This window comes from Pocillopora damicornis, chromosome 6, assembly GCF_964200805.1.
Source record: "Pocillopora damicornis chromosome 6, jaPocDami1.2, whole genome shotgun sequence".
Taxonomy (NCBI): Eukaryota; Metazoa; Cnidaria; class Anthozoa; order Scleractinia; family Pocilloporidae; genus Pocillopora; species Pocillopora damicornis.
In genome coordinates, this window is record NC_142675.1 from 24488316 (window position 1) to 24556735 (window position 68420).

At 37.2% G+C, this 68420-nt stretch overlaps 10 protein-coding genes across 15 annotated transcripts in view; 6 read left to right on the forward strand and 4 right to left on the reverse strand.

Moving 5' to 3' along the window:
* LOC149044586 (EGF-like repeat and discoidin I-like domain-containing protein 3) overlaps positions 1-992 on the reverse strand; it is a 3393-nt gene extending 2401 nt beyond the window's left edge. The window contains exons 1-2 of the mRNA XM_089210765.1: positions 770-992; positions 247-704 (exon numbers count right to left, since the gene is read on the reverse strand). Coding sequence (XP_089066891.1) covers positions 247-676 — 430 coding nt within the window. The 5' untranslated portion in view covers positions 677-704; positions 770-992. The remainder of the gene's footprint in view (positions 1-246; positions 705-769) is intronic.
* Positions 993-3328: 2336 nt separating this feature from the next.
* LOC113676191 (ferroptosis suppressor protein 1) lies at positions 3329-9886 on the reverse strand. Its single transcript, XM_027192814.2, has 6 exons — positions 9768-9886; positions 7349-7742; positions 6580-6644; positions 5986-6216; positions 5526-5796; positions 3329-5180 (listed from the first exon to the last, which is right to left on the reverse strand). Exons 2-6 carry the CDS (start codon positions 7707-7709, stop codon positions 4957-4959), a joined length of 1152 nt encoding a protein of 383 aa, XP_027048615.2. The 5' UTR covers positions 7710-7742; positions 9768-9886; the 3' UTR covers positions 3329-4956.
* Positions 9887-9909: 23 nt separating this feature from the next.
* On the forward strand, positions 9910-20332 carry LOC113676189 (uncharacterized). Of its 2 annotated transcripts, XM_027192811.2 has the most exons (15): positions 9910-10008; positions 10715-10800; positions 10908-10965; positions 11357-11398; positions 11516-11590; positions 12006-12163; positions 12647-12751; positions 13249-14120; positions 14789-15044; positions 15214-16870; positions 17574-17656; positions 18093-18172; positions 18519-18617; positions 18976-19041; positions 19400-20332. In XM_027192811.2, exons 2-15 carry the CDS (start codon positions 10740-10742, stop codon positions 19463-19465), a joined length of 3678 nt encoding a protein of 1225 aa, XP_027048612.2. In that variant the 5' UTR covers positions 9910-10008; positions 10715-10739; the 3' UTR covers positions 19466-20332. The 2 variants fall into 2 exon arrangements, with proteins under 2 accessions (XP_027048612.2, XP_027048613.2); XM_027192812.2 differs by lacking the exon at positions 11357-11398.
* A 533-nt stretch (positions 20333-20865) lies between these two features.
* On the reverse strand, positions 20866-27017 carry LOC113676192 (sperm axonemal maintenance protein CFAP97D1). Its single transcript, XM_027192816.2, has 6 exons — positions 26779-27017; positions 23689-23816; positions 23505-23585; positions 22208-22381; positions 21806-21859; positions 20866-21563 (listed from the first exon to the last, which is right to left on the reverse strand). The coding sequence occupies exons 2-6, from the start codon at positions 23779-23781 to the stop codon at positions 21306-21308; spliced, it is 660 nt and encodes a 219-aa protein (XP_027048617.2). The 5' UTR covers positions 23782-23816; positions 26779-27017; the 3' UTR covers positions 20866-21305.
* LOC113676190 (dnaJ homolog subfamily C member 21) lies at positions 23934-26426 on the forward strand. The gene has a single exon (XM_027192813.2). It carries the CDS (start codon positions 24113-24115, stop codon positions 25856-25858), a length of 1746 nt encoding a protein of 581 aa, XP_027048614.2. The 5' UTR covers positions 23934-24112; the 3' UTR covers positions 25859-26426.
* A 1063-nt stretch (positions 27018-28080) lies between the features above and the next one.
* Positions 28081-32925, reverse strand: LOC113676193 (AP-1 complex subunit sigma-2). 3 transcript variants are annotated; one of them, XM_089209693.1, is made up of 5 exons: positions 32769-32925; positions 32484-32662; positions 31717-31825; positions 31450-31587; positions 28081-29578 (listed from the first exon to the last, which is right to left on the reverse strand). In XM_089209693.1, exons 1-5 carry the CDS (start codon positions 32769-32771, stop codon positions 29534-29536), a joined length of 474 nt encoding a protein of 157 aa, XP_089065819.1. In that variant the 5' UTR covers positions 32772-32925; the 3' UTR covers positions 28081-29533. The 3 variants fall into 3 exon arrangements, with proteins under 3 accessions (XP_089065819.1, XP_027048618.1, XP_027048619.1); XM_027192817.2 differs by having other exon boundaries at positions 28081-28482; positions 32769-32901; XM_027192818.2 differs by having other exon boundaries at positions 28081-29670; positions 32769-32901.
* A 330-nt stretch (positions 32926-33255) lies between these two features.
* On the forward strand, positions 33256-42466 carry LOC113676276 (WD repeat and FYVE domain-containing protein 2). Of its 2 annotated transcripts, none has more exons than XM_027192918.2 (12): positions 33256-33470; positions 33603-33670; positions 33963-34036; positions 34387-34441; positions 34970-35120; positions 35945-36093; positions 37596-37722; positions 38266-38371; positions 39129-39230; positions 40331-40461; positions 41309-41417; positions 41555-42466. In XM_027192918.2, exons 1-12 carry the CDS (start codon positions 33310-33312, stop codon positions 41585-41587), a joined length of 1266 nt encoding a protein of 421 aa, XP_027048719.2. In that variant the 5' UTR covers positions 33256-33309; the 3' UTR covers positions 41588-42466. The 2 variants fall into 2 exon arrangements, with proteins under 2 accessions (XP_027048719.2, XP_089065815.1); XM_089209689.1 differs by having other exon boundaries at positions 33267-33470; positions 35945-36061; positions 37600-37722.
* Positions 42467-43936: 1470 nt separating this feature from the next.
* On the forward strand, positions 43937-48009 carry LOC149044587 (adenosine receptor A3-like). 2 transcript variants are annotated; one of them, XM_089209691.1, is made up of 2 exons: positions 43937-44067; positions 46483-48009. In XM_089209691.1, exon 2 carries the CDS (start codon positions 46603-46605, stop codon positions 47512-47514), a length of 912 nt encoding a protein of 303 aa, XP_089065817.1. In that variant the 5' UTR covers positions 43937-44067; positions 46483-46602; the 3' UTR covers positions 47515-48009. The 2 variants fall into 2 exon arrangements, with proteins under 2 accessions (XP_089065817.1, XP_089065816.1); XM_089209690.1 differs by lacking the exon at positions 43937-44067 and adding an exon at positions 46129-46267.
* A 3904-nt stretch (positions 48010-51913) lies between these two features.
* Positions 51914-56687, forward strand: LOC113676305 (melanopsin). The gene has a single exon (XM_027192955.2). The coding sequence runs from the start codon at positions 53562-53564 to the stop codon at positions 54573-54575; it is 1014 nt and encodes a 337-aa protein (XP_027048756.2). The 5' UTR covers positions 51914-53561; the 3' UTR covers positions 54576-56687.
* Positions 56688-58387: 1700 nt separating this feature from the next.
* The window catches only part of LOC113676177 (importin-5), a 13397-nt gene continuing 3364 nt past the window's right edge, over positions 58388-68420 (forward strand). Inside the window, exons 1-20 of the mRNA XM_027192797.2 lie at positions 58388-58507; positions 60408-60485; positions 60663-60852; positions 61119-61221; positions 61550-61646; positions 61900-62001; positions 62786-62911; positions 63280-63355; positions 63525-63569; positions 63793-63880; positions 64246-64352; positions 64444-64658; positions 65187-65360; positions 65549-65767; positions 66005-66088; positions 66709-66841; positions 66951-67018; positions 67316-67757; positions 68054-68109; positions 68204-68233. Of these exons, the coding sequence (XP_027048598.2) occupies positions 58388-58507; positions 60408-60485; positions 60663-60852; positions 61119-61221; positions 61550-61646; positions 61900-62001; positions 62786-62911; positions 63280-63355; positions 63525-63569; positions 63793-63880; positions 64246-64352; positions 64444-64658; positions 65187-65360; positions 65549-65767; positions 66005-66088; positions 66709-66841; positions 66951-67018; positions 67316-67757; positions 68054-68109; positions 68204-68233 (2553 nt within the window). The remainder of the gene's footprint in view (positions 58508-60407; positions 60486-60662; positions 60853-61118; positions 61222-61549; positions 61647-61899; positions 62002-62785; positions 62912-63279; positions 63356-63524; positions 63570-63792; positions 63881-64245; positions 64353-64443; positions 64659-65186; positions 65361-65548; positions 65768-66004; positions 66089-66708; positions 66842-66950; positions 67019-67315; positions 67758-68053; positions 68110-68203; positions 68234-68420) is intronic.

Here is a 68420-nt window from a genome sequence, read left to right on the forward strand (position 1 = left end):
CAACGTAAAAAAAGAAAACTGACTGAGACTGAAGAGTCGGAACAAAACCGCGATCCAGGTTGTAGTTTTCCACGTGATCGGTTATGAGGGAATTGCAAGTTTTTTTTTTTCTGGACTAATTAGAGAAAGAATTGAAGCAAAATCGAGGATATCCCCGGTATTTTTTAATATCGGTTGAAAATGGATGTAGTTATTTGTGATTCGACGTAATGACAGTTTTACTTGATAGCATGATTTTTGTCTTACCTTGGCAATTATTACCACTGTACTTTGGTGGGCACTGACACTTGCACCCGGGATTTTGCGTCCGCAATACGCATTTGCCACCATTTTGGCACGGAGGGTGCACGCATGCGTGATAGAGGCGATAAAGGTTGTCAAAATACACCGCGTTTTCTCGCGGTAAGAGGTTTTCAGGATGCGAAAATCTGGTGCCCTTGTTCAGCTCACAAGATTTTGTGGAAAACAAGTAATTTGTACTGTAGCAGTCTGGGTGTCTCTCACACTTTGCTTGGCACTTTTCAACAGACGAAGTTACTAACACGGCTATCACGTGACCTTCTAGTGCGCGGTTCGAAACTGATTGCATAGTTCGGCAATATTGCTCACCGGCGAATATTGTTCGTAAAAACAGGCAAATGCAGAATATAACGAAGCAGTTTTCTTCCAGAGCCATTTCCAATAACGTTGGATGGATGCGATACCTACAAACGACCAAAATAACATTGAATTCGCTTTTGATTCCAAATACACGAGATTCTACACTAACCGGTCAGATTCAGCGGTATGTTAGTCCTCTCTCTTCTGATTTTTATCCCTTGTAATGTTTTTTTTCTTTTTTTTTCCACCAATTTCAGTAGAATAGTCTCCCCATCTTTCATTTAAAATCAGAGAAACTAAGGATTTCCACTGCCATCGCTTCGGAGCCTACTAAAAGAGAAAGCAACTGATTCTACAAAGCTGCTCTTTTTTAATACACACCCTCGACAATGGAACATTAATCTATATGTAAATTTGATATATCTTCAGTGCCTGTCTTTTTTGAAGATTAAACATTTATGTCAGCAAGATGACCACGGCCTCTATTATTGGATCTTATTGGTATGATTAGATCAGGAGAAACTTGCTCTGTTTTCAGACATTAATTGTACATTTTCGTCATTTGCAACTTCAAAAAATTAAAACCTGCGTTATGATATTACCTTGTTTTGAAAGGTCGCAATAGAATTTTGCGGAAATGCAAAAAATTGTGACCGAAAATGCATCTGTCTCTATACTTATCACAAGTATTTAATTGAAAATTATAATAGATTCTCTTCACAAGCAAGAATTGCACAAAAAAACTGCACCACTGTTCACTAGATACTTACTGTAAGGGGCACAAAACTGATTCTGGTTTGTGTAGAAGACATCTTGCATACATCGTCCCTACATTTTGGTTTTACATGCATTTCATATCCCAAACGACAAATTCAAAACGAGTTCAAAGACAGCTTTATGTGTGAAATAAACTCCCTTTGGTTGAGATTTCCCTTTCTAACACATTTAACCGTACACGGCCACGAAAATTGGTTTTTAAAAGAGAGTCGCATTTCTACCACGAAACAGCTATGAAAACCACCTGCTATATAGAAGAACGCTGGTAATAAAAGGAAGAAAACACGTCCCAAGTTCTGCATACTGTTCCATGATGCATTCCTTCATTTCTGAGTATTACCCTGCAGTGTTATTTTTGCTCTAAATTCATATAGATCTCGACTTACCTGAAGAGAAAAAGGCCAGTTGCTGTCTGATATATGAATGGGTTCAATGAAACAGTTAGTATCACAGTTCAAAACGGCAACTTATTGCTGTACTTCTTTACCACTTTGACGCAAATGACTTGCAGACAAACTTGTAAGTTGTATGTAGATGGAAAGATCGCCAATGAAAGTTTTCATTATTTATTTGCAAGTCCTCATGCTGTCATTTCATGGATCATATTTCAATTAATTCTAAAAGGAAAACGATTCACTTCACTTGCGGCTGGTTAAACTCTTTGAATTTTTTAGGTAAACAAAATGTAATTAAGCGCACGGGTTTGGTGTACAGCTCCAATCTATCCGCATCCTTCAACTAAACAACATTCATCACACATAACCTATTGCAAAGTCTGATATTAGGATAATCATGAACTGAGTCAAGGAGATAGGAATGTTCCAATTTTAGCCAGTAAGTAAACTTGACTATCTATTTCAAGGAAAATGAATTAGCAGGACAAGGTTTGACATGTTTTTGTAATATATATGCCTACGAGGAACCGGAAGAAACAAAAAATACCTAAAAATTTGCGTAAAAAATATATTCCACAAATTCAAAGACAGGGTGTTTATTCTTTGATGAATTTTCCACTGAAGCATTGATTTCTTGAGAATAACCCTATTTTTCCAGTCGTGGTTCCAGAAGCCTAACAACTTTTCAGCATCTTTCCTCCGTTCAGACAAGGAACACTTTAAATCTAAGTGATCAAGGCGACCTCAGTCACTGAAAATGAAAATACTGTTCTATTTGACCAATGTTCTGACTGATTTCATAACTGATTGACTGGATGATAAAATGTTTTCTTTCTTGTTGCACACCGTGACGTCAAAAAGCAGCCCGCGTCGAAAGTCAGTAGGAAGAACTTTTCGCAAAAAGGTGACCTGCGCGGCTGGCAGTTTTTTTGTGTACTTTGACGGTTTTTCGTGCGAGGTTCAACCACCCTTTTGAGGTATGAGTCCAAGGCTTTGTCAATCTTCAGTGCTTAAATAACAAAGCCTTTGTTGGGAGATAATTTAGAGGAAACACACGTTATATTGAGTTTTCACGATATTCAATTCTTTTTACTCGTGATCACTACATCCCAGCAGTACACAACATAGTAGACTCTCCGTCTTCCGTTTACACAAAGCGTGTACTAGTTGAGTGTCGAAAGCATTCTAGGATTGCATTGATTTTACTTTTATTACATTTATCACTTTCCTCTGATATTGGTTTCGAAAAACCACGTCACCTTCTAAACCAATCAGAAGTAAGACGAACACTAATCTGGAACCGGCCATACTCGAACGCTTCGAAACTCTCAACCTCTGATTTCTCACCCAGATTCTCTGCCGAGCTAAAGCGCATTTATAAAGCAACGTATGTAGCTTGAATATAGCCCAACAAGAGAGTTAAACATGCTTCGGATGAAGAAGTGAAAATTCACGATACTTTGAGTAGCAGCTCCTTAAGATGGAAAGAAAGGGTTGGCAATGATCTACAAATGCACTAGCATGCCCAGAAATTACAGCTTGAGGCAATCAACGTGTTACATGTACAGAATCGTTTATTACCTCTATCAGGATTCTACTTGGATGCCCAGAAATAACATCTTACAATTAGATCTTAAGGTAATCAGTGGGTTGCATTTACAGAATCGTTTATTACTGCTATCAGGATTCAATTCTTTGCAAATAAAAACTTCTGTACAGTCCCTGCCCACTTCCCTACCCCCTACCCCATGGGAAAATCTACTTCAGCTACTTCTGATAACTAGGACACATACCCAGACCCCTTCGGATCTTAAGTCCAACACACTGAACATCAAGTAACTGTGTCTCACTAAGGAGAAGAAATTTGACAATAAATAACTTGAGGAATTTTCAATTTAGGGTAAAAAGAAACCGTAAAAATGACTAAGTCATTTGTGATCTGACAAAACTAGCATAATCCTCTCAACCATTCAGAAGCAGAACTAAAACCAACTGCCTCTTTCTCACTTGCATTTTTATGAATAGAAGGCATTAACATTCTCTTAATCAGATTTTTCCATCAGTTCCTGGAGACATTTGTTTTCCTTCTAACTGGCCATTGCAATTAAATATGTTTTTTTCTGTTTTACCAAACTAAAGTGAAAAGCACTCAAAAATAGTAAAAAATAAATATTACTATGTGCGGGCTCTAGCTATTCAAAATAAATAAAAGGTGCCTTCCCACTTCATATTAACAAGTGCTTAGCTTATAAATCACACTGTGCAGTTCATTATTAAAACAGGACCACCAACAGTTCCTAAAATGTCTGCTCTTGAACAGTAACATGGATTATGTTTGAGGCAGCAATCCAAAACAAAATTAGTGGACGCTTTGTGCCTGAATAATACACTACAGGCATCATCACAGAATACAGATATTTGTACCAAGTCATTGTTAAAATAGTCACCTCCTATTCTGCATTGCTTTTTTTAGCAGAAGGTCACAGGCAGTAAGGTGAGGAGGGGGAGGGGGGCAAATAGATTATGGTACTAAGGTCAAAAGGAATACAAATAACATAAAGTGGGGGTGAAAATGTCCATGCATGAACAACTTCACTGCTGATTGTAGCCTTTTGTGAAGCTGGGGACATGCTTCATTTCACTACTGCTGTAACTTTCTGTCTAAGGCAGAGGTGGTGTCACTCACACCCTTTACAAACCAATATCACTACTATAACTTTGTCTTAAAGGTACAAGTGGCGTCACTCATGCCCTTTAGCAACTGATATCACTATTAGCATCAAATGTACAGAGTTGAGACTTTTGCATGACTTGATCATATGACCCAGTCAATCATGGAAAATAGTTGAGGTACAAAACAGCACAAAATGAAAAGAGGTTGATGAATCAGTAAGACCTCCAATTTTGAAGTCTCATATTTAAATGCAAGATTTTTCTATCAATTTAGTGATACAATTAACAGCATTTGCTAAGATGAAAAAAAGTTGCTAGATGACTTCATGCATACAAATTTGTAACAAACGTCAAACTTTCAAACTTAGCTAAAATTTTGCACAGAAATGCTAGTGCCTTCTAAATTATTGCATACCATAGCAACCTTTCATGATCCACAAGGCTGTGATCAAGTCATGCAGGGGTCTTTTTATTTCAAGTGTCCATAATAGTTCACTGAAAGTTCAGCCATTCAATTAGATGGCATTTTCTGTTTCATTAACTTCCAGAAGCTTGGTGTCATGATGTCCTTCCCTTTGAACGACTTGGTTAAGAAACTCCCAGCCACCATTCCATTTGGGAGCTGTGTTGCTCCTCCATTCCGTCCAAGAGGCAGGGCCATGGCTGCATTACCAGGCTTGTATTCTTTTGGGCGTTTGCTTTCATTGAGCCGTTTGATATTTTCAGCAACTGCATCTGTAGACAAAATACCAATAAAAAGTAAGTTGTGATAAATACTGATGACAGTCATAAAACCTGCTAAATAGGTTTCCTTTAGGAGTGGGAGTGTCATGATCAATTTTGCATGCGAAATGTCTCTCCCTTGATTACTTTTTAACATTTTCATCAAAATCAATCAGAGATAGTTACCCCTTTTAAGACATATTTAAGGTAAATTACAAGGTCTCCAAAATGGTCATCTTGGACATTAATACTTTTCACAACAACAAATCCTTAAAGTTTTAACTGGAAAACAAAATCTGTACGATCATCATTTAGTTATCATTTATTACCATTTTTTTTTTTAAAGATCAAGCTTACCAGCATGCAGTTTTGCAGTGTACGCTAGTTTCAATTCAGGGGTGTTGTTACAATCTCCAATAGCAAACACATTTTCAATCTCTTCCACTTGAAGGAATCTGTCAACTTTAAGACTTCCATTCTTTTCCATCTTGTCTGAGAGTTTGGATTGGTAAGCAACTGAATTGACCTTGAGTCCAGTACAGCGGAATACTAGATCTGCAGGCACACTGGTTCCCTGGTCGGTAGTAAGTGTCACTGGCCCTGTAATCCATGGTTTGTCTGAATCAAACTGTAAATGAAAATCACTTTCATAAAGTTTTCAGTAAAAAGTAACTAAAATTCAATTTTAGTAGAGCTGAGGGGAGTGTAAAAATCAAGCACCAGAAGTAGTAGGAATATACAGAGACATTGACAAATTCCTCTGGAAACACATTTGGCCTAAAGTTTCCAAAATGATAGTTTTTGCAACTCAACTCACATTCAGGTCATCCATGTCAACTCTTTCCCCAAGGACTGTCTCCACTTTCAGAGCCTTCATTCCATCCTGAATCTTTTTAACAAACTTGCGTGACAATCTGTCATCCAGTATTTGCTCCCTGTTGTGCATTAGTGTAACTTTCTTGTCTGGGAAGTCTGAGGCTAATTCACCAACTAATTCTACTCCCACAGGACCACCACCAATCACAACAATTTTGTTACTCTTTGCCACCTGAAAATGCACAAACAAGATAAAGTGGCTCCCTTCTCTCACACCTTCTTTGTTGCACTGTCAAAAATTAATTTGCTGTTTTTCACCATGGTATAGACTGTTAAATAACAAAATTAAGACCTAAGTATTGAAGAAGTAATTACAGCCACTGTTATTGCCTTATTAAATGCCATTACCGGTACTTGTGTTTTAAATTACTGTCACATCTTAAGTGCATACAGTTGATCTTGAATAAGTGACTTTATAAATACAGGCCACCTATACTTCAAAATTGTCAAATAGACACAGGGTGACAGTTTCATCGCACTCTTTTGGAACAGAACCATAAAAGAGTATCATGAAGTTTTAGGTTCTGAAGTATACCTGGTCGGCGCAATCTCTGTAGAGCTTTTCAGCATCTTTCATGCTTGTTCCAAGGGGAACTTTACCTGTAAAAAGTGGAGGGAAAATTTTTTAGCGCTTCCTTTATTGCGATTGTTAAGATGTACAAAACAAATGAACTTTAGTGTTCTCCTAAAGAATTAGTAGACAAAGATATCATACTTTGTTGAATCAAATATACAATACTGTCGAACTAACAACAAAACTGTGAACATAACTGAAATTTCTAAAAATGTTTGGTAAGTTATGGCCATTTATAATGGAAATCAGGATACAAATGCAAACCACTGAACTACAAACAATATTGTTATCAGAAGTAACTGAAGTAGATTTTCCCATGGGGTAGGGGGTAAGGAAGTGGGCAGGGACTGTACAGAAGTTTTTATTTGCAAAGAATTGAATCCTGATAGTTTTTCATTTACTAAACTAATTGTCATTTAACACAAACTGAAGTAGAATTGGATTGATTAAAATGCCTTTCTTACTGGACAAACCTGCCTGAAATCTGACTATCCAAAATTTCCCTGTATCCAAAATTTCCATGTATCAGCCACATTTTTTTATGACATTGGATATCAAGATTGTGTCAATAGTTTTAAACAAAAAGCATGGCAGTGAGTATTTCAATCAGTATAGATCTCTCACTTTTATTTTCAGGTTAAAAATTATCTGCCAAATAAATACAATATACATCTGAGAGTAGCATCTGGAGCTTTGCAATTATACACCAACATGCTTAAATACACTTTACCTGGAAATGGTACAGATGAGCCACAAGCAAAGACAAGATAATCATAACTGATTTCTTCACTGCTAGCCAGTGTCACAGCCTTTCTTGAGATGTTGCAGCTCACCACACGATTCTTTACAAAGGACCCATGCTTTAAAACACCTTCATAAGGAATCAGAGTCTTGTTGACAAATGCAGGTTCAACAATACACCGTAATCCTGCCATGTTGTGATGGAAAGCATCTTTAGGATCAATGAGAATGACCTTGCAGTAGCTGTCCAAGTCTATCGCAAGCTTCACTCCAGCATAACCACCGCCTACTATCACCACCTGACAGCTGTGCTTTGGCGCTGATGATGACGAGGAAGAAGAATTCCCCATCACATATGCGTATAATGTGCACTCATATGGAACCTGAAAATGAATGGATCCATCAAATACTTTGTTTGTATGTGGGAACACACTACCAGGGGCTCATATCATGTCAAGACATCGCACAATCATGACAGCAATAATCACAACAGCGACACACATCAAAACATTGATGAGAAAGAGAACTCATCTCTATCTTCAGTTTACAATTTCTTCAAGAGCAAAATGTAATCAGAGTGTTAAATGATAGAAGATAACTTTTGAAAAGGACATAAAAAGATAATTTCCACTCAAAAAAAGTTCTAAGGATCACATCCTCAAAATACCTAATAAGTGATAATTTCATAAAATAATTTTTGAAACATACTTAATCTGGGAAAGTTTCTAGAGCTAATTAAACCAATATGCTCTGCCTCTATTAAGCTCATTTAATCGTTTATTTCTCTGTGATTTCATCCTTGATAGTTTGCGAGATCATTTCAAAAGACCAGACACACACCTGTTAAAACTGGGCTAAATTCAGGGAATTTTCAATTGTTGCATTCATTTTTGAGGTAAGAAAGTATTCTGCAGTCACTTCAGAAAAAGAAACAAACTTTCTTGTTGATTAACCCCTCAAGGAGAATGGTTTAAAGTTGAAATTCTCTGCCAAGAGCAGCTGGTTAAAAATGTTTATTCCTGCAAATTGCAGAATAAATAAAATATCCCCAGTTTTCCTAAACTTTACTCATGGAGAGCTTCAAAGAAAAGATACCATCTATTGAAAAACAGCACTCACAGCGTTGCACTTAATTGTAGGAGGCTCTTTTTAGCAATTGCATTTATTGTAAAGCTATTGAAAAAATGATTTATTTTAAATTAAATAAAATCCATCCTTATCACTGAAAGCTATTGAAATCACTCTTAAACACAGACTGCCACAAGTAAGCAACAGTCATTGAACAATTAACTGCTTTGATAAAAAATGTTTTGAATTCCAGCAAAGCTTTTGTCTTTTTTTATGTAGGTTATATACACCTGTATATTTAAATGAAACACACCAAAAGTTTTTGTGATTACAGTTTTCTAATCTTTACACCAGTTTCTTGCATTGTTTATGGATTCTTAAATTCAAAATGGCTGATATAAATGATAGGCTTCACTGGGTTGAAAAAAAGAAAATATGTGTTACATTTAAAATCTTCTAGCCCTGCTCAGTTGTCATTTAACTTGAATTGGCTGATAAATCAATAGATTAAAACCTATTACGTGATTTATACAAATAATTAAATCACTTCTGTACATATTTACCCAACTAATGCTGCGAAGAAATTTGAATTTGATTGGGTGATGAAACCTTTTAGCAGAAAAAAAGTCAAGTTCTCGTAATTGTCACAATTAAGTATCTAAGTTTAGTTCCTCCAAATCTTCCAATCTCCAAGAGGAAAAATACTTTGATCTTCTTTGAAGAAGCAACATCATATTATCAAAATGTTTGAGGTTGCCACCTACGCACCGAGGAATCCAAGAATAGACCTAGATTTACCAACACAAATAAGGCTGCATGCATAATTTATGACAAACGTACAATGTCTGTTGAAGAGAGACATTGAATATTGCTGACGAATGGCAAATGACATGACCAAAAAATGGGTAGAAATAGTGTTAGGAATTTTTTACCCTGAAGATTCCAAGTAAGCATTGATATAAGAGTAATAATAGCAGAAGGTGTGTGCATTATTAAATTGTATGCAAGTATGCATGAGACGCCCTCATGAAATCCAGACATTTCATTGGCAAAACCCGATCAACTGTAGTCTTGCTCACAAAATAAAAATAAAAAACTTATGTACTGTTGACCTGGATTTATACTTAGAACCCTCACAGAGCTTGGATTTCTTTTATCACATATAAAGCCACTAAAATTACAGGGAATAGCTTTCTTGAACCTCTTCTGATTTTGTGCCCGGTCATGGAAAAATAATAAAAACAATTTCATATGTGTGCACGGAGACTTGAACTGTTTCATCATCGGAAGGTATTGTTCGGTGGATAAGAACCATATCATCTACTTGATAAATTTCTTACCTTAAAAGCAGCGTCGAGTTATGTTTGGGCTCAATCGAACCACTAAATCTTCTCGGATGCTTCGTTCGCCTAAGAAAGCCTTAGAAGGATAAACTTGACAGCTCCTTTAAGTCGACGCTGAGCCCGCAAGGAAAATGCCTTTGTAAATAACAATAACGCACGCGTAATAACATGTGATGAATCAATATGGCGGACGGTTTGCCTTCGTTGATTGCCAATGGTAGTAACGCCTTATTTCTAGGTAATGTCACAATCTGTCACTTTACTTCTACGGTTGTTAAATGATATTGTGATTTCACGTCATTTTACCCTCATTGTGCTTCGTTGCAATGTTTCAAACGAATTCCATTCAAATTTGATTCACCCGCGGGCCAGAAACCAGCCATCGAAGATGTGGAGTGAAGGTTATTAACCTGTAACTTGGAGCTCTTATATCAGGCTCAGAATTTAACCCTTTATTGTTTGATTCTTCCAAGTAGAATTATTGATAACAGAAACACTAGAAATTTCGAGAATTTTGGCTTTAAAGGTCTTAAAAAGTTGAGTTTTGTTTTTGCGAAAACCTTCTCCGAAGTCGAAGAAGACAGCTGATCTTCATTGCTTTGTTCACATTATTTGTAATACCGAGGGGAAGTGAGCAACACGCGGATGAGTGCAATTATCGATGCTTCAAATTTTGTTATTTGCACGTACTGTTGGTATTGGAATTAAACTTGGAATAATACTGATTTTTCTACTCAAACGTTATTTAGATAGCGTAATTTCTTAACTTTTGTGATCAGCTGTAGACTGGAGAAAGGTTTTCTTCTGTGTTACTTTCGTATCTTTAGAAGATCAAGAGTTCTTTCGATTTTGCTCGGACTTTATTTGATTGAAAACATTATTTTTAAAAGGGGTCAGGAGATTTTAGATTTATATTTCTCTTGGTCAAATTTCGTGCTTGATAGGGATGGTCAAGATTTTTTAAAGGAAATGTGTGCAGAAATGATGGATGTTAGTCGAGATGAAGCCAAGCGGATTCTCAGGAGGCTTGGTAAGCTGAATTTGTATTTTTGGATTTTACTTTATATCTTTCCTGCACATTTGTATGATGCTTGACAAGTCAGACTATACTGAAACGACTTGAATACTTATTTTCAGAGCTAGAGGCATATTCATCCATTATCAGCGCTTTCAGGGCCCAGGGAGAGTTAAGTCGGTGAGTGTGGAAGTTATGTTTTAGCAATAATCAAGAATTGTGGAGTCAGGATTCAGATATGCATTTCTAATTTTTTCAGCTTTGAGAATTTGGTGCGAGTTAAACAATGGCTCCTTTTTATCTTTTGGGTCTCTTCTGACAATTCTGCTTAGTAATGTAATGATGTTGTTAGGAGAGATTTCTGATTGGTATCGTCAAGAGTGAAAGGGTTTGACTGCTATGAATAACTTACCTTGAACAATAATGTAGTCTTCCATTCATTCCATCCTTAATTTCAATATATCAAATTACCTTAAAATAAGCTGTTATTTTTTTTAACGTCTTGTAAATATAGTCTACACCTTTACCTTTTTCTCCATATTGAAATCCATCATTGACTGAATATTAACAGGGCTAAAAAGAAGATCTTGCAAGATCTTGGAACTCAGCTGAGGTAATGGTTTGAAAAGCTATATTGCAATTTTCTCTACATTTCTTACATATAGTTAACCACTGCAAAGTTAATTGTATTGTTTAAAACTCATGTGAAGATCTTTTTTTTTTCCAACAGTATTTCAACTGAGCGTCACAGGGCTGAAGTCCGAAGAGCCTACAGTGATGATAGACTTGGCATTGTGGCTGAGAGGTACAGAAATAATTAAGCACATTGTATCAAAATAAGTAATTCTGTCATGAGTTGCTATCCTTACAGGTAGGACAAATAGGCAGATAGTTCACAAAAATAAGTTTTTTAGGGCAAGACACTCGACTCTTTCAGTGAATCTCTTCACCCTGGAGTATAAAGGGATGTTGGTAAACTGTTAGCAAAACCTGACAAATTGCAGACGGTATTCTGCGATGGACAACATCTTGTTGAAGAGGAGAAACAATACTCTTAATTACTCATGGCCAAATTCTAGCAGTAACAGACTATTAGTCTGTCATCCTTATCGTTGTCTGATCTGTTACAGAATCAAGTTCCTTTGACAATTTTTAATAGATGTCCAACACCTACTGTTTTACCCACAATCTAGACACTTTTCTCTCTTATACTGTTCTAGTATTTATGGTGCAGGCAGCTGTGCAGAATGGGCAGCAGAGGGGAGAAGGCTTGTACCACTCATGCCACGCCTTGTTCCACAAACAGTGTTCAGCTCCTCAGCAACTGCTGCTGCAAATTCTGCAGCTGCAGCAAATGCTAAACTTCCTGTTTCATCAGGTAATGTAGGGGGTTAATCCACTCTGATTTTAAACCAAGCACAGTCTACTAAAGTCATCCAAAACAAAGTTTTTAAGAGAAACCCAAACAATAAGAATTTTGATTTATTTTGTCATTCCCAGAATATTGTTGATTTCTATCTAAAAGTGTGATCACTGTCATGGCTTTAGCCTGGTCAGTTACAATCAATGACAAAATTGTGAAAACATTGCCATCTGGAACCAATAATCTCAAATGAAAAAGGAAACTGATTCTATAATCAATTACTCTATGTCCTCCTCTTCTGATCGCTGTTGTTCGTAAATTATTTCTTGCTACTTTACTCAGGGCAGAGAGCTTAAATTCAGATTTATTCAGTTGTAAATACAATGTTTGCATATATATTGGGTATCAAATACCTTTTATTGCCATATCAGGTTCAGATTCTGATGATCTGCTTTACTGAATTCATTGAGTTGTATGGTTTTCATTTTTCTGTTTTAGCTAATAAAGCTGGTAGTAGTTCAAGTGCTTCTGTTAACACATCATCTTCACTGACAAGCCAGCAAAATAGTAAGACCACGGCAGCCGTAAAACAACCTCAGACAGGTATCCAAGATCTGCTGTACAATTCCTATCCAAGATCTGATTGTTAATTTTTGCCTTAAGCTGATACATATTTCCTTGTAAATTATTTACCAGAATTTGGTGTTACTCATCAATATAACAACTTCTACCTGATTAATTTGAGTATTCTCATTATCTGTTTACTAAATAAGGTATGTATATTATTGGGAGAAGTTGCATGTTCATCACTTCCAGGAGTTTAAGGGTTAAGAGATTTGGGAGATATATTAGGATATATACTCTAGCTGATAGGTACATCTATAGCCATTCCCATGACCTATTTGCCAGATGATGTCATGATATTCTGATACGCGCCCAGATTCTAATCACCTCTGGAAGTATTGTTGGTGGATGTAGAGATGCCAACTGATTGTTTTTCAAATTAATTGTATTTATTTCATTCCATAGGTGGAACTTCATGGATGTGGAGGAGGCCACTAGACTGTTTTTAAAATTTATCATTTTATTTTGTTCTATAGGTGGAACTCCATCAAATGATGCTGATGCTTATGATGATGATGATGGAAAGCCAAAGAGAAAAAGACGTTTAAGTGTGACGAGCCTCAACAAGCCAGTTACAAAAGTGACCATCCCCACCCCCTCCCTGGTGTCAAAAGCTTTCACCAAACAGACCACATCAGTGAGCACTATGACTAAGTCTGGTAAATCTCTTGGTCCAGCAGGGACAATCAAAGCTGTCCCACGTACCACAAATCTTCCTGCATCAGCAGCACAAGTAAAACTACTCACCAAGACAGTGGCAGTGTCCCAAACCAAGACAATCCTGAGCTATAAGGCAATGACATCGACAACATCATCACCTGCAAAAGTCCAAACAGCTGTGACACAGTCATCACCAAAGACTCAAACAAAAACTGCATCTGGAGTGCCTCCCAAGACAGTGCTTACTTCAAAAGCTCCATTGTCCACTGCAGTGAAGAATGTCTCAACAGGAGCTTCAAGTCCAGTAGCCACTGCGAGCCCTGCTGGACTGACACTCAAAACTGGTTTGACAGCAGCTCAGTTAGCAGCAAGACACAAAGTGAAACCTGCGGCTGCCAGATTCAAACCTCTTCCAGGAACTGTGAAGTTCAAGTCAGTCACACCAGCTACTATGGGAACCTGTTCCACAGTTACTATGGTAACACCCAGTCCTAGTTCTCAAGCCTCCTCTACCTTACCTGTGTCAAACACACAGCCAGTTGTCCGTGTCATTCATGTTCCAGGAACTGGAGGTGTTGGTGGGAGTAAACCTGTTGTTGTCATGACAACAGGTCTCAGTAAAACAACTGTCGCTGGTGTGGTTCCTGGAAGCAGTAGTCCTTCTAGTCTTACAAAGGCAACTTCTCAGGTAAGTAATAAATAGTCTTATTTACAATTTTTTCTCACCGGCCCAACATTTACAATAACAAACATTTCAACAAACAAGGAAGGATCATCTTCAAAGCAGTGACAACACATGATAATAGCTGCAGCTTAATGAAAATGAGATAATTTGTGTGGTACTCACTCATACAATGTACACCTGTAAGCATCCACACTGGTAAGATTTTCCCTTCAGATCTGCTTCCTTGTCAGTCAAACATGATTTCTTTTTTCCTGTTTTGAGGTTCTACTGTATGAATTTAACCCAGATTATAATTTGAATTTATATTAAATTTATACTCTCTGATAATTTTGCTCTTTGATGGGAGAAAGTAGGGCCCTGCTGGATGGGTTGAAAGGTTGAAAGTTCTGGGTGCAAGCCTTGGCTGGGTCACAGTGTTGTGTTCTTGGGTAGGATACTTTACTCTCACTCTGGCTCTCTGGACCAAAGGTTAAATTAAATTTATACCAAGGGAACTCCCAGGAGACCTCACAAAATGCTGGGTGTATAACTTGGAATGGAAGGGTATTTCATACAAGTGGAATATTAATACTCTTAGTGGTTTCACCTCATGGAAAATGGCTATAGCAGCCATGTTAGTCTAACCAATATGTGATATAATGTACGTTTTTTTATGTATGCTGTATTAATAGGTGGTAACTCAAAGCACCTCAGTGAACAAAGCAGTAGTCACAACTGCTGGTACAGTCACATCCCAAGCTCCATCAAAAACTCAAGTGTCTAGTGCTGTTACTCAGTCAGTTTCGTCAGCATCCAAAACAGTTGTTATGACAACCTTAGTAGGTGGTGCAAAGAGAGTGGTTCTGTCTGTGCCAGCCCCTTTACAACCTGGTTCCAATATCGTTCCATCCACATCCTCTCAGGGGCTAGTGATAACCAAGACACAAGGTAAGTATAATTGTTTTAGTCACTCAGCTGTGCCCCCTCCACAGGGATTGTTTCAGCCTTCTTAGCCAAAGCATTAAATCATGTAGCCTTCTGTAATAGATATATGTAATTAATGGTTGGTAAGTGTGGTTTTTTCTGTTATTCATTGCCTTCTCTGATATTTTATTAGGGATCCCTCTGACTTCCTCATCAGCCTCTCACTCTCAACCTGTTTCCAAGAAAGACGCCAAAACATCACCAGCATTAGCCACTGTCTGTCCTAAATCATCTCCAACACAGATCGCACCCAGTCTGACAACTGCAACTGTCACTACACAGGTGAGATCAAGACCCCTCCCTACTATTCTTCCTGCTCCTCCAAAACCATCAACTGTGGCTCCAACTGCTGTTTCCAATTCGGGCAACATTAGGAAGCTTCCAACTATCTTACCAGCACCAGTTAAGAATGTTCCAGCTGTTATTCCAACTGTTCTGGTTCCTGTGGCTACTGGAGTAACTGCTCACACTGCATCGCAGCTGCAGTCTTCAGTGCCAATAGCTGTAAATACAGCTGTCTCTCAGGGTGTAGCAGCTTCAGTTTTGCCTCCTGACAAAGAAGGGGAGCAGCCCTCCCCTGGAGTACCAGAAAGACAAGATTGTGGTCTTGATTCTACAGATCAGAGTAATGCAACCATTGAATCACAATGTTCAGACATAATGGAAAACTCTAAGACACATGTTGCAGTGAGCTCCAAATTGGCAGTGACAAATGAAAAAAACGTTGTGACTGAATGTGATAACAATACGTCATCAGAGGATGATTCTCTTCTAATCTGTTCTGAAACAATTGACAATGCAGGCTGCAACATACCTGAGGTACCATCAGCTGCGGAGTTTTTCAAAAATATTGCTGAAAGCACACCTGTTAAAAATCCAGCAGATAATGGTGCTGAGGAAATGTCACAAACTGTGGAAGACTGCCAAGAAGCAGCTGTAGATCCAGTATCTTTACAAGATGGTGGAGTCTCTCTCCTGGATATAGATGGATCAAATGTGCAGAAAGTACCAACTAAAGACATAGAGACAGCAGGAAATTATGCTAAGAAATCCATGGAAAATGTTACTGTTCAAAGATTGGATGATTCTAGTGGAATATCTGATTTAGTAAAAGATTGTTTACCTGGAAATATATATTCAGAGCCTTCACAAGTGGATAATGAGGATGAGAATTCTTTTAAATTTGACTTGGAGTCAGACGTTCAGTCATCACTTCAAGGTGTTCAGGAAGATGATCAGAATGTGACTGGGACATCTGCAGAGGATGGGCCTCCTGTGGAAAATGCCCTTCAAATAATTGCAAGCTTTGTGGAGAGCATGGAAGGAAGTTCATTTGAAAAACATGAAGAAGTAAAACATACAACAACAAATGATCATCAGCTTGATGATTCATCAGGATTTTTAAGTGAATTACCATCCTCTAGTCAGGAAACCCCCATTCTTGTTCCCAGTGCATTTACATCGGAGGAAAAAACAAAAGACGCAACTGAACCATCACCTACTGTGTCACACTCTGGAAAGGTCATTGATGAAGGACAAAGCCTGAGTGTTTTGTCACAATCTGAAGATGATAGTTGGGATGTTTCTGACGCACCCATTGATGTTTTGTCAACATCCACAAGTAGTTCTAACAGTATCCCTGAAAGCACATTGGAGCTTACAGAGAAGGAAATGAAAGCTCTTGAGGCTTTTGGTAGTGTTAGAACCAGTGGAAGGAAGAGGAAACCTCCATCATCCCTTGATGTGTCACCACCAAGACAAATTAGTGGCTGGGTGCGTGGTGCTCTCAGGTTTGTTAATTTTATCGGGTGGATCTGTTGATCACATAGACTATAAATCATCATATGTTCAAGGGAGTTCCATGATGATTTGGTAATCTACAAAGTAGGATAAAGAAGCATGCTACAGTAATGTTTTAAAATCTCATTTGCAATCCATCATCTGCTAGCTCGATTTTCTCTGTTAACTACTTCCTAGCTCTTTCGCATTTCTTTAGCTTCTCCTTTCCTTCTGAAGACAATTTTAAAAGCAAAAATGACCCAAAATAAATGATGACAGAGCTCCCTTAAACATTATCTTAAGTGGGGATTTCCAAAAAAGATGGTTACTGGCAGTCTACCAGCGCCTATGAGACCTCTTACAGGTACCACCATCTGTTTAGCCAGGAAGTAGGCTCTCATATTTTGGTTTTGCCTTATGGCCCCTTTGCCAAGTACAGCTGCCTGCTACACCATTGGCAGCTGCTTATGGAAAAGGTTACTGAAACCCTTATTTGAGTAATTTATCTATAAAAATGATTTATTCTAACAACTTTTTACTCTATCATGCTCTTGTGATATTGGTCAAATTTTGTCATCCAAGGTGCTTTCAGAGTCATCACAGTTTTTGAGATGGTTTTATGCATGATGAATTAGCCATTGGTCATATTGTAGTTACTGAGTGTTTCATTAGATATTGACTGATCCTGATAAAGCTATGGTGACATTTCCTCAGCGTCCTGCAGAAAGTTGCCAGCTATCGTGGCCAAGGAAGACGGAAAGGTGATTTCAGTGCTGCCACTTGGTTCCTCAAACCAGGTAAAGTAGACTGACAATAAGTAATAAATTAACTTGGCTAAAAAAGAGATCCCAAATGAATCATTTGTTCTTTGCAAAACTCACATGCAAATGATGAAGGAATACACTTTTGGACAGGGCCAAGCTTGGATGGGTTATGGAAACTTGTGATGTAATGAATTTTTAGTTGCATCCTACGTACAGTGAATTGTATTTGTCTTCTTAAATGTTTTTTCTCATCAGCTTGCCTCTGTTCATCCTTCAGCTTTTTTAATCATATAATGATAAGAACTATTAATGTTTATATAATGATTAAAACTGATATGTTTTCCTATGGTATTATTATCAGCATCTGAATGCCTTTTTGTCATACATTCCTCCTATGAATCAAGCTACTGTACATTGTGACTTAGCTGCGTTGTTGATGTTGATGTTGTTGTTGTTGTTATTTTTTTAGTGGACCCAGTTGATGCACCTGGCTACTACAAATTAATAAAAACTCCCATGGATTTTGGAACAGTTAGAGTGAAACTAGAGGTTAGTACCATTACCTGCTGTCTGTTGCAAGACTTTTTTTGCATGATTATATCTTATTGGCTCATGACAGATATTCTTTCTGTTAAAACTTCTTCTGCCATTCTGGAAGTGGTCAAATATTTGAATATAAAATGTTTATACACATTTTTTCATTAGAAGACAACAGTTTAAATAAATGTTATTATGTTTAATTTCATACTTAAGTGGTAAGTAAATGGTTTGAACCACCCCCCGCTAGGCACAGACGATGGTCAAATGCCTGTGGGTTGCTTAGAGGGGGGGGAAGGATGTTGAAGCTTTGAATTGATTACTGATGGTATAATAATATATGGTTGTGTTTTTCTAGTCTGGGAAATACCAGGAGTACAGTGAATTTCATTCTGATATGCTGCTGGTGAAGTCAAATTGTTTAAAATACAACCCTCCTGGCCATCATGTCCGACAGGTCAGTTGATTTCTGTCTTATTTCAGGCAAAAGAGGACTTTTTCCGTGATTGCATAGACTTAACTAAACTTAGGAAGGAAGGGAGAACTCAGGACATTTATGCAAACTGGTAACAGTTACTGTGTCAGGTTTGCAGAAGTTGCAAGAATTCTCTCGACTATCGTAGTGATTCATTGATTAGAGGTCATGTAAACATGGAAGAAACCCTCTATTCTATTAGTGTTTCTGGAATACCTCTTAAAAATATGTCCAAATCTAAATTGTTACAGCCTTGTTAACATGCTAAGTGTTACAGTTTTTCAAACATAACACAAAAATTTTAATTCTATTCTAAGTTACTTATAAATTCTCTTTGCAGGACTGTGAGGAAGTGTTCAGGTTTTATGAAGCAGAGTATGCAAAAATGTTAGAGAGATGGGAAAAGGTAACAGTTCTGTGAAATGTTTATGCATATTTTTTCAATGTAGAGTAACTTTATACATGTTAATGATGAATTGTGCATATTACCAAAGGGGTTGTCTTTGGATTGGCATTCTGAATGTAGGAAACATTTTTTTTCCTATCATGCATTGTCAAGTTGCAGAGGTTACAATGAACAATTCTGTGGGTATGCAGACATCTCTAGTATTCAACATACAAATTGTGCCTGTTAATTAAGAATGAAATAAAAAAATTGATATTTTCAGTAACGTAATTATATCCCTTTTTGTATTTAATTTTCAGTCCCATTTTAGTTAATCAATAAACACCATTCTGAACTGGGGAATTCATTTTATTTTCAGTGTCATGTATCTCCTGCTAAAAAACCAAGACAAGCATCAAAGACAGAATTACCTGGCAGCATGTAAAAGATGAATTGATCATTTTCCTCAAATCATCAAATGTTGTCTTAAAAAAACTTATGGAAGTTCCTGAATTGTTCATTTTACAAAGTCTAGCAGCAAATTGTTGTATATAAAATGTAATTTTATGACATACTTAACTCTGTGTATAAAATACTTTTTATGCCTTGTCTTGTTTAAGATGTACATTTGTTGAGTTTTCTGGTGGACATGATGCATTTAAAGGTTATGTTATATGGCTGTTAACTGATAATAAAAAAAAAGAGTATTCAGACAAAGGACTACCCAGTGTTGTCCACTCAGCCAGAAGTAGTAGTATTTGTCATTATGATTGTCAATAATGTGATTGATATCAGTGTAAGAGGGTTTTTCTATGTTGCCTCTCCAATTGTGTTTAGTTTGCATGTCAGTGAAATGTACAGTAATGCACCTTTTTAAATACTTCAGATTGTTGGTCTGCCCAATGTTTGCCATTTGTTAAGGCAAGTAAGTCTTCTTGCCCATGACAAAATTGGAGTGGCATTGATAAACACGTTTATTATGAAAAAGAGAGTAATTCATAGCCCATAACAAGTGCCTAGTGAAGGTTTTAAAGGAGGTTCTTTTAAAATTTTCTTTCAGTATCAGCAGAGATTTTTGACTGAACATTGATGCTACAGCATGTTATGTTACCTAGTTACACTGAGAAAGCAGGTAAAAGAGTCTTCCAAGTATTTTCAGGATGTTGTTGGCGCAAATTTCTTGAAATGTGCTCACTTATTGTAAGTTTCCTAAATTTTGTACATAATTTGCTGACTTATGACTTGAGGGGTTAGATGTGGGAAATCTTATTAAATAAATACAGAATTCTGTTTTGCACTGTTTAACCAGCAATGATTTTAGCAATGATGGTATGTGTTGTTGAATACAAACCGCTTCATGCAACTCATCAGCATGTTGGTGTGTTCAATGTAAAGGGAAACAAAAGAGCCAATGTTGAATGCTTTTCTGACATTTCATGTCTAAGCTTAGAGCATTTCCACCTTTACCACTTTTGTCCAGAGAAGACAAATCAGGTTCAGATCACAAAAAAATTCTCTTCTGGACTCTAATTTCTAGGGGCAATTTAGGGCAGTAATAACAATTAGTGTGTATCCTTGGTTTCTGTGTCTTGAAGCTGTTAGGACATTCCTTACTCCTGGGTGGGAATTTAGGTGAGGTACTCTTTGGAATTCTCAAAAAGGGTGTGCTGCCCAGTTTTCGCATTATGACACAATTTCAGACAAAATTGGCCACCCTCACTTGGTTCTTAATTTTTTTTTTTCAAACAGTTACTCAGTGTAAGTAATTCTAACCAAATTCAAACTTTTGGTGCTTCACATTAATCAAAGTAAAAAAAAAATTTAATGAAATAAATTCATGCAAGCTTTGGGATTGTTCACACTTTATTTCATGTCAGCCTCAGGCTTCATTGTCACACTATGAAAAATAGTTTAGTTGTCTTTTAAAAAAAGTTGCAAAAATTCAGTTCTAAAAAGAAATTAATTCACTCATTCAAAGTATTTCAGCAGGCTCTAAGGTTTTTTTTTAACAGTCATATAGAAACTACATATTTACTGTACATTAAGTGGAAAGAGTTTACTTTATTTCCTCTTACAGCACAGAAATATATTGAGGTGCAGACTTTTAAAGTCATAAGAAAAATGAAAATTGCTTTTTTGAAAAGAAAAAAACAAAAATGCAAAGGTAACACACTTCAAATTATCACACTTGTCTGATATAAAATCTTTTGTACAATTAAAATGGTATTATAAAATGATAAATCTTAAACGTTGCACTCTCATAATTCATAAATTAATTACTGCCATTATTCTTTAACAGCCTCTTTGTCTTCTTCAACTTTGTTTCCATCATCTGCACCTTCATCATTATCAGTTGGTTCAGGTTTGTTCTTACCTTCCTTTCCACTTTCCACAGAATATATGCTGTGTCTCTTGTCTCCTTTAGCTCGCTCACTTTTCTCTCCTTCCTTTGGTTTCTTCTTGCTCATCAGCTGTTTGTACCAATCCTTTGGATATTTGGAAATATTGTCCATATATGTTTCATTGATTTGCCATTCATCTTCCTGAAAAGCATGATCAGAAATACTCAGTTCAGTAGCTAGGGGTTTAACAGCCTACCCAGGGACCCCACCCTGCACAGAATAATAACCCACTCAAGGCAATTTCCTGTGCAGTCATCATTTTAAAGGCCTCAACAACCAGCCCTTGTTTGGGAAATGAAGTGGAAATGTTTGAAGTATCTGTCTACTTAACATGATTACAAGAATAAAAAAAATGATGGTACAACAGAGTTACTCTTCTTTACCCATTGAAGATGATTATAATGTGGTTCTTTTGCAGTTATCCTCTTCAAAATAGCCTGCAGAAATAACAATAAAATCAATGAAAACTTGATGAAAATGAAAAAAGCTTGTAGGGTTTTGCAGTACAGGATGGGAGATGAGAGTCAAAGATAAACGTGGATAAATGTGGAGAATTTCACTCCTCATTTCCCCCCCCCCCCCCCCTTTTCCTTGTTGCCAGGAATTTTTGGTTAAGGTTGTAAACACTAGCATCTGGCATTGAATTTACTCTTCATCTTTTACTCTTTTTCTTGACAAAGGGTACACCTTAGCTTAACTCTTTTGCAACCCAGCAAAAATAATGCAAGATCAAAGGCATTGTTTGCGGTCTAAAGCCCTTTCCATAAACCATTATTGTTTCTTGCCTGATTTTCATGAGTAACTCTAAGGAGTTCTCTCTGTCTTTTTGTCTTGTTCAGACTCTTGTGTTCATAATCATTTCTGTTGTCAACTCTGCCTCGTGTCCTCATAACAAACGACATCTTTTCCAGCAGAATACGATTGTCTCTTTCTATTGTGGCTAATCTCTCTTCCTCCACCTAAACAGAATGATTTTAGTCATTGTTATAGGTTAATAAAAAATAACAAAAATACTTGAACTGTTGCCAAGGAGATTAAAACTACTTGATAATGTGCCTCAGAAAATTGATATATATTCAAAAACAAATTTTTTTATCAGAAATATCCCACCTGCAAAAAATATTCGTGTGTATCGACTGAATTTAGCAGTATAACATTCTAAACAAGAGATAACTGAAATGGACTCAAATTGCTGTTCTCTGTTTCATTCCAATGTCATTTCCTTTTCCCAAAATTTGATCGCCTTTCAATTCATGCATGAACTTCAGGCTTTGTTCACTTAATTTTTATGCTCTCAGGACTCCATCTTTAGAGCCTTGGAGACGCGGGTTGAAAGCACGTTCAATTAGGTTTCCCTTTGAGGACGAAGAGCATTGTTTGTAAATTAGTATAGCTAAATAATTTCTTACGTGCCTCGACGCGTTGAGAAAAATGTGCTAATGAGATTTCAACATTTTTGGACATTGCTTCGCTTTGTTCGATCAAAATTTCCATTTCAAAAGCAGTAAACAATATTCAATGAAGACAAAGCTGTATTCTAACGCGAGCATATTATTTCGATGACACGGGGAAGTGAGTTCATCATTTCAATTAGTAACTTGACTCTGAACAAACAGGAACAAACTGCAAAAAATTACCCGTCGTGTTTCAGCTGGCGTGAAAACATCGAAATACCTTCGCGATTTTCGACAATTCTGCGCGAAATAAAGCACTAAAGTGGTGTAATGGTACAATAATCTTAAACAGCAGGATGCCATGAAATTTCTACCAGAGAGTGGACGATTAGAGCCAACGATTCCTTTCGCAATTTTAACTACTTTGCAACAAACATCAATTCATTGTCAATACAATACACGCTAATCGCCCGTAAAATTAGCAACTATCCGGCCATCTGCACGTATTTCTTCTACACCCCAATCTGTGCTTAAAATCGTCCAAACACAAACCTCTTTTTAACATACAATCTAATCAGACAGAGAGTTCTCTACGTCTGTTTACACAACTTTAGATGTACTATACTTTGGTATGATACGAAAAAAGATTCTGCGCTATTGCGCCATTCAATTCAAACATTCACAATACCTGTAACTTCTTTAACTTTAGATGCAAATGCATATAAGTCTGGGGAGGTTTGTTGTCGATAACTGCTTTGGCAGACTGAACCTAGAGATAATACAAAACATCAGGAAAGGCATTAAAGCAAATAAACTCAAACCGCGGTTTGTGCCGCGAAATAATTTAGGACGCGCACAAAACTGAAACAAACCTTTCTTCTGTGCGTGTTATAGCTACTCATGTCCCATCTTTTCTTTAGAAGCTTGTTATTGGCAGGGGTAATTGGCTGGTAGGATCTATGCATCTTGATTTTCAGTGATGAGGAAAATCAAATATGAGCTGAAGAGAGAGACAGCAATAACTTCAGATGAAGAGACTGAGACAATTTGACCGTAGCTCCTGGCGTACCGTTGCTTAGCGACTGATTTGGCAATGTCAATCTTTGAAACAGCGGTCAGGTAAGCATGCGCAATCAGCTGTCCGCCATATTAAATTCGCCATCATCGATAAACGTGGTATGAGAAGGTCACTTTGAAAATATTCATTTTTACGGGATCTTTTCTCCCGATATAAATCATAATTACGAAGAGGACTTTTTTTTCATTTCCGCGATCTGGGAGGGCCACGATTTTGAAATGCCCCGCTGTTGTTATGAAATATTGGGGGTCGAAAGAGACGCAAGTGATGCTGAGATAAAGAAATCTTACAGAAGACTTGCTCTCAAATGGCACCCAGATAAAAATACTGACAACTCCGAGGAAAGTACTCGAGTATTCACAGAGATCCAACAAGCTTATGAAGTGCTTATAGACCCACAAGAGCGAGCATGGTATGATAAACATCGCGAACAAATCATTAGAGGAGGAGATGACTATGTAGACAACAGTATCAATTTGATGAAGTATTTCAGTGCCAGTGTGTATTGCGGTTTTGGAGACGACGCACAAGGATTTTATGCGGTTTATGCCAATGTTTTCGAAATTATTACAAAAGAAGATGCTGAATTTGCGGATGGTCAAGATCTGGAGGTACCTGAGTTTGGAACATCCACGAGTGATTATGAAGAAGTTGTTCAACCTTTTTACGCTCACTGGCAGAGCTACTCGACTCTGAAATCTTATGTATGGTTAGAGAAATACGACCTCAGAGAAGCACCCAATCGAAGGGTTCAAAGATTGATGGAAAAAGACAACAAGAAAATCCGAGATGCCGTAAAAAAAGAGAGAAATGAAGAAGTTCGCGCATTGGTAAAATTCGTTCGTAAAAGGGACAAGCGTGTCAAAGCATATCTTGAGTTACTAAAGGAAAAAGACGAGGAAAGGCAACGAATTACAAAACAAAAACGTCTGGAAGCCTTGCGAGAAAGGGAGAAGATGTTTGAAGCGTACAAAGAAGAAAGCTGGGCCTCTTTGTCCGGACTGGAGGAGGACTTGGTCCAAATGAATGTTCATCTGAACAGTGAATTCGGCAGAGATAATGACATCAATGAGAGCCAATCAGATGAAGAGGAAGTGCAACAATATTATTGTGTGGCTTGTGATAAAGCATTTAAAACAGAGAAGGCGTTAGTTAACCACGAGAAGTCGCGGAAACACAAAGACAAAGTCGCTGCAATCAAACGAGAAATGGCCGACAGTGAAGATATAGATGAACTTGCGTTACACAATGGAGAAAACGGCGTAAATGAAGATTACGATGCCAGAATAGAGTCAGAGTATTTGAGTAAGAGACAACACAGTGTCGACGAAACTTGCGCAGATTTTGTGAGTGTTGGAGAATTAAATCTGATGGACTCCGTAGATCTGTCTACTATGAGAATTAAAGGTAACAACCGGTACAAAGTGAAGGTGTTGCACGAGAGGAAACGAGCTCTATCAGGAATCGGAGAGGGAGATTTGGAAAGGGGAGATGAAGAGAAGGAAGCCGCCAACGAAGAGAGCAATAGAATGGAAGCAAAATCAGATGAACGAGAGGTGGAGGAAACTACAGGCAATGAAAAGAGCGAGGAAAACGTACATGAAGACGATAGTACGCAAAATTTGTCAAACGAAAACAGGATAACAACAAGTGATATTGATAATAAAGAAACGGAAGAATGTAAAGAGAACTTGGAATCACAAGAGTCTGAGGGCGATAGACAGACGACTGGTGCCGTTACAGAGAAAAGAAAGCCTAAAGAAGGTAATAAAAAATCGCCACAAGCGAGTAAAGAGCCAGCAGCAAATTCTTTCAAGTGCAACGTCTGCCAAGATTCATTTCCGACAAGAAATAAAATGTTCCAACACATTAAGGAGCTTGGACATGCACTGAACGTGGACAAAAATCGTGAAGCGGGTGAGTCGCAACGCCAAGCCAAGAAGAAAGGCAAGAAGAAACGTTAAGCTTAAAATATTAACTTTATAATTTCGAAGTATGCCACTTAAAAGCAGTTATTATTTACATATTTTGGTGACACGGGTTCTTGACGATTTTACTTTCCGAGGTTGAATGCTTTCCGAGGTTGAATGCGTTCCGACCCGTAAAGTATGCAGAACTCGAGCCGAATCAAGCGAGGTTATTTTTGTCTTTGTTAAGTCGTAAAACTATGCAGGTGTATTTGGTTTAATTGACATGTATCGCCCTCAAGGTGCTTTTCTCCACAATATTCTGTCTCCAGAGCTAACTTGTTCAAATAAGGCAATGTTTATTTACAGATTTGAGTTGCTAATGGCGCTAATCATGTTACGCAAGACACATCTACTATGATGCCTTATAACGCAAACCACTATTATAAATAACAAATATTAACGCAAACCAATATTATAAATAACAAATATCGGACTGATCTCCTACCTTGGAAGGTATCAAATTACCTCTTGGATTAACTGCAATATGTTGCAGAAATATTTTAATCACCCAAATTGTAAGAAAATATGCATATTCTACGAATAAATTATTCAGAGTATTAAATAGTATTGCCAGATCTTTGCATGTTATAACCAAACAAGCGCTCCTTTCAGATTTAAGACGTTTCGTTTTTGTCTTCTCATTTCGTGACCTCATTCACTTCCATTCGTGACATTGCTCAGCAAAATACCCCCATGATATCCGGTTTCCCGCGGATTTGTTGTGCTAATGACGCGCATTCCAAGTTTCCGGCGCTCGCGTAAATACGTCAACTTATTAGTTGGGGCATAGAGAGAGTCGGCAAATAAATGAAGACTAGACTTGAACTTCGTTCTAAGCTTGCATGAATCTGAAGCTGTAAGGAACAGGTGGTGGAGTGGTCATATCTATCATGGAGTTCTTGTAAGTCACTTACCCACACCACATATCTTCAGTTCTGGGACTCTCAACCCTTCGTGACCCGTACCACCGCCTCCTACGTCATCTTATTGTGTTTTCAAACGTGTAACGCAACTTGATGATGGATACATAGATACTGAAGTTGTAAACGGATCTCGGTTACACTTCTCAGTCAGCCTTACGGGCGATTCAGTCTTACCTGACTCATAACTAACGAGAACTGCTTGCTCCCCAGTTAGAAAACGTGGTAGACTCTTCTTGTCAAGCAAAGTAAATTCTTTTGATTTTTAAATTAAAATGTCAGCCTTTGTTTGCCCATTTTCCTTAAATTAATCAAATTAGATTACTTAAAATCAATTGAAGTCGCAATAGCTGGCTTCCGAAAACAGCGCTCTGTGGTTTAAAAATGTCACATTGTAATTAAGAAAAGTGACCAAATGGTTCTCTATTAAAACATTTGTTTTTACACCAAGGGCACGTGTTTATTCTGGCCAATTACCGAAAGCGATGATTAATAACATGAACAATTGGAGAAAACAGGTGACTGACAGCATAAGGAGCCTAAAATAAACGATGGTTACAGAAAACTCCACAAGACGTGTTTCTTACTGTCATTCGCAAAGAGGCCGTACGTGTCCTTAATTCGAGCAATAATCAGATTAACTCTTCCCTCCTAAAATTACAGCGTACTTCGAAACAAGGTCAATTACCGCTAATCTTTACTGGATATTTGAGAAGAAAAATTCAAGCACCGAGTGCGTATCAGGACGTTATCAAGGTAACCATGTGAAATACGACTTCCACTCCTGCTGTAACACGTCAGAGGTCACTTTCTCCGCTAATAATTCTTCACAGGACTACCCTCCCGTGAGATCATAGAATACTATTTGTATAGGGAAATAAACAAACAGGCAAGCAATACCATAAGTGTACATAGTGCAATGAAATACTTGAAAGTTGCTAACAGGCTTTACGGAATACTTACGATTTGACACAAAACAGTCCACAGACTTTGGGAAGGCTTTGTACATCATTGGGGTAAGCACGCTTGCTATATTAGGTCTATGGCTCTCCGTTGTGGAATATGATCGAATGGAGGGCGAGTGAGTGGGTGGGTGGAGTAGGAGAGGTTGCCTGCAATGGAGTGGGATCTCATCTAGGAGGCCGAGCAATACTTCTAACTTCTCCAAGTATTGGAGACTTTGGTTAATAAAAGGCCGCCAGTAATCCGCTATGAGGAAACATTTTCTAAGAATGCTTCAAAAAGGAGGACAAACATTGACCTGTAGAGGAATTCCCTAATGAAACGAACTATCAATTTCAACTTTTTATTAAGAGCTTTAATAATACTTCAACAAATTTACAACGTTTTAGTTGCATACGAGCCTATGAATAACAATTGTGTTTGATTAATTCAACCACTCACTAAGAAACCTACAGCAGAGATACAGAGCATTGGAGGATTTCAGATAAATGAAACTTGAAAGTGCGTGGCATCCATTCATTCAATCAACAAACTCCTTTGGCTCAGTACAGTTTTTTAAATTTTTGACAATGGTTAAGAGGGTACTAAGAAAAAAAAAAATACTGAAACCCCTACCCTGCCAGGGACAAGAAAAGGAAGCTATTACTAATATCACCTGCCTCCCCTCCCTTCAGCAGGTAACTTGTACAATCATGACAGACCCATTTCCTCCAATGTACGTTGAAGTTCCCCTTCCTGTTGATCAAACAAAACCACATGAACTACAGCAGGTTAATGTTTCAGGAATCACTGCTAGAAGTGCATCACTACAAACTTTTAGAATCCTATTTGGTAGGCTGTAATCACTATCAGTCTGTCAGTTTTTGTTTTGAGTTATCAAACCTTACATAAGGAGAAAAGCATTTCTTCACTGGCTTCATTTTACAATTCCTTACAAATCAAGTGACCATTAAAATACACCTTGCAATCCATGTGACTTAACCCTTAAACTCCCACTAGTGATTAGCATGTAACTTCTCCCTATAATCTCCATACAATATCCAGCAAACAAGTAATGAGAAAACTCAAACTCATCAGGTAGGAGTTGTTATTTTGATCTAACACAAAATTCTTGTGACTAATTTACAAGGAAATGTGTAGCAGCAAGAAGGGAGAATTAAATTCAGATCTTGGGAGTTAAAGAGTCAAGAGGCTTATATTAAGTTTTATAAATAAGTAATTATTATCAAACACAACACAAATTTTAGTAACCTGCTATTAATTGATATTTCGTGTCAATTAAATAATATCTCCAACTCTGCATTTTATATTAGTTTCAACTCTATAAATTTAAGATGATTTTAGTCTAGGAGAAAAGCACTCTAGAGCAAAGGAAAAAAAAAAAACTTTGAGGTACATTTAGAATGCAGTTATGGCAGTTCCTAGAATGGTGTATTCATTACAAAGGCAAAGAGGAAACATGAGACATTAAAAAAAATACTTCAAACTATATTTGATTGAAAACTTCTAGATTATAACTAATTAATATTCAAAGAAGAAATATGCTGTACATTTAGACCAAAGAAACTGATATAGAACCTTTTAAACAAAATGTTAGTTTTACAATGTAATTTTGGAGTACAATTTGACTAATATACGGTTATAAATAATATTGGACTGTAAACTATGGTTTAAACATGATACATAGCATCTTCTGTTGTGACTGGCACACCATCATGGTAATAAAAGAATTCGTGGAAGTGAAGATAGTTAGACCAGATGCTGAATAAGCAGCAGAGAAGACAGTTCAGACCAAACCCATTTCTTCCAGCGTGCGCTGGAGTTCACCTTCCTGTAGAACAAAAGTATCAGAGGTAGACATTTTACAGATGAAAGAACTCAGGCAAGACCCATTTCCTCCAAAGCACTGCGCAGTTCTGCTTCCTGTGGAAAAAGTATGAAAGCAAGGCAAAGTGGAAGCTCAGAGGAAAGGATTAGCAAAGATATCAAAGGTATAAAGATGTCTGTAGGAAAGTGACACTATCTGCTGTCACTATGTGAAATCAAAGTATTTCGGCATGCAAAGACTAAAACACCTTGTTGTTATAGTTCACCTCGATTTCTGCAACATAAAAAAATAAGGGTATTACCCCATCCCCTAGATGGAATGCTAGTCCATGCTAGTTTCCCTCAGAATTTTATCAGGTTTCCCTGATAATTCACTGATACCTTTTTCAAACTCATGACTCCTGGGTGGAGAGAGGCACTGGAAGAATATAGATTGTCTTGTTCAGGAATACAAAACAATGAGCCTGCTCAGAACACAAACATGGACATCTTCATCCACAGGCCTTCACATCACCTGATGGGCCTTTGCCCATTCCAAATGTTGTGTTGATAAAGAAGAGGATTTCTTTGATGATTGAAAATTTTACCAAATATTTTAAATGGCCTCCTCAGGTAAGTGATGATAAGAAGAAACTCATTACTAAACACTACCCATTTCATGATTCATGATATCTACATTCTCCCTTACAAGATTGGGTATAGGACATGAAGTGTGGTTTTGAGAATCTATATGTTGACATTGTTGAAGACAAAAAAAAAAAAGACCGGTGTCTAGGTGAAAACACAGAAGGTCTGAAATGTGACAATGAAAAAAAACTTGTTAAAGAAACTTAACAAAAAGAGATTTTGCAATCAAAGGTTTATTTAATGATGTAAGCCACACATTTTATTATTTACTTTTACCTTATTTCTTTTACCATTATTTCTTTTACCATTATTTCATTGTGTTGCTTTAAAATGTTAAAATGTTTGAACAAAATTAAGGGCAATTTAAGAAGTAAAATCAAATTATATTGTATCTATTGTTAGTATTAACAATTTTCTCACAACAAAGTTGAGTAAAAATTCTATATTTGCAGCACACATATCACTACGAAAAATGCTTATGTATGAAAGCTTTTATTTCAGTTGGAAATCAACTTGAGCAGTTTTAGGTTGTTCATTTTTTCAACACTAATCTGGTTAATAGTACCACCACATTTAAAACAGTTGAACTATCTCACAATATACAACAAAGTGACATAATGCAGACATGAATAGATTTAATAGGATGTCACTGGTGACTAAAATAGTAGAATTTAAAGAAGACAAGCCTTAAAAAAAGGATTATGTAAGCTCCTGAGGTTTACCTGTTGCTAAACACATGGTACAGTTATAAAAACTGAACAAAGAAGACAACCAACATACAGCATAAAATATCACCTGATCAGAATGAAGATGACTTAGAGGATAACAACACTACTAAAAAATTTCTTACTGTTTGCAAACAGTGTATACTTTTGCTGACATGGCAATTTCAAGTCAAGTATCAAAAGTGATTTGCAATGTGTCATTGCCTGTGCTTCCCTGTACTCTCTGATTGGCCTATAAAGTTGAGTCACAGCAACCAATCACTTTATACAAAAATCAAAAAACCAACTATTAAAAAACCCATATTTTTCCAGACTAAGGCCTTTTCTGTTTAAATATTTTGAATTCTTGTCAGCTCCTTTTGATATTTGTATTTGTTTTGAATGGTCATTACATAACTCTGGCTTTGGTTTTAGAATAATAAAAAGAACACTGAAAACAAGGAAGCTTTCCTTTTAAATCAATGCAGCAAGTTTCTGAAACCAGCTTTGTAACTTTTTATCAAAAAAGAAGGTTTCAACCTACCTCCTGAAGAAGATCTTGGGCTGATATTGCTTTCAGGACATTTTTCTTGCTTGTTTCTTGGATCTCTCCTCCAAGAATCAGTTCATCCAACATAAAATAAGCCTTCTCAAAATTAAAAATGATATCCAGCTCACAAACCTTTCGGTAAACAAAATCAACACATGAATGACATAAACTTATGCTCAATATCAACAAACCGAAAAAACAAATAATCACATAAGGTTTTCTTGATTTAGTCACAGTGAAATTTGTGATTACTGTACTTACACTTCCGAAATATTTGTCCAGAAGCTCAACATATCTGTGGATTATCTCCAGTGTGAGAAGTTCATTATCATCTTTCTCTATTGCTACACAGAAATATAAGCTGGCGTATCTGTGCAATACAAGGAAACAGAATCTTAGAATTAAACATATTCATTTGGGATCAATATCTTCATTCGCTTAGTTAACAAGTAATTATACGATAAATCATTTCACTTCAAACGATAACACAAAATTTTTCAATTCATCATCCAATTTTCTGACGAGGGTGTAGCAAGAAACTCCTACGTTTAGAAAGTATTTGAAAGAGTATAGGTGTTTCGCAGTACAGTTGTTATCATATATACACATGCATGATACGCGAAGAGTGTAAAGTTGTTCTTCATGTACAAATTCAACAAAGGAATCCTAAAGCTCCGCTAAGCGATCAAAAGTTTTCGTTCAACTTCATGCTAGAAGAGCATGTTTGACTTGTCTAGCCGTCTTTCTGAGCCTCGCATTAAAACTTTTCATCCAACATTGTGATCTCATTCTGATCAAACCCTTGGCAAATTTTCGATTGTTTAGCCACCCCACGATGTACATCAAACACGATGTCCATCGAAAATGTTTGATCGTTTAGCCGGGGCATTAAAAAGAACACCAATCAATCACCTGTCTTTGTCTGACCATAACCAGACGTGCCTAAGTTTCAAGTCACTAGACATGGAATGGACACATTTCAAACATTTAGTTTCTCGTATAAGAATATCCTAACTTCCCTAAACTACCTTTTGTATACAACTTTTAGATCCTTATACTCAAGGAAACTGCACATCTTCGGTTTCCGAGCAAGAACAGTCGTGATCAAATCCCGTGTGATCTTTTTCTTCTCCTTCTGACTAGAGGCCGTGTACCATTTCTGCAGTCGAAGTTTACCTTGACGGCTGAAAAGCAGCATAAACTGAAACTAAAATATTGCAGAGAGGTTAACCTCCTCTTTACGTACTTTCTCAAAAACGCTTAAAGGAAAGAAGTGATAACTTCGATCGAGTGGTAATGTTGGAAATACTCACCATCTTGAACAGATGCTTGTACTGCAGGCTCTGCTTAGTCAGCTGGGATTCTCAGTTGACCATGCTTGCAAATTATTATTATTATTATTTTTTTTTTTTTGGGCACATTTGCAGTCACGCTGTCACTCACGCAACGTCTATTGCACATTATACTGCTCTGTAGCGTTACTTAGAATACCTTGAACGATCAGCACTGCTTTAACAGAACTTGATTTGTTCATTAAGAATATTATTTGTGATTAAACCATGTTCAAGCTCATTAAAATCTGTCTCGCCTCAAACCTAATAGGTATCACGACGGTGAGCTAAAATACAATTTGACGGTTTTTTTTTTGGTTTTTTTTTTTACACTACCGTGCACTAGAGAGTCTTCGAGGACTTAATTGTAGCCACCATCATTATCTGATAAGTATTCTTAAATTGTCAATGAGGTTCGAGGCCGTTTTGGACTTTTGACGTCATTTTTTAATCAGATCACTTCCGGTACAAATCCAGTCTGTTGCATGTTGGGAAAACTTTCGTGTCTCTCAAGCAAGCTGAAATGGCGGCGACTATTAAAGATCCAGAGGAAGACTCCTCTAGGCCCAAAGGGAAGCATATCAAAGCTGTATTGGTGAATAAGCTGGAAGGATGCAGTGGTGTAGTAAATATGGCCGTTACTATTCCACACGAAGATGCAGTAATCAGTGTTTCTGACGATAAGTGAGTGGAAGCTGCTTATCGATCGATCTTCGAAGAGTTGTGCTATTTTCGATTGTTTTGATCGTAAATCGTATCCCATGTAAGTTCAGTTTAGGTCGAAGGTTAATTTCATGTGCTTTGTTTCTCGTCCAGGAGTATAAGGCTTTGGATCAAACGAGAGAGTGGGCAATATTGGCCAAGCGTTTGCCATGTAATGGAGTGTAAGTATGGATAAATTGTATCTCACATCTACTTGCTTGACTTTCCTCCATGTATCTCCAGAGAGCGTTCTTTTCATTTCCTTTGTATATTTCAGAGATAAGTTCATAGCCTTTTCGCTCGAAGACATCTACTCCCTTGTTAATGTTTGCTGAAAATCTTTTAAACTTACTGAATTGACTAGCTAAGTATGAGTGGGTTGCTCGTTACGAAAGTTCTTGTTGATAGAGATTTACATGCATTTTATATTTTGGTGAAATCTGGTTTCAAGTATTCAGTTAATTTCTTTTTTAGCCGAATGTTCCGCCTTAGATTATCATGGAACAAGTAGGAGATTGTTCGTAGGACTGGACGATGGAGCAATTTCTGTAAGTGCATATGAATCATGTTTGGCTCAGGCCGATAATGATCAACAGTACATCCACTATTGTGAAAATCCTTAGTATATCTAGGGCTGCTACCTTGATGGAAGAGTGTTGGAAAACTTCCCTTTTGAACTTTCGTCAAAATCGTAGTCATAAATTGAGATTCAGAGAGTTGATTCTAAACTCGAAGTGGCTAAAATTAAATTCTGGCACAAAATGTTTCGTTAACCAAACATAATATCCATCATGTACAGCATTTTGGCAAGAAAGACTTTCTTTAGAGTGCATAGTTGTGTATATGCCAATTATTCCAGAAGAAAAAAATTGAAGATTTGTGTGTTACCTCTGAATAGGAGTTTGAAGTGTCTGAGGATTTTAACAGACTTCATGCTAGTAGGAAGTATTTAGGTAAGTGCACAATGTCACAAAAAGATCAGTGTATGGTTGCTTTGGATATTTGCATGTACTGAAATTATGACTTTTCAACTTTTGTTGAAAAGAAAAGGATACATTTATAATCAATTTCTTTAAGTTTCCATACAAACCATGCAAAAGTTTGTTCCAAAGTCTGTTTTTCACATTCTAGTGGGTTGTGGGAGTTAAACAGTCATCCTGGAATGTGACATTGTTTTTTAATTATTGACACCTTCTTGGCATTAATTTGTTCAAACAAAACTTAGGGCTCTAACCAGATCTGCTCAGAGTGATCCTTTTCTAGATGATGCTGCCCTTTGATATCACTTACTTGCACAGTATAGCTTGATCAACCGCAGCAATCATACAACAGCTAAAAAATTAATGTAAGTCAGGGGGAAGGAGAGGAGCTAGCAATGTGCTGAGTGGCTTCATGTTCTAAATCCTATGGGCTTGGGTGGAATGTAGCTACATAAATGAGCTTTAGTAAAAGAGCTACATTTTATATTTATTTTTGTTTAGCACACATGAACAGATTGACAGGAATTGTGTTTTCACTGGAGAATGAATGGCTGCTCAGTGTAGGAAGAGATAAATATTTACAGTGGCATGACTGCACAACGGGCAAAAGATTAGGAGGATTTCAAACTGAAGCTTGGTGCACATCATTGCAGTATCCTTAGCAATCAAAATGTTAATGGCTGAACCCATTCACTCCCAAGATCTCATTAGTAATTCTCCTTACTGTCTGCCATATATTTCTTACAGTGTTAGTCCTGATAATTTAGTATTGGATCAACTGATAATCCACCAATTCATATCTTTCTTTATTCTCATCACTCACTTGTTTCAAATTGTATTCATATTGTAAGGAGAAATTGTCTTGGTCACTTGTTGGAGTTGAAGGTTTACCCTTAAGTCTGACTTAAACATTGAGCTCATGGAAACAAAGGAAATGATTGTCAAAAAAAGGAGCTTTTGAATGTACACAAGTTCTCCCTGTATACTTATCAGACATTGGAGATTAGAGAATTCTGTGGCTGCTAGGCAGTATAATCTGGTTATATCTTAATTCCCTGAACTATTTATAAACCCTTTTAGCCTCAGGAATGACCAAAAATGCATTTCTCATCACAATATGAACACATTTCAAGCAGAAAGGTTAGGAGAAGTAAGAAAAATTTAACCTAGGGAATATTCCTTGATTGAACACCAAATTCTTTCATTTAAAATTGAGAAATGTCAAGCAATCAGTTTGGATAATTTATATTTTAATCCTTGGAGAGGTAGGGTTATCAGACACAGAGAACATTCTCCTGTTACTATACACTAGTCTCTTGCTGTTGAACCCTGAGAGGATTACAGTAACTTACAACTATAGATTACAAATTACCTTCTAGAAAAAGGTTATGTTAGACCTCCAAGATACTCAAACCCTGATGTAGCTGTCTTAAAATGAGCATCTGCAACACTGCAGTCTTCCTTAACACGTTTCAGATTTGATGCTGAATCCAAGCATGTCTTTGTGGGAGACTATGGTGGCCACATTAGCGTTATAAAACTGGAGTCAAGTTCACTATCACTAGTGACGACACTCAATGGCCACTCAGGCAAGTTACGTCCATGGCACTCATGGTTTGGCACAGGTGATTTAGCTTGTGTCCTGTGCTGTTTTGAAGACTCTTAGAAACTTTTTACACTGAATTTAAAATTAACCACTGAAATCTTTCTGGGTCATGTGTAAAGTAAAAAGCACATGAGCCTACAACACAATTTCAAGAACTGAACCCATTACACCTTAACATCATGCATATTATCCATACTGTTCTCTATACATTTCCTAGGTTCCAACAGGGAGAATTTGTAAAACCATCAAGAGCTTTGTTAGTTGCTGATCATTTCCTTTATTCTCACGACTTAAACCTTTTATTCAGGGGTGATATTGTACGGAGAAATTAGAAAGTTGTCACTCTTAGGGATTAAAGGCTTAAGGAGGCTCCATAAGCTTTTTTGTCTGCGCAAGATCTGAGTGCGAACATAGCACAAGCTTTTTAAGTGTCAACGTGCAAAACAAACATAGCACCTTGATACAATTGCATGATCATTACCTGAAAAGGTGTGTTAAAAACAGTTCAACACAATACAGTTCTTTTTGTGATGGAATCCAGGAGCAACTGCACCTGTAATATTCATAGGCTTTCTTCTGAAAAAGAGGTCAACTGAAAAGAAAACACAGTGGGAAAGATTGCCAGAAGGCGACAGATTCAAAAGTCTATGCATGAACAGATACTGATCTTGGTGAAGTTCTATTCTATTATGTAATGTTTGGCAACGAAGAAAATAGGGATCTTTTGAGTGAGATCTATCACATTTCCTTTGGTGGAACTTTCTAAGATTTTCAGGACCATTAAACATATTACCTGTTGATAAAAAAAAATTAATAAGACCAAATTTGAGATGGAGGAAGAAAACACAAAATTGCAAAAAGTGGGGAAACTGCCTTTGTAAAACCTTTTTTTTTGGCTTTTGAATGATCGGCTGGACAACTTTCACAAATTGTAAAAATTTTGAGAGATTTCACTGGAGCAAATTGAAGAAAATCAAAGGCAGAGCCAAATTATGGCTGGTGCGCCTCTCCACTTAAAGCCTTGGCATAACAATGAAAATCATTTTGATGATATTTACTGCAGCAAGCAGTAGTAAGAACCTTGCTCATTGCCTTTTGATGGCTTTTAGTGACTTCAAAAAGCAAAAACATGAAAATTTTCTAGAAAAATGTTACGCTGATGCATGCACTAACATAAAGCAAAAACCCTATGGAGGCTCCTGAACAATTTGCTTTTCTGAAAAAAAATAAGGCAAAGTCTCAACAGGAACTTTGGTGGCCCATGCCTCAAGGGCTTCCTAAGGTTTCTTTAAAATGAAGTTAGGTAGGCTACATCTCCTGGATGGGATTCTGCTCATTCTGGGTATATCCCAGCATTAAACCAGGTGTCTATAGCAAGAGAAAAAGACTAATTTTCTTGCTCGAAACTGCCACAGTCAATGCTAGAACTAGGCTCCTCTCATCTGGAGTCTTCCACACATTGCCATTCAAAAATTTTCCTTTCCTTCCATTATTCTATATCATTATCCATTTTGTTTTTAGGAAGTGTAAGATCACTAGCTTGGGATGCTGAGTCAAAACTGTTGTTCTCTGGTAGTTTTGATGAATCTATTATTGTTTGGGACATTGGAGGACAAAAAGGAACTGCTTTGGAACTTCATGGACATATGTAAGGTTTACTTTCTTATAAATTTTTTTAGATTGAACTCCCCTGGCCCATAGGTTAATTCTAATTTCTTCATATCTTCATGGAAAAATTTTGTCATTTTTACTACCACGTCTTTGGAATTCCAAGAGAGAGATAATACATACTGATACATTTACCCATTACGGAAAGTGCTGTTTTGTTTTGCACTTGATGTGTCTTTTGTAAAGGTGCCATTATGACCTTGTTCAAATGATAGGAGATTGTACAATCAAAGTTAACTTTTCAATTCATTTGAAAAAACATGTACCTCCTTCAAACAATTTTAAGTCTTGTAACAAACATGTGATGAGAAGAGGGAAAAGCATCAGATGCTCACTGTCATCTTGTTGTAACACCAAATTCTCTGAATGAACATACAAGAAAGAGTATGTCAGCTTAGAGGGAGAATATCCAATCAGATCTGTGAAAGAGTTTAAGAAATTATGCATTGATAACCTTTACTGTCTTTTACTATATTGTTGATTTGTTTGTTTTTTTGGTTGTTTTTGTTTTTGTTTTTTCAAGAACCAAAGTTCAATCCCTTTGTTATGCTCCACATGCAAAGAAGTTGATATCCTGTAGTGAAGATGGTGTTGTTAGGATTTGGGATATGAATGTAAAACGAAAAGAGGTATGAATGAATCAGTCTTTATGTTCAACTCAGTGTATGTGTCTGTCATGTGCATTTGCTTAGCACCCATAGCATAAGTTGGCAACAAGCAGTTCATTTGATCAATAAATTACAAGTAGTTTGCTAGTCAGTTGTATTCACTCACCAATCAGCCCATCAGCTGGTTAATCTGTTTTAAGTCAGTCAGTTGGTTGATTCATTGTTACTAGGAGACCAAATGTGGACTAAGCCCTTACGGGAATCATTGTTTGTTGCAAGAAACTTAAATCCCACAGATCACTTTCTGCCACAGACACTCCTTTCATTACACTTTTCTCTCTTTTATATACTCTTTGACTTCACACAAATTTAGGTCACTAGAATAGAGGTCACCATTTAAAGAAGCTCTTGATCATTTAACTAATTCTCCTTATCAGTACTTTAGGAAATGTATAGAGAACAGTGTGGAGAATATACAGACTGATGTGAGGGTGTAAAAGCTTAATATAAAATGGATGGTGCAAATTTTCTGAGTTTTGAAATGCAAGCTCCATCACTCCTAAATTTTATCCAGGTTTGAGTCCATGTATTGGGGTTGGTCAGTAGGTTGATTTTGTTTTTATTGAACGTAATGAATATTGCCGATTTAGGTTTACAAGTGCTTTTATTTGAGTTAGAATCATTTAATATTCATGTATCAAATCAATTTGTTACAAAGGAAGGATGTCAATGAGGATTTCTCGTTCCATTTTGACATTTGTTATTTAACTCTTGGTAGACTCCAGAATGGTCACAAAGCGATGTCTGTGAGAGATGCGGAGGTCCTTTCTTTTGGAACTTTAAAGGAATGTGGAGCCAAAAAGCAGTCGGTGTCAGGCAGGTATGATAATAATTCCTACAGTAAATGCTTTGAACCCACAATCTGGAACAAAATTGGTTGATACATGACATTCATCTTTCCATTTCTGAGAAAGTACCAGAAAATTTAAATTTGAAACTAACTGCACCTCATTACAACACCTCTAATCTTTAATCACTCAATTTTGTACAACCACAGAAAACGATTAGATAAAAAAGTACAGGGTGAGAGCGGGTGAAAGTAAAGCCACCGGGGGTACAACTGGAGTGCTATTCTTGAATGTTGCAATCTCAATGGAAATGTGGAAACTTTTGTTGTCCTTGGTTGAAGGCGTAATAGCTAATCGTGAAATATGATTGTGTCGTTGAGAGTAGTCCCTAGAGGGACTATAGTCTGCAGCAGTAACTAATGTTAAGACATGGTACCCGGTCACTTTACCAACGTGTTGATTCGTTGGTGTCTACCAACTCGCAGTCACTTTTAGTCAACTTGCCCAAAGTCGTCTTTGGTCTTTGGTAACAAATCCAGTAACAAAAATTAGTGTCGGCGAGTTGACCAAAGATGAAGGTGAAGTGAGCGGTAGCCCTCGACATTTCTACTGGGTCGCTCTGATAATCTGGTCGTTAAAACCTTTGTAACTGTTATCTAAAACAGTTCTTTTTAGCTCTGCTATCACCCGTGCATTAAGGCATTATAGATAAAATTATTGCTATGATGAATCCGTTTAAAAAAAAATTAAAATAAGGCAGGATTTTTTTTTTAAATTTTCAAGTTTGATATTCATATAGTACGGTGGCCCACAACTGTCACGGCAAAAGAAATAACCTCACGGTAAAAGAAAGAGACTCACGACAAGAGGAAGAATCTCACGGCAAAAGAACCGTGAGGTTTTTTCTTTTGCCGTCAGTCTGTTTCTTTTTGCCGTGAGGTTTTTTCTTTTGCCGCGAGTCTTTTTTCTTTTGCCGCGAGTCTTTTCTCTTTTGCCGTGAGTCTTTTTCTTTTGCCGCGAGTTATTTCTTTTGCCGTGACAGTTGTGGGCCAACGTAATATAGGGAATTTAACTTTAAACTGATCGGAAAGATGTAGGAGAAAAAGAAATATTGTTTAGTTTTTTTTTTCAGCATCATTGTCGGAAATGTGGTAGAGCGGTGTGTAACGAGTGCAGCAACAACGAATCGTCTTATCCAATCATGGGCTTTGAAAATTCAGTCCGTTTTTGTACTGAGTGTTATGCAGATATCACAGATGAGGAGTAAGTCTGATAAGTTGTTGTCAGCATGCTCGGTCAATGTGTACTGTATGGACTTGTCTAACCCCTTCAATGGTAAAACTACAGACGAACCTGTATTATTACATACTACGTTTTCAAAGCCTCGATTTTTTTTTTCTCCTTGATTAATGTCATTTTCACCTCTATTAAGTGGTCACCTTTCGTAAACGGTTGTGGTCACCCTTAACTGAGTCCCAACGGCCTGTTTGTATTGTCCTTCCGGCCCGCATTGAACGGTCATTTAAAATGGAACTACCTAAGTACAACTAAGAAATAATCTTTCAAGTAAAACTTAATCCATGTTTATCTCCCAAAATGAACGTTAATCTAATTTTTGTCAACCGTGGCATAAAATGGCATTTTTTTTTACCATTTTTCATAATACTCCTATTCTATGGAGCCTTTCGTAAGCGGTCAGCCTGTATTGAGCACCATTCCCCGTGAGTGACCGCTTAATACAGGTTCAACTGTATTAGCGTCAGGGACTAGATGGCATGTTTCCCGATTTATCGTTCGATACACTGGCATTTTAGGGACACAATGGGCAAGGATTAAAGGAGGTTTTTCTTTGCAGGCTGTACTTAAGATAATCCTCTAAATGTAACGAAGATTTTGATGTATGATGTATCCATGCTCAAATAAAAGGGCCAGCGAGTGATTCGTGCCCTTGTGTGAGAATTACGCTGTTTTAAGAAAGAAAAAACAACGCTCAGTCTTAGGTGAACTTAGTCAAGTAAAAACAAACTGTCAACCTCATTAACAACCCTGTTAAGGGACAGAGTCCATATGTCCGTTAAATAACTTAGATATTCTTATATCTCCAATTCAGCCGAGAACCTCTAGCTGATTTTCACGACGCAAAACATACAACTCGTTCGTTACATTTGGATCTCAGTAAAGGAAGATTACTGACTTGTGGTGGTGATAGGATTATTAAGGTCAGTTTGGCGTTTCCTTTTGAATGCCTTTGTTTGAACTCTCTACTCTTTCTCGATATCTCTGTACAAGCTCAGAACTGATTTTCGTTTCCAGGTACTTCAGGTTGTTTTGACGTGGAATATGTGTTTTCTTGCAGATTTGGGACATAAAAGCAATTCTCCTGTCATGAGCATCGACTAGATCTCTTTGAGAACTCTTAACATTTCGGCAGTTACAAGATGGTTGGATGTAATTAAACACAATTTTCTTTCGCCGTTCTAAGCATCCTGAGGCCTTGTGAAGGCAAACAGATGTAGCAACGGTGGACTCGTCATTTTGATCTTAAACAACTGGAATAAATCTTTAATTTGTTCCAAGTTTTATACAATCATTTAATTCTCGTCCGATTAGATGTCTTGTTACTTGATTTTACGATGTGTTTTGTCACCAGGCCGCTGTTCAATAATGTTACGTAACATACTTCGTAAGCTTGCATGAAAACTTGACCAAGGTTTTTTTGCAATGATTCCTGTGAACGATATCACACTAAAATCGTAGCGACGCCTTAAATGGACAGCAAACCCGTCGCCAAACTGCCTGCAGTTATTTTTGTCTAGAGAGCAGTTTCTCTTGTTTTGGACTGGTGGAAACAAAGCAAATTTATTGTAGTTTTTAGCTCTTCCATTAATAATTCCCATTAGGTGTTTTTCTGTAATGGTTGAATTTTAAAAATAGCTTTCGTCATTGAGTAGGACTGATTTCCTCTTTTCAGAAACTTGATCTGTGCTTTCCCAAATTTTTCACCCATAAGAGTGGACAGAAATTAGATGGTTTCTCGCTTATTATTGCAGAAAGATTGTAGAGTGACTCATTTATGATGAACCGCCTTGTGTTATTAAAAGTAAGAGTATGGTGTAAAATTATAAACAAGTAAAAACAAATGTATACTTAAAGCTTTAATGACTTCTCTCCTATTCGGAACGATATTCAATGATTATATGATGTAGGTTACTTTGTTAACTTACTTCTTATGTAATTTTGAATAAAAAAAAGATCACGATTAACAAAATATGGTCTTGTGATTTCTTTCGTAATTCAAGTGGGCTTGCTTGCCTCGTATATTTTCCCTCTAAAGAGTAACGAATTCAGACAATCGTGGGACAATTTGTGCACGCCTACATGAGTAGGATTTTTAAGGAGGGCGGAGTTTGAATTAGTGCAGGTGTTATATAGAGAGCGAATGTAAGACACGTAATTGCCATGATATATGATCAACAGTTACTGAGAATCGTCTAAGCTTTTTTCCAAAAACTTAGCGAGTCGTAAACTCGAAATTATGCTTGAGGCCAATTAAGGCCATGAAGGGCATTTGTCGAGGATGAAAAGGTGAGGTAATGCGCGAACTGTGTTGAGTAAGTAGATTTTTGAAGCCATAAGCTTCTTTAAGATACCTTTGTTTGGCCAAGTATTGTAGAGGTTTTAAAGAAAATAGGCAAAACAGGTGAAGTTGTCTCTTTAACATGTTCGTAAAATTACCGAACGGTTGAGCCACGTACGATTGAGCAGTACTTATGATTACGATCGGATGGAAGAAATGAAAAAGGGTCTCAATGTTAACTATTAGTCGTAAAACGACAAAGATTTTCATTTAAGTCCAGTATTGCACAGAGTAACGAAAATGATAGATTTGACGAAATTTTGTCAAACCGAGTAAATGTTGATGGATTTTACGATTTCGTCGGATTTGATGGATTGACGATTCAGTCAACTTCGTCAAAGCGAAATCAGCTCGGCGGATTTGACGATTTTGGGGAATTTTCGCCATTTTCATTGCTGCATGCATTTCGGGACATATCTCAAGATTTTATCCGTAAGGCGAAAAAAATTGACAAATTTTAACCGTTAGTCGTGAAAAAAGTCAGCTGTAGGAAATTTTCTTTGAATCGCAACGGAAAGCAAACAACCGGTAGCTGTAACATGGCCAAATTTTAACCGTTGGCCGTAAGAGCCACCACCGCATTAGGACCCTCTGTATAATCTGAGTGTACCAAAGCAGGTTAGACAGTAACGCGTGAAGAGAAGTTTAGTTTAGCTTGCTTTTTCTTTTAAAGCTGATGCAGGGGCGTTAGAACTACTAAGTTTAAACAGCTGCTGCAGTGGAGACAGAACTACAAGAAAGGGCTGGGTCATTTAAGGTCTTAAACTCAGTGCGGGTGATGTGTTGGAAGAACAGACATCTTTGAATTAAAATTTAATCTTAAAATTTATCGTTTTGGAGAGGATTTTGTAACATTTCTTTAAAACCATAGGAGAAATTCGTATGATCGACAGTGACGAAGTTTTGATGTTTACGCTACGATAAAGTCTATGATGACGTAACCGCTTTGCGGATCGCCTTTACGTCTTTACTGAGTAAACATGACATTATAAAACAAATTTAACTGTCATGTAACTACTGTAATTAAGCACGATGAGCCATTAAGACTTTTGTCTCATATTTGTTTTGAATTAACTTAAATTCAAAGTACTTTTCAAATAAAAAAGAAAAGAACTGGGAGAAGGCTGCGATGTAACGGTCAATGAGAGGCATGGAAAACACTTTAACCGCTGGAAAGGTCACGAAATATTTACTTCATCGTCTTTATAGTTTTAAGTGCCTTTCTCGGGATGGTAAGTTTTGATGCTAGTTAAAAAATAGTGGAGTTAATTTTGAGATAAACTTATTCACAAATTTATTCATAATAAAGGCATAATTGAACTTTTGGCTGTGTCCTGGCTACCGAGCGAATTCGCAAACATGCACTATTGATAAGCCCACGCTTTTTGTTTTGAAACATAGATAAAAGCCGTCAATGAAGAACTGTGGGGTGGGATAAATTACAATTTAAATCGATAATTCTTACTGCCATCCTTCTCAAAGGACATGAACAGAAATTAATACATATCCATCGCGTGAAGGTTATCTCAAGATTGAATATGTCTCGGAAATTTTTACTAATGGATTAGGCACCAACAAAAGAAAATAATTATTTTCTCTTCGTAGGAAATTGTCGTGTGTCAATGACTTGGTTCTTCAAATGAAATTTAGAAGTTAAAAAAATAAATATATGCAGTTTCATGTTACTGAGATACACCATTAGTGCATAATATAACAGCTGATACAGGAAAATGTTCCATTTGTTTTGATGCAAAAATTGCTAAAGCTGAAGTATTAAACATCCCCCATGGTAGATTTAGATGGATAGATAGACAGAGAATAATGGATGAATAGGCGATAAGAATGAATGAATGAATGAATCGAAAACCTTAAGATGGATATCATGTAATCAGCAAAAAAATAAATATGAATTGTTTTGTTCTTTACGATCATTCAAAGATGTAATGGTTTCCTTATACACGAGAAGAACTTGTCTGGTACTGAACATGTTTAAATTTATCAATACGTCAGGAGAATCTAAAATCGCTTAATAAGGTAAATCGATAAGTATTTGTTTTAATTTTTCCTTCTGAAAAGTAGAAGTGTCAGTGAAATGCAGTAGGCCGATGCAGCCGTCATTGCGGCATAAAAAGCAGCCACATTAGTTTAATTACTCCTCCCATGCAAGCTCGTAACCAGTTGCCTCTCAACAAAATGGCAGGTGAAAATAAATGTCACCGGCTAAAAGCCAAGGCTACTTGATAGCTCAACTGTTTAGGCACCTCTTAAAAGCACGGGTGCAAATCCTCATTGGCAAGAAGCAACCATCAATGATGCCTTAGGCTTCAGGAAGGAACTGGTGTAGCTCTTTTGTTTTGATAAAAAAGAAAGTGTATTTACAATTGAACTATCCGTATAGAAAAAATTAGAGCGGTTTGTATTTAAATGCCAAAAGCAGGCTTGTAATGCTGAGACTGCCATTGGTATGGATCGACAAACAAATCTGGCTTAATCTCAAGCATTTCCATAGTACAGGTAGATTAACTTTAGACGTTTGGCACAATACTTTTATATTAATGTAGCGTTACCATTCAGTTTACAGGAGACAACGTTTTTTTATGTTTTGAGTAAGAACGAGGAGCATCATTTCCTCTGTAAATTGCATTGTCTATGGGATGAAAGAATTTAATTGAACCTCGTTTTATAGAAGAGTCTTGGGAATAAAAATTGGCGAAGCGCAATTTCACTAAATTCAAATGCGTACAGGTCGTTTTCAAAAATGATGTCAATAATAAAAAAAAGGGAACATAGCATACAATTTTTTAATAGTACAAACGCAAAAAATGAATACAAGGAAAGAATATTTACAACAAACATTGACCAAAGTAGCTCTTTATGCTACGTGTCATGATTATCACTGAGGGCTTGGAAAAATTCAGGTTTGCTGTACATCTGGTGTGTTATATCAATCACTCTTTGATGTTAGTGTAAGTATCTTGACATATTCAGTTATCGTTTTCACCACGTACAGGTAAAGAAATTAAGAAAAGTGCGGAGATGAGTAGAGACAAAGAAAGTTTAAATTGACAGTTAACTTAGGTGTTTAAACAACTACATTACCATGTTCAAACTAAACATTCAGCTCTGACAGAGATCGATTATATTGGGTGTTGATTTTAGCATTCTGCTCGTGCGGATGTATTCAGCTAGTTTATTCTCTTTTTTGTATATACTTAGATGCTGTCGAAAAGTCGTATATTTCCGCTAATTTTTAATCTTAAATGTTTCCAAAAGTGTGCTTTGATTAAGTTATTATTCAATTTAGTTTTATCACGAATATGTTGACGCTTTTTAATGCTACTAGAGGAAGTACGAAGGACAGTTAATGCAGCCGGAATAAATATTACGCCGGAACATTGCCCCTTGTGAATCAACATTCATTATTTAAGTTTTGTAAGTATGTAAGTAAAATGCCAGAATTGAACACATTTTGAGCATGATAGCCCTTTTTCAGGATGACGTTAAGAGGCATAAAATAAACATAAACATGTCTAGCAAGCAGCCGCCTGAATTTAATTGCGTTAAGACTACATCTCTTTGTTTGCTTGATCGATAAGGTTCTGCGATTAAGGTGCTGAGCTGAATCTTTATTGTCGGATTTCTTTCAGATGTTTCATTCTGTAATTTCGTCGGGAAAGAACATCGACTGAGCATACCGTACAGTACCTACTACAGCCACAAAACATTCACTTACTTTCGGTTGTGTTATTTCGTAACATAACGGAACAATGTCGAATTTCACAGCCGATAATGGAAACTTAACTTTAGCTGTAATTCTTTCCGCTGCAAATATTCTGTTCTCCATCACGGCAATTGTTGGCAACTATCTGATCCTGAAAGCTCTTAGAAAAGTTTTGTCTCTTCATTCCCCGACCAAACTTTTGTTGAGCTGTTTGGCAGTCACGGACATCTTTGTTGGTTTTATACCACAGCCACTCTTCGCTGTCACCATTATTGCTGGCATTTCCACCACAAACGACTTGGATCCAGGAGTGTTACTTTACATTACAAAAATAAAATCGTTTTCAAGTTACCTTTTGTGCACAGTGTCAGTGTTCACATCATGTGCAGTCAGTGTAGACAGACTTCTTGCGCTGTTTTTGGGTATTCGATACAGGCACATTGTTACAGTAAGGTGTGTTTTACTCCTCATTTTTTCTTTTTGGTTCATTGGAGCGTCTTGTGGATTGATATACATCTGGAGACTCGACATTGCCTGGTCTCTCGTCCTAGTTTCCTTGATAATTTTGCTGTTGATCTCAAGTTTTTCGTACACCAAGATCTACCTCAAACTTCGCCATCTGCAAGCACAAGTACATATGCGAGAACACTTTCAACTAGGGGCAACAAATGCGGGAAGAACATCATTGAACATTGCGCGATATAGGAAAACCGTTGAAAGTATATGGTGGGTCCAAGTTGCCTTTATCTTGTGCTATGTCCCATTTGGTGTCGTAGCGACATTAAGAATTCATGGAGGATTATCTGGGAGTGTCATGGAAATAACGCGCAATTTTGTTGTTACCCTTACCTACTTTAATTCCTCGTTAAACCCGTTTCTTTACTGTTACAAGATGAGAGAAGTGAGGCGAGCTGTAAAGATCACAATCGGGGAGATTACCTGCCACAATATAAACTAAATATATCGCACGAAATGACGGTGTCTGTAAAGGTTTTCGATGGAACTAGAAAGACAGACAATTATTAGGGCCAATTATATTACACTCAGGGCGGTTTTGTATTTAATTACATTTTATATCTCGCTATAACCAGTGGGAAGTGAAGGAGAACCATATACTCTGGGCATAGGGCCTTGGGACCGAGAAACGTGCAGCTACATGTCAAAGCAAGATATGTGAATTGTCGGTGGTGACTGTCTCAGGATACTAACTGAACAAAGTCAATAATATTGAATTGAAGGAAGGGCCTGTGATTCAAATAAGGCCTGGGTCTTACCGAGCAGATACTTACATTAGCTTAACACGGTTTAATTTAATGCCATGAAGGGAAAAAAAACTATTGTCAGCCTTCTTTTCTCTCAACATAACGTGTGTTCTTAACCTTATATATGCATGCTGATTCTCTAATGGATGGTGTTAATGGTAATAAATGGAAATAAAAGGTATTGATCGTGATTGTATGAATAGTTAAACACACGCACACACTACAAGAAGATCACCTTCCAAAAAAAAACTGTTTTTAAAATTGAAATACAAATTTTGGGCTCATGCATGATCACTAACAAAAGACAAATCGAATTGCGCTAGCATCTTCAATCAGATTAGGAAGTCAAATCCGGACTGTTTTTGATTTTGATCAATTTTAAGTCATTTTACATGTTAATTTTTTTAGACTGTTATCCACGATCGACACGCATAACTAACATAAGAGCAAAGGGGTAGGTTTCTAAAAAAACTGTGGTGCTGCGTCGGTGGGAGAATATAGCAGGTAATTTAGTGTTAACAACTGAGTTGAAAACGTTAATTAGCCACCGTAAAGGATAAAAAAGCTGACGCTTCGAGCGTTAGCCCTTCGTCAGAGCGATTGGAGGAATTGTGGGTTGTGTGTGGGTTTATATGCAGAAAGTGGAGCTGCGCCATTGGTGGGTATATGGTGACAAGAAAACAGGAGTAAATTAGTTGAATGAAAAGCGCTCGTTGATTCCGTGGGGATTAAGGGTGCCGATTTGGAAGATAAATTTTTGTTCCAGTGTTTTACGGCTTTCCGAACTGCCTAGATATAAGGAAAGGCCGCAGACTGCCATATGCTGTTTAGAATGATTGGGAAGATTAAAGTGTCTAGCGACTGGTTTGGATGCGTCCTTGTCATTTCTTTCCACGTCGCATATAAACCCACACACAACCCACAATTCCTCCAATCGCTCTGACGAAGGGCTAACGCTCGAAACGTCAGCTTTTTTACCCTTTACGATGGCTAATTTACATTTTCAACTAAGTTGTTAACACTAAATTACGCATAACTAACAGTTTTACACCTTCCTGATGTAAATTTTACTAACTGTTAATGTAATTAGCACCGCTCTTAAAGAGATGTATCGTCTTGAAATCTTGAAAATACTGTGAAAACATGTAGCATTGTCGCGTGATACAAATTTTTAGAAATAATTGATGTTTGCAAGGATCCCCTCTGCAGAAATGAGTACCGGTAGGTTAAGAAATTGAATCAAGAATTCATAGGAAGCTGTGTGGCGTTTAATGTGTACAATTCATACAAATTGTATTCATAAAATTTAATGTTTTGTTTTATCAGTTATTTAATGGGGATACTTTTGCGAAACAGAAAACAGTTTTACTATTCTAAATACTTTTAATTTTTATTTTTGAAAAGTTTTCCGAATTTTCTGCATTCTATCTGTTTCTGACCCCGATTCAGTTTGATGGTACCGATTTAAAATCAACATTTAACTGCATTTGCATCAATCCTCGACTTTGTTTATCCATATCAAACTTACGTTTAACATCTGCCTCTGTAGATTTTCGTGACATGTCACGCAGTCTGAGGTCAGTCAAAAACACGCTACTTTTCGAACATTTTCCTCTTTTTCGTGTATTTCATTTGAATTGCTATCTTTCTTACCTTCAGTTTCTAAAACTAACGTACATAAGCTTTCTATACCACTGTATTTGAAGGAAATCATTAAAATATTTCGTTCGGGTTTTTGAGACTTATGGTTAGCGATTCAGATATGTCGAAGAGGGGTTCACGCCACATGCAAGCAGTGGCCATGGAGTCTGGGACTATAACTCTAAAGCGCATGCCTAAAACTGGTCATTACCGCGAAATACGAAAAAAACAATAAATTTGGCGCAATTTGATGTATAATACATGAGGTTTGGATATTGTTTGGGTTCGGGAAATGGGACTCGAAGTTTACGCACTGGTGATTTTTTCTTCGCTGGCTCTTCTCGCGGTGGCGGTAGATGCACAAAACGATTTCGGCGAAGAAACAAATGGTCCAAAAGGAGAAAAACTGCCTTGGTTTACTTACGAAATAAACAAGTAAGTAAAAATTGCGTTTATCGAAGTGTATTCCAACCTGTTTCTTTTTTCTTTTTAATTTTTTTCAATTTTTTTTCACTGAATTGATTTTTTTTTAATCAGCTATCTCATATATTCCCTGTCGAAGAAGTCTGATCAAGAGCCGAACGACGAAAGTGCTGATTCTGTGATTGTGGGAATCGTGGAAAAAATATTGAGGGAATCTGAGATTCGCGGAGTTGTTATAAATTCCAGAATTCTCAACGTCTTCAGGAAAAATATTTCTCTCCTCCATTCAGCGTTCAAGAAAGCGTCAAAAAGTGGGGGGAAAAGTATAAAGAAGCTTATTGATGCGTGGAAGGCAAAAAACCACTCCTTCAAAATTTTCTAAAATGAGCTTGAAAACAACTCATTGATTGAGGAAAACCAACAGCTTCGTGGGCAGAAAAGGAAAGCTGAACTGGATTTAGTCGCAGAGCAGGCAAAGAGATTAAAAATTGAGCAGGAGTTTGAAGATGTTATTAGGGATTCGGAAAACAGAAAAGAACAATACAAACAAAAATTCAAAAGATTTGCGAAAAAAGCAGCAAGAATGCAAAAAAAGGGACAAAGAGGTCCAAACAAAAGCAAACGTTTCACTGATTATACCAAACAACATCAGGCAAGATTAAGGCGAGGATTTAAAGAAGACTGCCACTCAGCACTGTCATTTTTAGGCCTCTACAATTTTATTCCCACCAAGGTTGAGGTATTTAATAATGACACTCAACAATATGAAACTATTTCATTGGTAGAAGAGGGAGAGTTACAACTATTGGAAACAGAGCCAAGAGAACTGACTGACAATGATATTGATGACATCAATATGTGGGTTTACTTGAAGGAAAAATTGAATATATCTAATGAAGCTTGGCATGAGTTGGCCATGAAGTGTAAAGACATGCCCACAAAATATAAAATATGCAAACACCTAGATAAACTAAATGCCAATTGGAATCTGAGAAGTACACCAGGGGAGGCAGAGGGAGTACAGATTTCTTTCAGGGAGAGTCTTGAGGAACAGATAAAAAGGCTGCAGAAAAATGGAGTATTGGACAAGGTTACTACTATTAAAGTAAAGCTCAGTGGTGATGGTACCAACATTGGGAAAAGGCTTAAACTTGAAAATGTCACATACACAATTTTGAATGAAAAGGATGCAGCAATGAATGAAAAAGGGAACTATGTTCTAGCAATAATTAAGACAACAGAGAACTATGACAATCTTAAAGAAAGCCTTGCTGATCTAAATAATGAAATGTCAAATTTAAAAGAAATTACTGTAAATAGTCATAAGTATAGCATTGAGTATTTTTTGGGAGGAGACTGGAAGTTTCTAGCCTGTGTTTGTGGTTCAGGGGCTGCTAATCAAAATTTCTCTTGTATTTGGTGTAAGTGCCCAGGAAATGAAAGGTTTGACATCAGTTAAAAGTGGTCTATAACTGACAAATCTCTTGGGGCAAGAGATTTACAAGAAATAGGTAAGTATGCAAAATCTAAGCAATATAATTGTAAAACCAATCCATTATTTGATTTTATTCCTATTGACCATGTAATAATTGATACACTACATTTATTTTTGAGAATATCTGATAATTTAATTGAACTTCTGATCAGGGAACTTTGCAGGAAAGATGCCATTGACAAGGTATCTACTTTTTCAAATGGGTTTTGTCGAAATAAGTATAGACATATGGCTGGGTATGAGAAATTTGTAAAAGAACTTGGAATTAATTTTGAATGGAAAATTAATAGGGACAGCAAGAAGTTGGAGTACAGAGACCTTACTAGACCTGAAAAACTCTTGCTTTTCCAACATATTAATTTTCACTTACTATTACCAGAGTTTCATAATGTGGACAAGCTGCAAGCCCTTTGGGGTAATTTCATAGATATTATGGGTGATCTTAAACTTAATTACACTACAGATGATGCTATCTCTAGCCTCAAGGACAAAATCAAAAAATGGTTTCAAAAATTCTTAGACCTTTACCAAGCAAAAGATGTAAAACCATATCTGCATTCTTTGTATGTTCATGTACCTGAATTTTTAAAGCTATACCAAAATTTAGCTTATTACACTCAGCAAGGTATGGAGAAGTACAACAACACTGTATCAAAGGACTACTTTCGATCATCTAATCATAGAGGGGTTTCTGCTCTAAAGCAACTTTTCTTGAAAAAACACAGAATACAGCTTTTGGAAGCTGCTGGTTTGGAAAGGGTGAAGGAAAGCTACAACTGTGGAAACTGTTCAACTTCTGGCCATACCATCAAAACATGTACTGCAAAATGCAGCAAATGCGATGCTCCCACTTTCTGTGCACATCTTGTTAAAATAGATGGTAAATGGAAGCCAAGATGTGATTTAATCAATCAGTAATGATATAATATATCAATGTATTAAAGGAGTGTATTACCCAAAAACTGTTAGTAGACGTTGTGTAGAATAATTTGCTATGCCTGTGAAATGTTTCTTGTATACAGTATTCAAGGAGTCTTTTTCAAAAATGTTACTGCATTGATTACAACAGAATCACAGACCGAAATATATGGGTCATTTATAACCACATGTTTACATTTTATGAAGGTAATTCACATGCAAGTAAAATAATTCTTTGACATCAACTATCAAAATCAATAAACATGTGCTAAATCAAATATATTAATGATGGACCATATTTTTGTATCCACATCTGTTGCCATCTCCACGGACACATGTAAAAACGACTCGATGCCCGTCTTCGATTTCAGATCTCACGTATTTATCGCCAATTAATTCAAATTCCACTATGGGGTTTCTTTTTGTCAACCAAAATCTCACAGTCCCTGGTACAACATAAGCAAAATCGCCGTTTTCATTCATGATCCGCTCATTCCACTTTGTGCCGATATAACAATCCAGAGTTTCATTTGAAAGATTTTCATATATTAGTTTATTCCTCTGATATTTTTTGGATGAAATCCTCCCAAGACTTTTATAGAAAACATCGTCATCGACTTGAATTTCAATACGAACTTCTGGATCCTCTCTGCGCCCGGAGCACAACTTTCGGTTGATCTCCCTGTAAACGCGTTCATAAAAAGTTTGCTGGCGATCGCTGAAGGAATCATCCATTGGTTTTGACATCGGTTCCAATCGCATTACGGGCAAATTATGTTCATCGCAAGGCCTCCATTCGTCAAATTTCTCGCAGTACCCTTTGAAATGAATTTTGCCATGTTTTCTCGCTTTTTCGACCTATATTATCTCTACAGGATAAATATTCTTATCCGTAGTTTTTATTTTCTTGCATTGCTTGGTCTTAGCTTCTACGAATTCGTCAATAAATCTCTTCGGAGTCTTATGCTCCCGCTTCACTCTGTTGGCCGCCATTTTTAACATTGGCGCTCTTTGCATATTTAATTGATCTGCGCATGTCAGGTGAGTAATACGGTGGCTTGGGACCAATTTAAGCAAATGTTCAGTTTTCTATGGGATAAGTTTGATATGTGACAAACGGTGAATACAATGAGCCAATTTCATGATAAGACCAATTTGTCAACATCTGACTCTGGCGTGTTTAATTGCACTTTATCTCAACAAAGCGGGACAGTTTCTTCAACTCTCCAACAGTAATCCTAGTGACCACCATAACTTAACACTAAGATGAACTCTTCAGTAGCTCCAGGCCATAACTCTGAAGCAATTCCGCCTGATTCTCGTGTTGATGGGTTTCGTCTATCGTTTATTTTATTTGACATCATATCGGGAACAACGGCCAGCGTTGCAAATTTCCTGTTACTGTTTACTATCTTCAAAGATCCTCATCGAAATTTACGTCGCTCCCCAAGCACACAATTGGTGATAAATATGGCTGTAGCAGATTTTCTCACTGGATTTTGCTGCGCATACCAGTTGATGGTTTACGACTCACTTCGACTCTCCGGCATGTCAGAAGAGAGAACTGACAATTTTTTACTTGTAACTCTGGCTATTATCGCTATCAGTCTCGTTGTAGCTTGTTGTAATGTCGTAGCAATGGCGTGTGATCGATGGCTGGCTGTGAGTTCGGCGCTTTACTATCGATCAGTTGTCACAGCTAAACGTGTCAAAGCGCTCATAGTCACGATCTGGATTTACGCTGTCGTTTTCACCAGTTTTTTGTTTTGTCCAGGGATACCTCGACGGATTTTTGAGTTGCTATACTGCAATTTACACGTTTCTGTGCCTCTTCTCGTGCTCCCGGCTTTGTACTTGAGAACTTTTAGGTTACTGGAACAGCAGGCGCGGCTCCGAATTGCATGTCTGGGTTGCAGCGTCGAACAAACCGAATTAAGAAGAGCTCAAAGTGAAAAGAAGACCACGAAGGCATTTGTCACCATTTTATTATTGTTCTTTGTGGCCTTTTTGCCTTACACTGTCACAATAAACTTAAGAAATTTATGTTCAGCTGGAGAAGGTAAAATAAAATTAGTGAAGTCTCTTCAAATCGCATTTAGATTTGTATTTGTCAACGCTTGTGTGGACCCGTTTGTGTATGCTTGGAGAATTCCGAAATATGCTCAAGCCGTGACAACGATTTTAATCAGATACCGCATTTTGAGAGGAGGAAGACGAAGAGGAAGATCGAACTCCACAGATCCAGAATCAACAGCAGCGAGCCGGAAGGATGCACTGTGAATAGTGACCTTACTTTTCAGGACCCGTTTGCAATATGCAGGACAAATTTTACCTTCATGTAACTATTGTAATTGAACGTGATAAGCCATATCAAGACTTTTGCCTCATATTTGTTTTGAATTATCTGGAATTCAAAGTACTTTAAAAAAAAAAAGAACTTGGAGAAGGCTGCGATGTGACTGTAAATGAGAGGCATGGAAACTGCTTTAACCACTTGAAAGGTCACGAAATATTCACTTTATCGTTTTCATAGTTTTAGTGGCTTTCTTAAACTGGCAAGTTTTGATATTTGTTCAAGAAAGGGGAGTTAATTTGGAGGTAAACTTATTCAAAAATTTTATTCATAAATAATGTGTCCTGGCTACCGAGCGAATTCGCAAATATGCACTATTGATAAGCAAACGCTTTTTGCAGGAAATTAATATTTATCTGCTTTGAAAGTTAAGAGAAGAAAAATTGATGTATTAAAATTCACAAGGCAACCAGGTGAACAATCAGACATGGTTTGATGCAACTCTGGTGTAAAGATTTAATGAATGTAACCAAGAAGTTACAATTCATAGACCCAACGTTTCGACACTCCTGTCTAGTGTTGGGGGTGATCTAATTGCTGCTACAAGAGTTCCTTTTATATGCTCATTAATTAGCTGCTTTTTTTTTTCTGACGAGATGTAAATAGGCGTTAAGTAATTAGCCGCCATTATCAGGATTATTATTATCATTATCAGGGCGGGGTTGATATGCAAAGCTTCCAAACAAAGGCGTTGGTGGTAACGTCGATTAGTGGTGATAATTTTAGACTTATCCTACCCAATTGTATGGTTAGTTAGGCATGTGTGCTCCGACGAAGCTGAATTTTCTTTTTTGCTGAAGAAGACCACTTTTTGATGCTCTTTCAAACGTGTACCAAACTGACGATTGTGTTCGATATACTCTCGATCACAGTCATTGCATGGAATAGCCGGAATAAATAGCGTCGGTTCGTTGTTCTTTCGTGACAGTATCCTTAGGTTTAGCAAAAATATGCCCTAAAGTCTGGAAAAGGTTTTTGAGTAATTTGATCATTGTGGCTATTCAAAATTCTCTTGATGGGTTCCGTAACGCCCTGAATGTGAGGGGTAACAGCAAAACTAGTCGCTGGTTCCTTCTCATCAGGAGTGTTACTAGTTGTAACTGGTTTCAGGCAGTTACGGAGAAAAATTTTGGTAAAGCCGTTTACCTTTAGAAACATTTTCTCTCCTCAGCCTTCGAATCAAGTAAGGATGGTAGACAGTCAGCCCTCCTGAGTAACGTTTTAGCTACAGACTTTTCATGGCAAATAGGCCCGGGTGTTGAGAGTCGAAAGCGAAGTATTTGTCGGTGTGGGTAGGTTTACGATAAACACTTGTCAAGAAAGGGTAAGCGTCTATCCTTTTCATGTTCAAGGGTGAATTGAATAGCTCCACTGAATTCAAAATGCGATAGAAGGCGTTCTGCTTCATTAGCGGATACCGCAGAAAAAACATCATCGACATATCGTTTCCAGAACAAGGGTTTAACCGGTAGAGTGGCTAAGGTCCTTTGTTCCACGTCTTCCATAACCACTTGGCAATGAGGGCAGAGACAGACGAACCCATAGCTGTACCAGAAAGCTGTTGATAGTAGGTACCGTTGTATACAAATTGCGTAGTTTTGAGGCATAAAGAATTATATCCTCCATAGGCAAAGAAGTTATTTGTCCTTGGGAAGCGTCTTCTCTGAGTCTCTCCTCCGCAACTTTAACGGCAAGATTAACTGGGATTTTAGCGTAGAGCGAAACAACGTCGAAAGCCGGCGTTAGGAGCCTTCTCCTTTATGAAATCCGCAAATTCGCAGGAATTTTTGACAGTCCCAACGACAGGCGAAAAATTCTCGCAAGATAACTAGAAATTGCATAAGTCGGAGAATTAACAAAAGAAGCAACAGATCTCAAAGGAATTCCCAGCTTATGAATTTTAGGTAAGCCGAAAAAAACTAGGACACAAGCTGTCAATATTGTTTAAGATTTTGTACGTATAGTTACTAATCCTACCAGCTTTTTTCAAATCAAGCAACATTTTTTTAAACTCTCTTTGAGTTTTACTGTTAGGATCAGAGTTTAAGACTGCATACGTACTTTTGTCATTGAGCAGAGACAATGCTTTGTCATGATATTGCTGTTTGTCCATAACTTTTTTCTACAATATAATTACCCTTGTCAGCAGATAATAAGAGCCGGTGTCAGTGTCTTCAAAAAAATTCCTTTTACAAAATGTTGTCGGTCCAAACTGATACGCACAGCCAATTTATCATTTTTGTAAAGTTTCCTTTTCGATAACCGCCGCCTGGTTAGCTCAGTTGGTAGAGCGCCAGTCTGCTGTGCGGGAGGTCGAGGGTTCGAGCCCCAGACCGGACCAACACTCAGGGTCTTAAAATAACTGAGGAGAATGTGCTGCCTTTGTAATTGTACCAGCAAATGGTGAGACATTCAAGTCTTCTCGGATAAGGACTATAAACCGTAGGCCCCGTCTCCTGCATCTTCAGTGTTACATGGTCAGCAGGGGACGTTAAAGAACCCACACACTTGTCGAAAAGAGTAGGGGGCGTAGTTCCCGGTGTGGTGGTCTATCTGTTGTTTCATTGTACATTTCATGCATGGGCTGGGTGGGTGAGTGAGATCAAATATGGACTGATAGCGGCAGCCAGAGGCGCCTTTACAAGCTGACGTTCGATCTTACTCAATTAGAATTGTAAACCGCCTTGAGACAGTATGTGATATGTGCGGTATATAAATACACATTCATTCATTCATAGACAATTATTTTGTATCACTTAGGGCATACGTAGGGTAGTCCTGAGGGGGATAGAGGCGACAAAATGTTTCTAGACTATGAATATAAAACTATGAGCTTATGCTTTCATGTTATGTTGGAATAAGCTTTACAAATAAAACTGGCATGTACTACGGTTGCAGCGATGGAGACCAAAAGACAGAACGTGAGTTAGGACAACTTATAGGGAGTGTGTTTCTAACCAAACTGTGGTGCTGCGTCGATGAGGGAGAATAACAAAATAATTTAGCCGATATTATCAACTGAGATTGAGTGATAACGGTAATTTGCTACCATAAAGAGTTTGTAAGCTGACGTGTTGATCTTTAGCCCTTTAAAACGACAGCTTACAAACTCTTCAAGTTCACGATGGCCAATTTACTTTATCACTCTCAGTTGATAAAACCAAATTATCGAAATAAGGAGTACATGCGCAATAGCCAAGAAACAGGTTCGGGGCTCTTGGTTAACCCTAGTGCTCTATTATACATACCACTCTTCCTTAGATGAATTGTACGTTCCCTGGGAAATAACGATAATAAATTTGTTGAATCAATAAATAAAATAAACTGGAAAGGTTATCATTTATTTGTTCGTGCTTAGTGACATTAAATGGCCATTGAGTGTAAGACTTCGCTTGTTCGCGGGGAGGAGACTTGATAGAGTAGGAACTCTTTTTGACAAAGTTCATTGCGCGATTTAAAAGAAAAAAAATCAGCGAGAAAACATGTCGCGTTCACGCAGAACCCTTGCATATTTTTTTCTAATTTTTGATTCGAGCGCCAGACATCGCTCGTCGTTGTCGGGGTAGTGATATCAAGATCTGGTAATGGTCCAGGACCTCGATACTCCACTAAGAATTCAACACAAAACCGTCGGAGTTCATGGTAAACAATCAGGTTCTGACAATGTTGCAAATGATCGCGCCAAAATTTGAACAATTCTTTCGCCGCCAAAATGTTTCATTCAGGGAAGATTACGCGCATGCGCTCAAATCATAGGTTGGGCAATATGGTGGCCGTAATGGCGAACGACCAGCAGCAGTTTGAATCTCTCGTAACACAGCTGATGTCTCCTGATAATAACATCAGAAATCAGGCAGAGGTAGGAAAATCTCTCCTATTCTTGTGTGATTTGTTTTCGTGAAATTACAAAGGTGAGTAACTACGGTGTGGGTTCTTGCCGGGAACGTCCTTGAGAACCGCTGATCGTCGGCAGGAGTTCAAACCATGTGCATGACAAAACCTGGCTTTTTTCCTCAGCTGTCTCACAATTTTCCAGCTATTATCATTACATAAAACTTATATAAAACCCTTTCATGTAACTATAGCTTCCAAATCAAAAGAGCGGGTTGTTTTGTTTAAATGTTCGCCCAAGTTTTCAATGTTATCACCGAGAGCACCTACTGCATATCGCTTAAAAGACACGATCTTGCACAAAATGAATTCTTCCGGGTTTCGCAAGGTCATACAGTGATTTATGATCGTTTTGGAAACGATTTAAGGTAATATTAAACCTCTCAAATCGTACTTGAGTTTGTATTCCTTTAAACAAAGGTCGATATTAAAGTGTATACCTTCGAATGTATTTGTTACATACATATTGATACGATTATTTATTTCCTAGAACAGTCAGGATCAAATTAAATACGTTTTAGGTTGTTAGTTAATTATTAGAGAAACATCCGAGGAATACAACGGGTTCTTCGCCGCTCAGAAAAGTAAAATGAACGAAAAAGCAGTTAAACAAGATTCCATGTGCTTTCGTGGTATTAAAAGCTAGTTAATTAGAATTGGAGTCAAAAAGTTATTCACCGTCGTTGTCCATGCTACGCGACCGGCAATATCAAATCCCGTTGGAAATAGATCTCTGTCGTTGAAAATAAGGTTTGACAACACAAGTCAGAGTGCTCCATGTAAATGCTAAAAAATTATATGTATCAGTCATATGTTGAATATAAACTTTATTGCAGTAAACTTTGAATGATAATCCACGTATTGATAAGAAAATCCATGTTTAATTGTAATGAATTTTTTAAGGGAAGTCTCTTCCAGTAAAGGGCTTTTTTTCATTTTGCTGTATCACTAACAATGAAAGTTATGGTAAAAGTTACCTGTGTGTAGGAAACATGACTGAGATTGCATATTTTCTGTTATGATTTTATTTTGTTTACATAAGTTGCCCCAAAAAGAAGATGAAAACATTATGTCTTATTTTTAAGTACTTTTGATAGTTAATTGACTTGTGTGTAAAATAATACAAAAATCCTGATTCTTGGTTCCTTAAAACGCTTTGATTTTCACTATTAAATTAATTATTTTAGTGATTATTTTGTTCATTACCATGAATTGTATTCATAGTTGGGTGCAATTTGTAGAACAGAACTCAACCATAAAGGAAAACCATAAAAAAGTAAAAATCTCACCTGAGTACAAGTATGTCCCAAAACACATCTGAAGTGGGAAAATTCATAAATGATAATTTCTTGTGCACTTGAAATCTTTGTTTAGTTCTGGTGGAATGATCATCATCCCTTTTTTGAGTTTTGAAGCAGATCCTAAATAATTTGTTTGTATGATCCCTTTTCTAGTTATCTTTTTTAAAAATATTTTTATTTGCTTAGATATTTTGTACACTTGGCATAAAACAAAACAAAAACACCAAAAGAAGCTTCACAAAACTTAGTTCACAAACTAACACTACTATCAGACTACTTGACAAAACTACTACAGGAAATTAATAACTAGAAACCAAAGAAATTAAAAATTAAAAACCTTTTCTTCCTTGTCAATTTGACATGAAATTTTTCTTGATACTTTGAATTCACCACGTTGAAACATAGTAGTTTATATTTGATAACAGTAGTGGAAAAGTTGGATAGCTTAATCATTATCAATGCAAGGTGGCTTTGCAATATCTATTTTATGTTACATTAAAAATTTAGTTTCTACTGTTTAGTAAAATCTTTTGTTTTCTTTCTTTTTTTTTTTTTTTTTTCTTTCAGACACATTATGAAACCATTAATGAGCCAACAAAAATTAAATTCCTTATTCAGATGATAAGAACATCAGCCATTGCAGAGGTAAGAAATGAAGGCAATAGGGTAAAATTAAAGACATGTTGTTTCTAAGTGATGTTTTGATATTTTTTGGAGATTTTGGTGTAATATTTTTATTCATGAAAATGCATAGGTTTTTCTCTTTGCCCACTGTATCATTTTTTAAGCTTAATAATTTTATCAAAAAATTTATTGATTAAGGTGCGTCAGATGTCAGCTGTGCTGTTACGAAGGATTTTCTCAAGCTCAGTGGATTTTTACGACAAACTTGATCAAGCTTTTCAGCAAGAAATGAAGAATGATTTACTCAAGGCCATAAATGAGGAACAAGCCCAAGCAGTAAGAAAAAAGGTGTGCGATGCTGTTGCTGAATTATCCAGAAGTCTTCTAGGTAAGTTGTGAAGGTACTTGTTGTTCTACAGGAATTTAATAATTCAAACAATTTTTTTTCTAGTAGAAAGGGTCTGTTTAAGAACAGATGTGGACTGCATATTTGTGTTTATCAAAAATCTCATTTTTTGAGTACAGTAGCTCTTAGCCACTTAAAAGGGCCACCTATATTCTCGTGTCAAGTTCCTGCAATCAATGTGTATCGTTATCATACAAGTAAATCATTTATTTTACATTTGACGCAGATTTTATTTTCTCTTTTTTCAGATGAGGAAGGATACAATCACTGGCAAGAACTTCTGAAGTTTCTGTTTGAGTGTTGCAACTCCCAGCATTCTGAGCTTAAAGAATGTGCTCTCCATATTTTTGTGTAAGTGTTCTATTCATTCATCACCTCCTTGTCTGGTAGGCTGACATGGTAATCTTTTCTAACAGTTGAAATAGAGGGTGTACAAACAATCTGCATCGCAGGTGATGTGAGGGAACCTTAAGATTTCTATTGGTGGACATTTGTGAAAGAGCAAAGCCCAAGGTCAATTAACACATCTAGTAGAAATAGTGAGACTGAATATTACAATTTTAGAGTGATATTAGTTATTTTTGAAAAACACAATTTTGTTATATTCTACAGTGATATCCTCTCTAGGAGAATGTCTTTCCATTGTCTTGTTTGAATACTAATTTTTTTCTCATAACAGATCTTTCCCTGGAATATTTGGAACACAACAAGAACATTACATGCAGGTTATCAAACATATGCTGTGGCAATGTCTGCAGGATCAGTCCAGCCAACAGGTTAATACCACACTGCTTCATAATTGTGTCTACATCATAGACAATACTTGGGTTTTCACAAACCCATTCACTCCCAAAAACTCGTTAATAAGCCCCCTCACTGTCTACCATATAGTCCTGATGATGTTAGTTCATAGAGTTTTGTTTTAGATCAGCTAAGAATCCCCCATTTGATATTTTTCTCTATTCTCATTATTTGTCTGCTTGATTATCTTGGGTCTGATACATGTTTACATTTTTTTGGTTATTGCAGGTTCGTTTTATGTCAGCCCGAGCTTCAGTTGCTTTTATCACAGATCAAGTGGAGGAAGTCAAACAGCGACAGTTTGTGGATTTAGTCCCAGGAATAGTCCAGGTAGTTGGAAGTTACTTTATAAATTAAAGTAAAACAAAATTAACTTGCAAAACTTGGCAAGAAAATGATGAATTTTTGTTCATCAGATTCGAGGGTAAATTTATTCAGTTGTTTCCAAGTGTTCCCATATCATCAAGTCCTGCCACTACAAGTGTTTATTCCAGTTATCTACTGTCAATAAATTATAAATTGATCCCTATTGAAAGCAACAGAAGAACTGTAGGGTGAAATAATGTGGGATACCAAGTTTATGGCCTTGCAATTCCACTGCACTGCACCACCCTGTTGCATTTTAAAGCCACTGGACATGGGAGTGTGCAGTTTAATTATTCATTCGTCTCTTGTGTGGAAATATATGAACTAACTGTATACAACTGTTTTGCCTCTAACCTCAGAGGACCCAGAATCACACCAGTATGACCCATTCAAGTCTTGCTTACACCTGGAATTCTTTTATCTGGTTTCTTTCTTGGGATTGCACAGGCTGAACCTAACACCTGACATAGGATAAATTTATTCACTGACATGAATTTCCGTGATTTAACCCTTTAACTCTCATGAATGACCAAGACAGAATTTCTCCTAACAATATCAGTACAATTTCAAGAAGACAAGAGATTGTGATTAATGAAAAATATCAACTAGGGGATTATTAGGTGATCCAGATCAAAATCTCCAAACTCACACAATGAGAAATATATGGCAGGCAGTGAGTGAAAGGGTTAGAAGACATGATTTAGTTCATATATGTTAAGTCACAAAAATATTTTCTTGTTTATCTCAGGCTGTACGGGAGAGTGTTGTTGCAAGTGTGGATGATTCAGTGTTAAAATGTTTAATTGATTTAGCAGACACTTGTCCTAAGCTTCTTAGGACAAACTTGGAGTCCATTTTAGATTTGATGTTGGAGGTATGTAAAGTCCTTCTAATGAATATCTGCTGACTTAAGAGAGATGATTTCGTTGCTAGGTAGAGTACAAAGATTTCTGGTTTGGTTGTTTGCACTTAAGTCTCTGGTCAATAATCTTTACCTGAGAAATGTGCTGAAAATGTAAGCATCAGTGGGTTTTACTTATGAAAAACATTGAAATACTCGCAACAGTTGTTATCATGAACAAAGCTAATAGGAATACTTTCCTGAAAACAATTTTACCTTGTAACTTATATATTGTCAAGTGTCATCTGATGGCGAGTACAAATAGGTGAAGAGGAAGAGTTGAAACTAGATTGTCATTGGTGGGTGTTGGGTTGAATAAGACTTGTACCTGCCTTTTACAGATTGTGCGCAATGCAAATCTTCTTGAAAGTTGGAGACACTTGTCCCTGGAGTGTGTTGTCACTCTGGCAGAAACAGGTCTGTAAATTTGCCTTTCAACAAAACACTTTCTTCTATAAAATTCAGTGGTTTGATTTTGGTACTGTATAACTTATGAAAAGTACTTGCACATATGCCCAACAGTATTTCTCATACGTTCCTTTAGAAAGGTTATTCTTAATTTTCATTAAATTGCATTTCATTATAGCACCAGCAATGCTCAGGAAGTGTCAGAAGCATATTCCAATTATAGGTTAGTCGAATGAAAATTCTTTTTTTGGTGCATTTTTAGTTTCAACTTTTTTTCTTTTTCCAATTTGTTATTTGTATGCTATTGTCATTTTTATAGAGTGGGAAATTTTCGATTTGAACAAACTTTTGAATTTAGCCAGCCTGGCAGTGAATTATGCCCTGCCAAATTGATCAATCATTGCACACATACTAACTTAGAGATCAAATAATTAATGATATTGCAGTTCCAGAGATGCTGGCCATGATGGTTGATCTTGAAGACGACCCAGAATGGAGTGTGTCTGATGAACTTGAAGATGACGACTCTGAAAGGTATATTTGTTTGGTACTGGGAATTAAATTTCTGATTAAATGAAAAAAAATTTAGTTGTGGCTTCCTCTAATCAGAGTGGTATTCATGGAATAAAACAAATAAGTTAATTTTAAACTTGGTCATCAAATCAGGACAGTTTTAATTCTGATTAGCACAGCTGGCATGTTTATTATTATTTTTACACTAACCAAAATTGATAAGTAATCAATGATGAAACTTTGCTTGAGACTTTTTGGCTGGGCCTCTTGGTTTCATTTAAGTTTTGAACATTTTTGTCATCTCTGCAGTTCATAAATATGAGCATAGATAATGAAGGTCAATTTTACAAGTGGAAAAAAAATATATTTTGTTAATCCCTCCATAGTAACTCTGTAGCAGGAGAGAGTTCTCTTGATCGACTGGCTTGTGGTTTGGGTGGAAAAACAGTTTTACCACACATCATTGTTACAGTGCCACAGATGTTGCAGAATGGTGAGTTTATTGGTATATATGTGTTACAAGTCTCTAATTATATTATTTCATAGTTATACTTTTTTTTCCTAATTCTTGCTCCATTTTGTAGCTGACTGGAGGTACCGACATGCTGGTCTAATGGCAATCTCTGCAGTGGGTGAAGGTTGCTATAAACAGATGGAGGCTTTACTCCCAGATATTGTGAACACTGTCTTACCTTTCTTGGGTGACACCCATCCGCGTGTGCGATATGCCGCCTGTAATGCAGTGGGACAGCTTTCTACTGACTTTGCACCTGGATTTCAAAAGAAATTCCACACTCGAGTAAGTGGAAATTTTAATGATTGTAGAGATAGTTTTCATCTCTGTAGTCACTGGGATGAGACAGCAGAGTAGCACTTGGACAGTACAATTTAAAATTGTAGTGTCTGTCTTTTGTACAGTTGTGTTTGCAAAATAAGTATCTCTAGAGATGAAGGTCTTGTCTTGAGTAAGGAAGTTGTTGTCTTGAGGTACATGAGTCTTGTCTCATGAAAGGTATTTAAAAAATGTTAGTATTTGCAATCATAGATAAAAACTATCACGGCAAATTGATTCTCTAAGTTGTTTGTATTTTAAGTGACAGGCAACTTTTCTGCCGATTGCATAAATCAATTTGTCTTCCCCTATTCCTCCTAGTCAGTGTTGTTTCTTTCTAAATAAAGGAAATTAATTCTAAAAACTGTATTGATAAAAGGATGGAAGGGGAGACGTATTTGGAAATTAACAGTTTCGTTGGCAATTGTTGGTACATTGTACCTTTTTTTCTCTGTGTTTTTCTCTTGGGTGTGTTTAATTGTCGGATATTTATAGGTGATCCCAGGCCTTTTGGTTGTTTTGGACGACACTGCCAACCCTCGTGTCCAGGCCCACGCTGCTGCTGCGTTGGTTAATTTCTCTGATGATTGCCCCAAAAATATTCTGGCGTCTTATCTTGATGACATCTTGGCAAAACTTGAAGCTGTGCTGGCTTCAAAGCTAAGGGAGGTAGGTTCATTATTGTATTCTACCCTTTACCTCTGGTAAATAAATATTCTCTAATCCATGAAAAATATTTTTAAGTATTTAAGGGAGGTCATCGCGGAATTTTCTTCAAATAAAACGTATCTGCATGTTGCAGGTGTTGGTTTTTATGAGTAGCAAAATATATTTTACGCCTCCTCGTTTTTTAACAGCTGCTTGAACGTGGTGGAAAACTAGTTCTAGAGCAGGTTGTGACCACCATAGCCACGGTTGCAGACACTGCCGAGGAGAAATTCCTGCACTACTATGATCGCTTCATGCCAAATCTCAAGTACATCATGCAGAATGCTCTGTCATCTGATTACCGCATGCTGCGAGGGAAAACCATCGAATGCATCAGCTTGATTGGTTTGGCCGTAGGGAAGGAAAAGGTACGTGGATTCAGTATTGACAGTAGTTTTCTAAGAAATGTTTTTTATAGGCTGTTGTGTTGAACTTAAAAGATTTTTGTCTAATAAGCCAACAGTATGACCCCGATTAGTGATCGAACCCAACTCTCGACTGAGAGTTAAGCGCGATGACCATTGGGCCCTAGTGTCTCGCGCGTGACTTTTTAAGTGTACATGTTCAAACTGTTAAATACCACACTGTTTTTCTATCTTGTTAAGTTCTTGCCCGATGCTAACGATGTGATGCAGTTGTTGCTCAAAACTCAAACTGAGATGGAAGAACTAGAGGCAGACGATCCTCAGGTGGGTTGGCTTGAAGATAAACACCTTGTTGGTGAAAATGGACAATTCTACTTTCTCTCCCTCGTACAGCAAGATTATTGTTGCGTCAAACGGAGCGCTGAGGGAGCGACATGTATATAACAATTTCATGTGCCACTTTTAGCGCCATTGAGAATCCGCCGCAAAAGAGAAATTTCCGTAAAATGGTCGTTTGATAGAGTAGAGAATCGCCCAATGAAAGTGAGAGTGAACTAAAAAGCAACAAGGATGTGTCGTAAATGAATACCTAGATCTGTGATTTAGGCTAAATTTTTTTGGGAGAACAAACCGCGGGGTACTGTATAGCCCCTAGGAGCTCAGCAACCAGGCAACTTCGGTGAAATAAAGTTTTAAATTACCAACCTAGGTGAAAACTAGTGAGTCAAAATTGGCGCGACGAGCTGCGAACACCATCGCCAGACAGACGAACCCTTTTTTTTTTTTTACCTCGAAAAGGTTTGGAGCAAGGGATCCACTTGTGTGGGAAGGACCGACTGAAATTAAACTGATAAATGGTCTAAGAGACCGTAAATCTTGTACATTACTTTACGTCCCCGTTCATGTATTCATCATGAAGGGATTGTTTTTCTCTGTGACGTTAGATTTCCTACATGATCTCCGCTTGGGCCAGGATGTGTAAGATTTTTGGAACAGAATTCACGCAGTATCTTCCACTGGTGATGCCATCTGTAATGAAAGCTGCGTCAATCAAACCAGAAGTGGCAGTCATCGACGGTGTGTGATTTATTTTAACATTCTTTGTGTTAAACGCCTCGCTATTTCGATTCTGCTTCCAAGTGAGACAATAATTTACAAATCTGTTTTTTGTTTTGTTTTTCTGTAGCTGATGATCCAAAGAGTGGCCAGTATTCTGAAGATGAAGGATGGCAGTTTATTACCCTTGGAGATCAGGTACAACTTCTATCACCTGTCGAGTTCAAGTGCAATGTTTCGTTTTGAAGTACAGTTAACTACGAGACACTCGTTTCTTAATTGCGCGAGGAGTTTAAATGATGATATGGCAGAATGAAGCGGTAAGGTGTATGAGGTGCCTTTTTTTTTACTCCAGAGTACGATGGAGAAAAGCGAACATTTTGTGCTCAACTCGAGACGTACAAGTGAGACCTCCAGTTGTTTAAACGTACACTCATCAATCATTTCCTGCAATCAGCTTGATTTTTTTTATTTTTTTTTTATTTACAATATCAGCAAAAGTTCGGTATCAAGACTGCTGGCCTGGAAGACAAGAGTACCGCTTGTCAGATGTTGGTCTGCTATGCCAGAGAACTCAAAGAAGGATTTGCTCCGTACACAGAGCAAGTCGTCAAACTCATGGTCCCTCTCTTGAAATTTTACTTTCACGACCTTGTGCGGACGGCTGCAGCGGAATCGTTGCCATTCCTCTTGGAGTGTGCCAAGATCAAAGGGGACGGGTACCTCCGTCAGATGTGGGCCTACATGTGCCCGGAAGTGCTAAAGGCCATGAGTGCCGAACCAGAACCGGAAGTTCAGATTTTGATCATGGATGCCCTGGCACGGTGTATAGAGACATTAGGTGTGGGGTGCATGACCGCTGACTATTTCACTGAGCTGGGAACTATTCTGCACGATATTATTGACACTCATAAAAACAGACAGATCGAAAGGCAGCGTGAGTATCACTTGAATCACTCTGAAGTGATTATTACTGCTAGTTCACTTGCACCCAGTTCTTTCGCACCTAGTACACGGCTAGCTTGGTTCACCGGTAAGTCTCTTTTATGGCTCAGTTGCTGGAGCATCTGACAGTAAAAATAAAAATTGGAACTGGCTTGGACTGAGAGCTATTTGGGAACTCGGATTTCGTCGTAATCCTACCATCATGACCAAATGTTAAACATCTTTCTTTCGACTTTTAATTTATTTTATACTTGTTGATTTGTTTGCGTAACGTCATCTTTTGCACAGAAAGAAGAAAAGAAGAAGATTACGACGAAGAGGTCGAGGAAGATTTGCAAGACGAGGTATATTTTTGACTATTTACCTCGGATCTTTTCGATGATTGTTGTTACTTTTGTTGTTACTTCTCTTAAACGTAATATATTATTCTTATTTTAGCACGAGACTGATGTGCACATCTTGAGCAAGGTAAGTTGTTTGAAATTTCACCTTGAATTTTACTCGCATGAGTCTCAACAAACTGATAGTCTATCAGATTCAGTTTCTTCTACTTATGAATTATCTTTGCGGATTCAATGGCCATAACTGCTTGGCCACCGCGCCTGCCACCTTAGTCACCACGCCCTCCTCCTCAGTGAATCTTACTGCAGCGACA

What these genes read in the sequence shown, in the direction of transcription:
- LOC113676192 (XM_027192816.2), bottom strand. Translation starts at nt 23,781, where the DNA reads ATGCATAGATCCTACCAGCCAATTACCCCTGCCAATAACAAGCTTCTA. An exon ending in TAAAGTTAAAGAAGTTACAG is followed by an intron (nt 22,382 to 23,504) that starts GTATTGTGAATG and finishes CATTCTGTTTAG; the next exon opens with GTGGAGGAAGAGAGATTAGC. An exon ending in GAGTTACTCATGAAAATCAG is followed by an intron (nt 21,860 to 22,207) that starts GCAAGAAACAAT and finishes TTATTTCTGCAG; the next exon opens with GCTATTTTGAAGAGGATAAC.
- LOC113676193 (XM_089209693.1), bottom strand. An exon ending in CTAAAAGTTGTATACAAAAG is followed by an intron (nt 31,826 to 32,483) that starts GTAGTTTAGGGA and finishes TGTATTGCACAG; the next exon opens with ATACGCCAGCTTATATTTCT. An exon ending in TGGACAAATATTTCGGAAGT is followed by an intron (nt 31,588 to 31,716) that starts GTAAGTACAGTA and finishes GTTTACCGAAAG; the next exon opens with GTTTGTGAGCTGGATATCAT.
- LOC113676189 (XM_027192811.2), top strand. Translation starts at nt 10,740, where the DNA reads ATGTGTGCAGAAATGATGGATGTTAGTCGAGATGAAGCCAAGCGGATT. An exon ending in GCCCAGGGAGAGTTAAGTCG is followed by an intron (nt 10,966 to 11,356) that starts GTGAGTGTGGAA and finishes GAATATTAACAG; the next exon opens with GGCTAAAAAGAAGATCTTGC. An exon ending in TGGGTGCGTGGTGCTCTCAG is followed by an intron (nt 16,871 to 17,573) that starts GTTTGTTAATTT and finishes ACATTTCCTCAG; the next exon opens with CGTCCTGCAGAAAGTTGCCA.
- LOC113676190 (XM_027192813.2), top strand. Translation starts at nt 24,113, where the DNA reads ATGCCCCGCTGTTGTTATGAAATATTGGGGGTCGAAAGAGACGCAAGT.
- LOC149044587 (XM_089209691.1), top strand. Translation starts at nt 46,603, where the DNA reads ATGTCGAATTTCACAGCCGATAATGGAAACTTAACTTTAGCTGTAATT.
- LOC113676191 (XM_027192814.2), bottom strand. Translation starts at nt 7,709, where the DNA reads ATGGGGAATTCTTCTTCCTCGTCATCATCAGCGCCAAAGCACAGCTGT. An exon ending in CTCATCTGTACCATTTCCAG is followed by an intron (nt 6,645 to 7,348) that starts GTAAAGTGTATT and finishes CACTTTTTACAG; the next exon opens with GTAAAGTTCCCCTTGGAACA. An exon ending in ACAGAGATTGCGCCGACCAG is followed by an intron (nt 6,217 to 6,579) that starts GTATACTTCAGA and finishes GTGCATTTTCAG; the next exon opens with GTGGCAAAGAGTAACAAAAT.
- LOC113676276 (XM_027192918.2), top strand. Translation starts at nt 33,310, where the DNA reads ATGGCGGCGACTATTAAAGATCCAGAGGAAGACTCCTCTAGGCCCAAA. An exon ending in CGTTTGCCATGTAATGGAGT is followed by an intron (nt 33,671 to 33,962) that starts GTAAGTATGGAT and finishes TTTCTTTTTTAG; the next exon opens with CCGAATGTTCCGCCTTAGAT. An exon ending in TTGGAACTTCATGGACATAT is followed by an intron (nt 37,723 to 38,265) that starts GTAAGGTTTACT and finishes TGTTTTTTCAAG; the next exon opens with AACCAAAGTTCAATCCCTTT.
- LOC113676305 (XM_027192955.2), top strand. Translation starts at nt 53,562, where the DNA reads ATGAACTCTTCAGTAGCTCCAGGCCATAACTCTGAAGCAATTCCGCCT.